Source organism: Microtus oregoni, unplaced genomic scaffold, assembly GCF_018167655.1.
Source record: "Microtus oregoni isolate MIOR12 unplaced genomic scaffold, Mior012 000002F_ref0000024, whole genome shotgun sequence".
Classification (NCBI taxonomy): Eukaryota; Metazoa; Chordata; class Mammalia; order Rodentia; family Cricetidae; genus Microtus; species Microtus oregoni.
The window spans coordinates 26,998,707-27,061,406 of record NW_024543061.1 but is presented as its reverse complement, the minus strand read 5'-3'; the positions used below and the strand labels follow the sequence as shown (position 1 = coordinate 27,061,406).

Genomic DNA, 62,700 nt, shown 5'->3' with positions numbered 1-62,700 from the left:
CAGTTCCTCTTGAACGAAGAAGAGGTCTTCCTTATTGTTTGTGACAATGCTCAGGCCCTCTGTTCTGCCCTGGAACAATCACACATGCTGTGATTTACTCCTTTCTCGCCTGCCAAGAGAAAACAACTTGTCACATTTCCCTGGGGCCTTCAGTCCCGCTCTCTCTTAGCACACGTCACCCCCCCCCCCCCACACACACACACACACAGTGAATGGCTCTCATCCTCCTCCCTCACCTCAGTGCTTCACAGCCTTGGCTCTTCTGTTTTAACGGGGTACTGCATTAAGTCACAGACGCCGAGATGAACCCGAGATGTTCCCCTAGCACATGCCAGGCCTAGCTGGCCTGCTCAGGGTTCCTGGGGTTCTCTGGAGAGAGCCCCACCTTTTAGCTGCCTAAAGCAGCTCCCCTGCTCCAGCCTCCTCATTAAGGCCTTGGTGAGGGTTGCTTCCCATCACTCAGGGGCTTGTTTGGAAGTGAGGGATGAGTTCAAGCTTTCCCTCAGCAGCCTCCCCTTCCTCACAGTTCCTATATCTCCTAGTGGACACACTGCTCAGTGCTCTCTATCCCAGGGGCCCTTCCATCTCTGCAAAGGACCACACACCTTATGGACACATATGAAGACCTTAGATGATTTCCATTCCCAGGCCCACCACTCAGGGGGAGCTCAGAAGAGGACACAAGGAGACAGAGTCCTCTCTTTAGAATTAGGCAGCAGGGCAGCCTCCCTGCCTCATGCCAGCCTGTCTGCCTGCTTGCCTGCCTTCTTTTCCTGTGAGACAACGGCTCATTTTCTATCCAAGGCTGGCCTTGACCTTGTAGGAAACTTCCAGCCTTGGTTTGCAAAGGGCTGGGATACTGTCATTAGCTAATAGTAGAATGAATATTGCTATCACACTGAACCAGTCCGTTCAAGGGTCTCTAAAAAGCAACCAAGTATGAAGTTGTCAGATTCAAAGGGCCCAGACCTTTCTACCCACCGCTCATTCTGTGGAGTGATACATACAGACTCGGACCCTGGATATGCATCTGGAGAGTCATGAGCAGCCAAAGAGAAGCAACAGTTGTAGATCAGGAAACAGCGTTCATGTCTTTATCAGTGTACCACACAATACACCATGTGTCTATCCTCTCTCTTGGTGTGCTTTGGCACAGAATGGAAGAACTGGCCACACAAATTTTGCAGAATGACTGCGTATTACAGGCTTTGAGGTTCAGAGCTGCAATGAACAAAAGAGAAAAGTCTGAGGATACAGAGTCTGGTATTCCTGAGCAGAACTCAGCCTGGTAGCCTGGAAGAAAAATACAAAATCCTGGAGATTCTCTCCATATTATGGTCTACCTCCTCAGGAAGGAACCACAAAGTGGGCAAGGAGGGTTTTTTTCTCCAAGCTGTGACTGGAAGTTGTGACGATGGACTTCACTGTCAGCATGAGTGAACAGGGCAGTATTGCTGGACGCGACTGTGAGTTGATTGTAAAACATTTCTGTGTGGGTTCATGGACTCAGTGGGCAAAGTCGAAAGGGGTCTCAACTCAGGTGGGTAACCTGAAGCCATCTGCGAGCTAACAGGACAAACAGGCAGAGAAAAGGTAAACTTTCACTGTGTCTCTCCTGGGACAGACATTTTTGTCCTCAGTTCTCCAGGTCTGCTGGCCACTGGGACTCTGAGATGCGGGCTTGTGCTTCCCTGGGTCTCCCAGACTCTTGCATCAGACTGAGACCCATACAAGTGGCTTCCATGTTCTTTGCCTTTCAGACTGAGCCAAACTACTAGTATCCCGAGCTTCCACCTGCGGAAAGTCTGTTGTAGGCACGCTCAGCCATGCAGATCATTTTCCCCAAGAGCTGTGAGACCCCACAAGATTGTAAGTGGTTGCACACAGCTCAGAAATACACACAGAAGCTTGTCTTGAGGCCAGACTGCCACAGACTGTTCCCAGTAGGACAATGTTGTAAGAATGGGGGAGACCCTCGAGACCCCAGAACTGCAGGGTGATCCTTATGCTTACATAGCCTGAAAAACTGCAGCCCAAGCAACTGAGTGAAGATGGTGCACTAAACCCAGCAAAGCCACGGGGCCAGGGTTGTCTGCTTAGCTGGGAACAGCCACCCCTTTCCGGATTATTTCTCCCAGACCAATAGGAACTGAACAGCTTGCTCCTGCTCCTTCGCTTACTCCTGTATTATGCACGTGTGCGGATTCCTGACTGCTTGGGCTCAAGGCAGGGTAAGGCTGACTCTCTGACCTGCCTCTGAGACAAAGCATGACGATTTGATTTGAAACTCCTCTTCTTTCAAAAAGAGGCTTTGACTCACACAAAGCAAGCTAAGAATCAACCACTACTTAAGAAACTTCTGAAAAGTCAGCCCTGGTGATGTACACAGGGCAACACTTGCACAATAAGGCAGCATGACTTCAAGGCTACAAAGCCAGGAGTTTAAAATGAAGAACAATTTAGCTAAGATAATAGGAACCTCATTTTTCTGAGATAATTGTGTATTTCCCTTTTTAATCCTTTATGTATGATCTGTGTGTGTTAAGGATCTGTGGGTATTTTGAAAATGCATGTTTATGTGTGAGCAAGGACACACAGGTACTTCAGCACACCTGCAGAGGTGAGCAGACCGCCGGGAATGCTCTCCTTTCCTGGGCTTTTGGTCAAGCAGTCTCTTCTGTGCTGCTGTGTCTGCTCAGGTAGCTGTGCTGTCAGAAGTCAGGGCTTCTCCTGTCCCCACATCCCCTCACCTGAAGAGAACTCTCACTGCACGTGGAGGTGGCCAGCCCTACCCAGGGGTCATGTGCTTTCTGGGAGTTCCGTCCCAGGCCCTAGCACAGTCACGGCCCATGCTTCATCCATGGAGTGAGTCCTCGTCTCCCTGGCTGTTCTTGAGCATTTCCTATGAGGGTCTACCAAATGCTGAAAACAGTCTCATGCAGGCGAAATCCTCTTACCTTCCCTCTGTTATGTCATGAGATTATCTGAGAGGCCAGCTTTCCAAGAATAACCATGTAGCACAACACATTCCTTATGACAGATGACTCCGTGTTTTCTTAATGAGCTTAACATGATTCTCCAAATCTCTACAGAGTTCTTAAAACATGAGTGTCTGAATTCCAACAAGCTTTAAAGAATCTGAACTGGCTTAACCAAATTCCAACAAGTTTTGAAGAAACTGAACTAGCTTAAAAGTTAAAGGCCATTCTTCTAAGATAGTCAGGGTGGCAGAACACGCAAACACAGTACTCATCTGCTGTGGGACAATGATCTTGTACCCTGTAAAGAATTGCCTGTTGTATTGGTTTAATAAAACACTGATTGACCTAGGAGAGATGCTATGTAGCATCGTCAGAGACAGACACACCAGATCTTTGCCGGTAGGCCACAAACCTTATGGTAAATATAAAATAATAGAAATGTGTCAGTTTAATATGTAAGAGGAATATGTTAGAGTCACTGGACAAGTAGTGTTTTAAATAATAAAGTTTCTGTGTGATTATTTCAGTTCTGGGCATCCAGGAACGAACAAGCGGTCTCCTTACAACACTCATCACACGAGGTTCTGTTACTACAGCAGAGTAAGAGGGACCCTGGAAGCAAAATCCTGAGGACACAGACAAGGGGACACAGCATGTGCTCCAGACTTCAGACACCTGTCCACCAGCACTGTCTTACCCTACCAGTGAGCTCCAGTCTCACTCCTGTGTGGCTGACCCGGATATAATGGGGACAACTCCTACATAAGTCTTTTCCAAGTCAGGAACATGTGGTGACTTACCTGGCCTTGTTAACACCATATTTCTTCAAGACCAAGTGGGTGAAGCCGATGTGCTGGGGACTAACTCGTCAGAGGCTTCCTGGAAGCCATACCAGTGTGGGCTTGAAAGTTGTAGTTCCTACAGAAGAGGCCTCAGCCATTGGAAGCCGGGTGATGGTGGCACACGCCTTTAATCCCAGCACTCGGGAGGCAGAGGCAGGCGGATCTCTGTGAGTTCGAGACCAGCCTGATCTACAGAGCTAGTTCCAGGACAGGCTCCAAAGCCACAGAGAAACCCTGTCTCGGGAAAAGAAAAAAAAAAAAAAAAAAACAGAAGAGGCCTCAGCCATTGGAGATGACCATGCTGCACTGGGGTCCACCGCTCCACTCTTGACTTTCTTCACCACCATCCATTGGCCCAGCTGGACCAGAGACCCCCTTAGCAAATCCTGAGGATTTTTGTAAAATCTTTCCAGAAGGCAGCATTCTGTCCCACTTCCTCTTCTTTTTTCTTCTACAGAAAGGGAAAAGGATTTAGGCTAATTGTGGTGGTTTGAAAGAAAATATCCTCCATAGGAAGTGATACTACTAGGAAGTGTGGCTTCATTGGAGTAGGTATGACCTTATTGGAAGAAGTTTGTCACTGCGGGGGATGGGCTTTGAAGTCTCCTATGCTCAAGCTACACCCAGTGACATAGTTCATCTGTTGTTGCCTGCCAATCAAGATGTAGAACTTTCAGCTTCTTGTCCAGCACCTTATCTGCTTACATACTGCCTTGTACTGCCATGACGACAATGGACTAAATCTCTGAAACTATAAGTCATTATAATTCAATGTTTTCCTTTATAAGAGTTGCCATGGTCATGGTGTCTCTAGAAATCATAACTAAGACACTAATACTTCAACTCTCAGAAGAAAAAGCCTTGGCATTACAGAGATGACCAAGTGCATTCTGTTCAGGCCTGACATCTTAGCATAGAGTCCATGCACCCCACCATAACATAGCGGTCACCCCTTACTCAGTTGCCATATGGATGTCTTCAACAGCAGCTAAGTCCCAATATTCTCAGTAGCCCACTGCACTTTTTTGGGAGCAGTTGGGGGGCTTCTATGGCTGCCTATTCACATGTGTGCGAATGAGCCAAACCATTGAATCACAGACTCCATTGTGTAGCCCAGCACAGTCCCAGGGCACAGGCTGAGTAGTCAACACACAATCCACCTGTCTCTGTGCTCTCCACACACTGACCTTATCTGCCAGGTGTTGTTCATATTCCGTGGTGTACCTCCAGGAACTGGCAATGTAGGTTCTCAGTCCTATCTAAAATAAGATTTATAATCTGCAATACAAAACCACAATGCAGAATTGGAACAGTTCTAATGACAGAAAAGAGAAAAACAGGTCAGGAGAGGCAGTCGTGTCTTAGGCAGGACTGGAGCCCCATTCCCTGCCATCCCGCGCCTCTGTACTGCTCAGAAGAGGCAGCGTCAGCTCCCTCCCGTCCACAGTCAGGATCTGTGGCTTTCCTCTCCGCAGCTCTGTGCTGCTCTGGAGATTTTAGTTTGGCCACAGAGGCAAGGAAGACCTACCTTGAGGATGTGGTTTCTTCTACCAATGGTAACAGAGTTTCCATATTCAAGGCCTTTTTTTAGTTTCTCAACAAAGCACCTAAGGTAACAGAACAGAGTGACTAAGATGTACAGAAAATTTCCAAATGTCTATGTGAGGCCCTGAGGAAGTGTGGTCTCTGCACACAGGGTTTCAGAGACACCTGGAGTGAGAGGAGACACACCCTGAAACCCCAACTCCCTTCCATCCTCATTCCCGCAGAAAGGTTCACACTCCTCAGTCAACTGGCACATTCAGCAAACAGCAGCCATCAGGAAGTATAGCTAAGCTGACATGGCGCTTGTCATCCCAGCACCCGGGAGACTGAGCACAGAATAGTGATCCCTAGAACCTTGAAGAAACAGGCCATACTGCTCACCTTCAAATCAGGAAATCAAAACAGCGGTCTCTTTCTTCCACTCCCAATAGCAATATGGATCTTTGCTCACGCAGCACCTTGGTGTTTGTTTGTCATCAGGACACAGCCTCACCTTAGAGATCAAGTGATGATGACAGAGGTAGGAGGGGGTGTGTCCTGGAGACCCTAGTGGATGCTGGACCCAGGGATGCTGCTAACCTGCCTCAACACATCAGTCCAAGAACCAGGAAAGACTCACGACTGTGTCACAAACTGCTCGAGAGGAGGGTGTGCTCAGAAACCCCGTGTGACAAAATGATGTCTGGGAGGACACCTGAGTTCCTGCTAAGACTGACTTGTCTTTGGAGTGGGGAGGAACTGAGGGAGTTTTTCTATGATCTTAAGAGAATGCCTTCACCTTACAGAATATGAAAAATGGAAAACAAAAAGAACCCATATTCTAGATGACCCCTGATATAGGAACTGCACAGCCTGGGAAATGCAGAGTGTGGAGCCTGAGCTCATTCCTGAACCTGTGGGACAGGGAGGTGACGCGCCTCCCTGCCTTGTGATGATCAGTGACATCATGCCCAGGAAATCCTTCCCAGGGCCTGAGTTCCATAGATTCTGTTTTACCAAACTCAGGTATAGACACGATCAGTGACACCTGGACCATTCACTCCCTTCATCAAACACAAGCACTCTTGTCATTGGAACTGTAAGAGTCATTGTCTGGGGACAGTTCTGTAATCTTGTATTAATTCTGCATACCCAAGTATGATGAACAGCCCAGGGACTGTGCTGAGCCGCGGATCCCAGGTGTTTCACAGTCCTCTCCAATACTGGTGGCTACAGGGAAGGGTAACCTCTTTCCTATAACACTCGGTGACCTAAAGGATGAAGAGAAGAGGAATCTGGGCTCTGCCACACACAAGTGTTAAGCCTGTGACTGGTTGCCTGAGCAGAGAAAGGACAGGTACTCACCAGTGTGAACACACCCAGCTTACACCTTTCCTGACAACTCTTTGCCTAATGGCTGGGCCAGGTGGACACAGACAGACTCAAGTCTCCTACTCATAAAATTCCTTATCTGTGATACCATCACCTTTGGTACCTGTACCTTTGAGTAGCAAGGAAAAGCACATGTACGAGCTGCCAGAAACCTGATTAATAAGATAGCATTGCCAAGTTCCGTACTGTCCGCAAAAGTGAAACATGAACAGGAGGGCAGGTCGAGTGAGGGACCAGTCACGGGACAGGAGACGAAACCGCAGGTTCTCACGTTCGAAATCTGTGATGCAGCACGAAGTTTTCTTTCAGATGTCTCCATGTTAGTGCTGGGCTGCTGCCATTCCCAGGACAATGCCGGAGGCCCAGGATACTCTAGTCAAGAGCATATAAAATTTGGAATCACTCTAGGGGCAGGAGATTGACATCTTCATGTCTAAAAGTGGAACTGTTATAAGAGAGAAAAGAAAAGACAGGGAACATCAAAACCCATCTCCTGCCATCCTGCCATTCCAGCAGTTCAGCACCTAAGTGTGTGTGTGTGTGTGTGTGTGTGTGTGTGTGTGTGTGAGAGAGAGAGAGAGAGAGAGAGAGAGAGAGAGAGAGAGAGAGAGAGTCCTCTCCCTAAAGAAATTAGAGCAAACAAAGAAACCACATGGGAAGGTTCAACTCAACATAGTGAACAAACTCAGCCTGGGATAGTCTCACTGTGGTAGTAAGGTGGTAGAGTAGGGACTCAGGCATTGTGATGGCGGGCAGTGCTCATTAACTCAGTATCTATTGTGCTGATGTGTGCAGGCACACCTGAGGGACAGCGAGGAAGGCAAACTCAGTCCCTGTTGTCTAAGGATGTCTAGGTCTAGGGCCGAGAGGCAGGAGAAGGAAGCACTCCTCTGAGAGCTACGAATGAGCCCATGTCCCTAGCTCTGCACACGCCTGTCTTGGACATTGCTCAGGAGTCAGGTGTTGAATTGCAAACGTGTGATACATTGTGAAGGCAAACTGGCCACAGGGTTGACCTCTCTGCTCTGACCCCACTGGGAAAGAAAGAAAATGTGAGACATGAACTCTTGGATGAAAAAAATTGTGGCATTAACTAGATTAAACACAGAAAAGGGAACTGGGGCCTTTAAACTTGCCATAAATGGTTGCATGCAAATTACCTCTCTTTTTAACTCTAGTGAGACTCAGCCCCTTTGAAGCTCCAGCTGTCAGACATTCTGTAGTACTTGAGGGGTGGTCTGAGCTCTGAATTTAATATGGCTACTGCCGGTCACCAGATAAACAAGTAGTTAAGAAAGCAAGTTCCTTTGCTTGTCTGGGAACTAATGTTCATTTATTTTAATGTGTGCATTGCTAAAGTAGTGATCACTATGGACATGGAGATCTAGGCTTATAAACCTGCATTTCCTCGGCTGAAGCAGGAGAAAGTCACACCTGCATTGCAGAGTGACACACTTTTTTTTTTTTTTTTTTTTTTAGTTTTTTGCTTTTGGTTTATTTGGGAAATCTGAGGTTGAGGAAAAACCTATGACATAGGAAAAAGCAAATAACTGTATTATTTTGTTTTTGTAAACTGAGGATGTCATCATCATTATTATTATTGTCATTATTATGTCATCATAATCATCATCATCATCAACATCATCATTATGTCCTGGGGATTAAACCCAGTACCTATATTCCAACCACTCTAGCATTTTTTAATAACATTATTTGTGGTATGAATGATGGGCTGTCTGTATTATCATCTCTGCGTTTGTTTCTGTAAACTTGGACAAGTAAACAGCATGTGACTATTGAAGCTTTCTTTACCATTTTGCCATGAACTGGCTCCTAGCCACAGCAAATTGCATCCTATGTCTCAGAGTGACACACTTAAAAACAATTTTAGTTTTTAAAAAATGGGATTGAATTAATGCTTTTTTAACACAAATTTACAATGAATTTTAACTTGAAGAAAAGATTCCTTTAAAGCACAACCAAAATTCTGCTTTAAAGAGTGTGCTTGCCGGGAGCTCGTTATGAAACAGGTCTGCCATGAAGTAGTGGTGACCCAGCTACCTCAGCCCCCAAGTGCTGAGATAACACACCTGAACACAGTCCTGGCACTGACACCACTTTAGAGTCTGTCTGGAGGCTCACAGCAGGGAACACAGTCGCTCCTGTTCTCTAGACATCAAACACAGCCCCATTTCTCTCTCCTGAAGGTCCAGTTCTAACCGTAAATCCACGTCCAGGAGGGTGGCACACTGAGCCCTGAGTAGGACACAGCTGCCTCTCCATCCATGACAGCCAAGGCAACCCTGCTCATGGAGGTATGACAGATATGGCAGCCAATTCTCCTCACATCCAGCACCACTGCGGAATAGCACTAACCTGGAAATGCTGCTGAGGAGAACTGAGTGGGGGCTGCCACTGCAGTGAAGCATCCCAAGATGCTCTGAGGGCGCCTGTCTACACAGAGCGCTTTCTCTGCTTCTGCTGAGGTGCTCTGGGAGCCCCTGTTTTCCTTCAATTCTGTGCTCCTAAATGCTTGCTACCCCAGTGAGTGCAGAGCACCGTCTCCCTGTTATTCCATGGTGGAAGGTGGAGATCTATTTAGTGAGAGAGGAAATGCTCTGTCCAAAATCACAACCCCAGATCTATTGGGGCCAAGTCCGATACTATGGTAACAGAATTTAATGCAGAATTTCCCTATGCCTCCACACCGTCTGCATTGTTGTGGGATATTTGGTCACACAGTGAACTCCAAGTTTGCATTTGTGTTAATTAAATAAAATTAACCTTCAGTCAGGAGGCTGTGTTAGCCACTAGTTGCCAGAAAGTAGTCATTGAGTCTCAGAGGGCATCCGGGAAAGATAGATGCAGGAAGTAGTAGGGTGGGGTTTCGAGTGATGCCAGTTTTTCCAGTTTGGCAAAGCAGAAGCATGGGTCTTCTGTGGATGACAGCAAGGAGAGAGGGTTAGCCAGCTGGTACTCACCCTCTGTGAGCTAGCAGGTTTTCACCCCAGCCTTTGAATCTCAAGTCTTATTCATAATTAGAAAGATAGAGATTTAGTTAAAGCATGCCACTGGGAAAACCAGTGACTATACCAAGCTTTAGGGAGAAGTGCAAGACCCAAACTTCCCACTCCTGAGATTTGAAACACCTTATGCTCTGGTGACAATGCTCACTGTGGTCAGGTTTCTTGCTCTTGATATGGCGGATAGGTCATAGGTGTCTGTCAAGTCATCCTCTCGGACACATAAGCTCAAACTGTTGCAATCCTCCATATCACCACTTAGTGAGCAACTTTTTTGAGTAACTGGCCTTTGAGCTCCCAAAATGATCTTTCCCACTAAATACAAACCTTCCCTGCTGTTGCACAGAGCACACTAGGCCCATTCTGGGAAGCCAGCACCGCCCTCCTGTCTCTGTGCTGCTTGCACTGACCTTGTCTGCCACGGGCCATTCATACTCATTCGTGGGCACTGGGACTTCACTGCTCAGCTTCAGGAAAGATGGCTGTATTGAGAGTCTGCGATACAAAGCAGAAATGAAGGATCAGAATAGTTCTATTGTCAGCTAGGAGGGAAAGAAGACAGAGGGGAGGCAGCAGTGTCTCCCACTACCACCCCCACCCCACCCCACCCTCCACCGCCATGTTCAGGGTCTGTCTGTGGCTTTGGTACTCTGTTCCACTCTGCAGATTTCAGGTGGAACACAGTGAAAATGAAGAGCCACCCTGAGGATGCCCTTTGTTGCTGCAGTGGTGGCAGATGATCAATATCTGTAACATTAAGCAATTTCTCTATAGTCTAAGGAAATAGACCAGGATGACTAAGGTGCACGGAAAATGCACAGATACCCTGAAGAGACATGGCCCCTGAATGAAAGTTTCCAAAGGTCCCTGAATTGAGAAGAGGCACACTCTAAAGGCCCTTGTCCCTCTCATCCCCATGCCTAAAGAGAGAGGCCTCTGATCCTCTCTAAAATCAGGCCCTTTTAAGTAGACTCCAGCTATCTGAATGATGTGTGCCTGTCATTCCAGTACTCGGGAGGCTGTGGGTGGAGGCAGTGAGCCACGAGAACTAGAGGGAACAGTCCACACTTGTTACTTTATACTTCAAAACAGAAAATAAAGACATTTGTCCCTTTCCGCCACTCTCAAGTCACAGAGTTTTGTTCATACAGTACTTGGGCACGTTACTTCTCAGTCATGGCAACACTCCACCTCAGATAGCTTTGGTAAAGTCAGGGGAGACTGGGGTTGTTAGCGCTGTTATCATCTATACCACGCAGTCTTCGCCAAGGCTTCAGGAGTCATTCCCTGCTACAGCTCCGAAATGTTACATGCATATGCCTACCTGAAGGTGATGAACAGGTCAGGAAAGGTCATACTGTGGCGATCCACACAGACAGCAATTGGTCCATAGTCACCTGGTGACGGTGTGGCTACAGTGAAGCCTAAGAAGGAAATCCCTTTCCTATTACAGGAAAAGGAGAGAAGGGAGCTGGGCTCTGTCACATACCAGTAAGCCTGTACTTGGCCACTTGAGTAGAGAAAGAGCAGTCAAAACACCAATGAGGACACACCCAGTTTACCCGCCAACTCTTTGGCCTCACAGCTGGGCCATGTGGGCACAGACACAACCAAGTCTCCTACTCGTGAAATTCCTGGGTCATGACAACACCACCTTTGGTCCTCATGTCTTTGAATAAGGACGAGCATGTGTGGGAACAGCCAGAAATCTGATTTAAAAATGACATTGTCAAGTTCCATACTGTCCACAAAGGTGAGAAGCATTTTCAGGAGGGCAGGAGGAGTGAGCGAGCAGTCACGGGAAAGGGATGGAAACTGCAGATTCTCACGTTAAAATTTGTCCTATAAGGGGAAGTCCTCGTCGGTGTTGCCCTTTGTGGGCTGACGCCATGCAGACGATGGTGTTTCCACAGCTGACATAGCAAGCACAAGAAAGGTCTTGGTTGAATTCAATTTTGTGGCCAAGTTCGGGTAAATTCTTCATCTACTCTTGTGGTGGGAGACAAAGATTGGGTCATTCTGAGATGAGAGAGAGAGAGAGAGAGAGAGAGAGAGAGAGAGAGAGAGAGAATGTGTTTAGTTTCCCAAAGGAAACTGTCACATAACGAAGACTAATCTGGCTCTTGTGGTGCCTGGTAATCTTAGATATTTGCATATTGTTACCATGCCTATAGAATTTCTACTATTTGCTCTTATGTCACATACAAATAATTTTTCGTAATTTCCAAAATACTGGCTTTTTAAAACTGTGTATCAGATTGGGTCTTACAAGCTTTCTGCCTCCTCTGTCAAATTACTAACTGAGCCCTGGGGGGAAGGGTTTGATGAAGACATCCCATTTAGGAGTGAGTTTTCTGAAGGCTCATACTTTCTGCACATTACCAACTATTTTATCAGTTAATGTCATTTGGAATGTGCCTAATCAGTGTTTACAGTCTCTTCCGTTGTAAACAAAACTTTGTTCTGTTAATTTAGGGCTTTTGCCTTTCCAGTTAGTAACGGACTGATATTGACCTGCTTTTCATTATACGGGGATTTTCAGAATGGTGAATGCGTGTGGATTTAAAATTGACTAAAATGTGACTTCCCCCAAAGGATTTGCCTGGTGATTGCTTGCTCATTCATTCATTCATTCATTCATTCAATACCTCTGGCTTTTCTGTCCACTAACACTGACCTAAGTTGCTGTGAATATCACCGTGAGTGGATGGGAGGCACTTTCAGAAACTACAGACTAGTCTATAACTTATTGCTAGTGGCGAGCATACTTTTCCCCATTCTGCTCTGGGACTCACTCCACTGCTCTGACATCAGATGCCCTGACCTTTGGTTCCACTTGGAGGTGAACCAGAGATTCCGTAGCAGGCCCAGGAGCTGCGGGAATCTTGCATTCGAGTTCCTCTTTTCTCTGGTCTCTCTGGTGTTTGCTAGAACATAGAGCCGTGCTGTGCACAGCTGTCATGGCACCTGCCGTGTGATACCACTAAAGCTGACTGTCAGTGGATGGGTGTGTTGATGCCAATTTTTTTGGCAATCAGATGGGATTGTTAAACATGTGTTTCCTTCATTCCCTCTGTGTCTCTGAATTTATAAAAATTCTACTAGAGTCATAGAATATTCACACAGTCTCGCATTTTCTGTAATAGGAGATCAAAACCACAAGCAAACAGCAAACAAACTCACTCCCAAACAGGCAGAGGCATGTCACTATTGGACAGGTTAAATGAATTATGGTACTTTTAGTTGTATTAATTATAATCAGTGAAGTCCCTTGAAGCTTTTAAAAACTAGAACAGGCATAAAAATGTATGTATATACACATAAACATATTGCATAGATGTTCAGAAGATAAAGGACTTACTGAAAACAGTCACAAGAAGTAAAGGGGTCACTAGTACCTGTGAGCACAGTCGCAAAACCAACCATCGGCAAGAACAGAGGGGAGAAATGTTGTATAGTGTTTGCTTTGAATAGAAAGAGGATATGCATATGTGAAAGTAAACACCTGAGAAATATACAAAATGGTTCTGGGGCAGGGTGGGAGGAGAATTGAATTTTTGTTCCTATCCTGAGCAAACGGAGTTCAGCCGATGAGAGCTCCAACTTCCATACCTGCCCTACCTGACTTGAGCTACAGAGGGCGCTGTGGTCCCCAAGGGCTGTTGGCAAATCCAGCTCTTTTTCATCCATGTCCCGAGGTTAGCAGAGCCGTCCAGGCAGCAGGCACACTGGGGAGGAACAAGACCAGTAGTGCCTTGTTGTACGGTTGCTGTAGAACTTGTAGCGTGCTCCTGAGGCCGTTGCTCTGACGGTTGGTGACCGCCCCGCGGGGGAGTGGGCGGTGTCACGTCCCCCACGTGACCCAGGATGACATCACGGCCACAGTGGCCACAGTGGGGGCTAGACGAAGCTGGCTGTGCCCCACCAAAGCACGCACTGGCTTTGTGGGAGCCTAGGCAGTTTGGATGCTCAACTTACTAGACCTGGATGGAGGTGGGGGTTCCTTGGACTTCCCACAGGATAGGGAACCCTGATTGCTTTTCGGGCTGGGGGGGGGGGGGACTTAATTGGGGGAGGGGGAGGGAAATGGGAGGCGGTGGCGGGGAAGAGACAGAAATCTTTAATAAATAAATAAATTTTAAAAAAAGAAAAAGAAAAGAAAAAGTGCAGAACCACATCCCGGAATGGGAAGGCGCTCTATTCCAGTATTGGCAGCCTAAGGTCTCAATGATCTCCATGACTTTTGGTCCCTTCGGCTTTCCAGAGTTATTCGCGCCGCCCTGCTTTCTGGGGTTTCAGATCTGTCGGTGGAGCTCAGGCCAGCGCCGAAGGGCGCCTTGGGGGCAAGGCTGACAGTATAGAATCGCCCCTTCATCACGGGAGCCCGCAGTCCTCAGGTTGCTATGTAGACACGGAGAGCTTGGAAGATCCAGTCTGAGTTGGAGACCCCCTGCGCTAGGGACCAGCTGAAGATGTTCTCTCACTTCCAGGACTCTGGAGGCTGGGGTGTCATTTGAGGGACTTTCCCCTGTCATTGTCTCTGGATGGTTTCGTGGCTTTTTACCACGAAAGGGGTGCTGGTGACCCCTTTACTTCCAGGAAACCCTCTGCTTCTCCTTCCTAGAGTTCGCTAATACCTTTGTTTTGTCTCCTGAATGTCTTTCGAGTCTGGCAGCTTCCCTCTTTGAGGATCCCAGTGTAGATGTTCCCTAACCCAGGCCGAAGAGCCCTGTGTGTGTCAGGTTATCTAGTCTCGCTTCCCTCAGTGCATTTTTGCACAAGAAAGCCTAAATATGGCGGATTACTTAAAATTGAAGTCAAGCTGGAAGACAGCTCCAAGACCTTACATTTTTCACAAATTAAAAATCAACTCCTTGTCATAGACTATGACACTAAATTCTACCAATCCCAGGTCCTCAATCTCCAGCCCGGCCTCTTGCACTCAGCCCTCACTTTGCTAATCTTCACTACACTAAATGAGCCCTGCTTACTGTGATTCATGGACATAAACTGCCTCGCACTGTCTCCACCATGCTGACCTCCGGCATGGTTGAAGTTGTCTATTCACAGCAGAATTTGGAGTTTTCTCCTGATGGAATTGGTGTCAGTTGAGACTAAAAGCACCACAGTGAGAGGATAGAATTGGGGCTCTTTCAGCTGGGGTGAATGTGCTCATCACCATTCCTTAGCGTTTCCACTGACAATTTTGTTAGCATACGAAACACAAGGTTTCGTTATATTCTCACGCACACTATCACTGCACTTCGCTCATGTTAACTCCCCCCCCCCGCTTCTCTCCTCTGTGTCCTTTGCATGTCTCACTGATTTCCCTCCCCCAATTTTATATGTGTATGCATATATGAGTAGTGTATGTATACTTAAATTTAAATTCCAAATGTCAGAAACCACTGCTACTTGCCTTTTCTTTGTCCCCAGTCCCATCTCTTGTTGCCCCCCCCTCCTTTTAGACCCTTTCTTCCTCTGACAAATTCACCTTTTCCTTCCATGCTGTTTATGACACCTTGGTATTAGATGCCAGGCTGAGTTTTATCAGGGACACCTAAGGTCTGCCCATCCTTGATTTGGGGTATTGCTTATTGGTGGAGCCCCCTGCACTGTTTTGTTGCCTTAGATCTATTTTCAAGACAAGGGAAGAAGAAGGAGGAAAGTGTAGGCTGTTATTAGACGAGCTGTGTGCATCGAGCAGCAAAGGCAGAGCCGAGAGAAGGGGCGAGTCATGTGGGCTTGGCCACCCATCTTAAAGGTGCCTTCATTCAATGAAAAAGATGAGAGCAACAAGCAAAATGGCCAACCACAAACCTATGTCACAGGTAGAAAGACTGCCTCCAGTGCACCAGCTTGGGACCCATTTTGCTGATTTCCAAGTTCCTTTGTGAAAGGTAAGTGACAGTTACCTCGGGATTCTTTCAGAACCCTCAATTCCCCACGGAGAATACCAGCCTCAACCAGGCCCCACTCCATTTGCCCTTACAGTAAAGTGGCTGTATATTAATTTACTAACCAGAAATGAAACTCACTGATCAATATGATCTTCTTTCATATAATTTTAAGGAAAGGCCTTAAATGTAATGCCCTAACTATGATATAAAGATTAAAACAAATTTATGAAAATGTGTTTCTTCAGTGTGTGACTATGTTGGGCTGACTACACTGGAAACATAAATAGTATAGTATTTCCTAAGATAATAAGGTGCTTACTACTGGAATCTCATGAAAATGAAAGTTGCAGAGAAGAAAATGTTATGAACATTTGTGAAATGGAGTTATTTGCTCAAGAATAGATACATAGAAATTCTTTCATGTATTAATATTCATATTCTAAACACATTCAAGAGTGGGACACAAATGAGCACAGAAACACATAGGTGAATATATGTTTCCATGTGTGTATGTGTCTCACAGCAGGCACTAGGTTCAAGAGTGTAATTCCAGCACTTTGAAGACAGGTCAGAGGAGATTACGATATCTAAGCCTGCCTGGTCTTCAAAACAAGCTCCTGACCAACGTGGGCTACAGAAAAATGTTTCAAAGAATGCAAAATGAGAGTTTGGAGAGAGCATGGGTGTAAGAAAGCTTTGCTGTGCAAGTGTGAGGAGCTTGTTTTGAATATCGAGCACCTGGCTTAAACAACCAGGTATGGCTGCTCGTTCCTGTGACCCCAGTTTATAGGCTGAGCGGAAGTCAGGCAGATTCTGAGAGTTGACTGACCAGCCAGCCTAAGCAAAATGATGAGCTTCCCTTGACGCTATCTCAAGGCCACAGATAGAGGGCAGTAGAGGGAGACACCCGACATCCTATCTGCCCTCCACACACATGTGAATGACTGTGTGCACCATATATGTGCATGCAGAACACATATAAACTCCCCCGAGCTACACAAGACACTACACATATCTGAATGTGCATTTTCTTTCATCCCAGCATGGAAGAGAGATTGTGGTGGTGCTTCCATTAAGAGAGGAGCTTGCCCTTTTTATGGGCCTCATTGTGTGTCCATCTCACGGGGCTGGAAGAACAACATGATGCGGTGTGGAGGATTTGAAGCACATGCTTATTCTCTCTTATTTCATGCTCTAAGAGAAGTTTAAAGTGGAGCTTGTTCCTAAAGAATGTTTTTCTCCTTTGAATTCTTTTTTTTTACATTTTTTTTATTGAGAAAAGGAGAAAAAAAAAAAACAAGTTTCCACCTCCTCCCAGCCTCCCATTTCCCTCCCCCTCCTCCCACCCTTCTCCCCCTCCTCCCACCCTTCTCCCCCTCCCCCCACTCCTTTCCCCCTCCCTCTCCAGTCCAAAGAGCAGTCAGGGTTTTCTGCCCTGTGGTAAGACCTAGGACCTTCCCCCTCCTTTGAATTCTTTTAACAAAATCGGAGAATTTTAATAAATTTTGAGAATTAATTTGACATGTACTAAATGCCGTCATAAAACAGAGTTCAGCAGAACATTGTTTTCTAAGAATTTTGGTGGAGTTTTTGTGTGTGTGTCTGTGTCTGAGTGTAGTGTGTGCGTGTCTGCAGGTCTGCATGTGCACATATGTGGACTAGCTGAGATCATTGCATGTCCATCTCTATCACTCTTTCCCTGTTTCTTTGAAAACCCTCCTTTGAGGCAGGATCTCTCCTGGAACTTGGAGTTCATGGGCCTTTCTGCTAGGCCAGAACTCAAGGAGCTGCACAGCCCTTTGGTCTCCATCTTGGTCAGGGCTGGGCTTACAGGTACACATAGGACACTGGGATTGTTAAGTAGCTGCTGGTAGTTTAACTCTGGTCTACATCCTTACACAGCGAATGCTCTAGAACACCCAGATTTCTCTTCACTCCCAGAACTCTGTTTTGGTATTTTAAATATTCGTTTCTTTGAGAATTCATTGGTTCCCACCCTGTGCTGATGTGAAATCTGGCTTTTTCCCCCCATGGGAGATTTTTGACAGGAAAACTGACAGTTTCCTGGTTATATGATTTTTACTTGCTCTCTCAAATGGAGGTTGGGATTTCGAGACTGAGGCAGGAAGATGGCTTCAAAGTCAGCCTAGGCGATATAATGAAACCGTTTGGGAGAAGAAAGAAACAGGACTGGGGAGATAACTAAGTCAATAAAGTTTTTTCCCTGTTCAGGGAGGTCCAGGTCAGTCAGAGACACTTGTCTCCAAAAGCGAGTTGGTGGCTCCTGAGGAAGGACGCTCAAGGTTGACCCTCGGCCTTTACATGTGTGTACCCACAGGATCATACAGACACAAACAAGACAGTGGAGACAGGAATGGAACTGCAGTGTTCACTCATTGTGCCTAAATATAGTTCCTCCTCCTCCTCAAGTCTATCCTGTACTCATGAAACACTGTTCTTCCTATTCCCATCACCTCCCCTCCGCCCCAGCCCTAACCCTAATGACCTCCGATTCCTAGACTCTGTGCTGAGTGAGTGAATCACACCGAGTGAGAACTGATGGCTTCTGTGGACTCTTTCCCCGGACGTTAGACAGCACAAACACCATTTCCCCATACCATTAGTCCTCAGGTTCTGCTGTGCACAGCAGGAAGTTCATAGCAAGTCCACCAAAGGGCTTTTTAAAGAAAGGGCAGTGAAAGTCTAGCGTCACTGCTGATGGCAGCTGCATTTCAATATGCTGCACATCGTATGTAACTGGGGCGACCCTGGTTCCATCCTTCTCTGTGCATTTTATTGCATGGGGTCTTTTTCAAGACAGGGTCTCACTGTCAACCACACACTGGCCTAAAGCCACAGGGCTTCTTCCTGTGCTTCTGGATGCTTCGCCTCTCTTTCTGTTTAGTTTATTGGCATAACTGAGCACTGTCATTGTGCAGTAGGGTTTGTCTTTGCTCCTGAATTTTCTGCTCTAAGCTAATATTGGTACTATAATTTTACTATTTATTTATTTATTTTTTTTGGTTTTTCGAGACAGGGTTTCTCTGTGGTTTTGGAGCCTGTCCTGGAACTAGCTCTTGTAGACCAGGCTGGTCTCGAACTCACAGAGATCCGCCTGCCTCTGCCTCCCGAGTGCTGGGATTAAAGGCGTGCGCCACCATCGCCCGGCTACTATTTATTTTTTTTTAATTTGAGATTTCATCATGAATAGCATAGAATATGTCTGAATTTCTAGGCACAAGTCATCCTCCTGCCTCCAGCTCTGGTGTACTGGAGTCACAGATAAGTCAACCCACAGCTCTGGAGAAAGTAATAAAAAATGAGATAAAATTAGGAAAGCTGTTTTTTTCACTTGGGGAGTGAGAAAGAAAGCAGTAAAGGGTCGACCTTCTGCCCTCCCTGGCTCCCTTCCTGCACCTTCACCAGTGCAAGCTGGGGTGACTCTTGGCCACACCACCAGCAGGCTACACAGTGGTCAAAAGTGCATCTCTAGCAGAGACAGAGGAGGGGAACAGACACACAGGCGCTGGCCATGGTTCCTTCCTAGGGAACAGCCAGAGATCATTTCCTCACAAGAACCCTCAGGACAGACCCTTCCTGTTCTCTACATGGGCCTTCAAAGCCACGAGTCACACAACAATGCCAATGCACAGATCCATATGTGCTTTGGCCAAAGAGGAGCTGCCACTCAGGCAGGACTGGGAGTCACAGTGGAAGGCAGGGCCAGAGAAGCCTGGGATAAACTTTGTGTACATTCTAAAGCTCTGAAGCATCGGCTCCCCATCTGCTGAGGGCTGGGCTAGAGAGAACTCTCCTTAGAGTGAGTAGGGAGTCAGAAACCCATCTTCACCACAGTGAGCACTACACACTTGGACGGTGGGATCTGTGTGGAAAACACTGTGAACACTGCACACATGGATGGTGGGATCTATGTGGGAAACACTGAGCACGGCACACGTGGACAGTGGGATCTATGTGGAAAACTCAATTCTAAACTCATCCTATACAGTAACTTGTCTTTTGGAGAGAGGATCTCATGCAGTCTAAACTGGCCTTTAACTTGCTGTCATGAAGGATGACTTTGACCTCCTGGTCCTTCTGCCTCCACCTCCCAAGTGCATGTACTCCAGCAGGGTTCTATGCAGTGGTTCCATCTCCAACATTAGCCCCAAGAGGGTCTTCTCTAGCTACTGCCATTCCATAAAGGAGGAAACAGACACAGGGCGCTGTTCTCCCAGCTACAAAGGCTAAGGTGGAGCCGCACCCATCCCTCTTGCCTGGCACAGCCGCAGGAGGTAAATTGAGGCTCTGATAGCAAAGACGGACTCTAAAAAGACAATGCAGGAATTGTGCTATTGTCCAGGCAGATGAAGAGGGCCCAGGCAGAAGGTGGCCAGGGCACATGTGCAGAAGGCTCTCCCGGCATGGAGAGGAATTGCATGACTCAGGTCAGGTGACCTTTTCAGAGGTTGATGAAAGGGGCTTAAGGGCCACCCTGTGAGGAGGGCCTAGATTGCCAGTCCTGGGCTCTATAGAAGAGCTAAGAGGGAAGGTGGCAAGAAAGGCAGGACTTTGGGGAGGCTCGGAATGGCAATAGGAAGCTGAGGAGAAGGCTCAGTTGGTAAAGTACTCAGGGGCCTGGAGACATTGGTTTGGATCTCTGAAATTCATAGAAAAGTGAGGTTCCACTTCTTCAGTCCCAAGGATGGGAGGATGAGGGCAGAGATAGAGGGCACCTGGAGCTTTCAGCCTGACCTACATGGCTGTCTCAAACAAAAGGTAGAAGATGCCTGAGGACTGACACCTATGGTTATCTCATGACCTCCACATCTGCATTCCGTGCACATGTGCACCCACGCCCATGCAAATGCAAACTGGGACAGAAGTGTAACAGGGAGACAGAACTGTGTCGTGAACACTGAAGATCACAGCCTAGTTCTGCAGCAGGAGAGTTATGGCCTCCTCACTGTCTCCCACAGGCAGCCCAGGCTCTTCCCTCCTCTCTGACTCTCACTGAGTCTCAGAGCTTGGATTGGGTCTTCTGGGGTTGATGGCATTTGAACTACAGCAGGAGTTGCCTGTGGCCCACTGAAGAATCACTAGTACTGGCTGTTATACCTGAAGGCTGTGAAGAGGGAAGACCCCTCTAACGGGTGTGTTGTCCTTCCAGCACTCAGGCAGGAGGAGTCCGGGACCTATGTCAGGACTGGACATTGAGTATACAACTTTGCAGCACATGGTGTGAGGATGACTTCCTGGAGGACCGAGTTGCTTCGTCCTTTCTTCTGTTGGCTGGCCTTCCTCATCACATGTCACAGAGCTGGCGAGACGGCTCCGTGGGCAAAGGCACTTGCTGTGCAATCATGACCTGAGTTCTGTTGTAAAAGGAGCGGCCGGCCACTTCCCACCGCCCGGCTCCCGGCCTCCTGGCTAGCTTATACCCCAACATAACAATACACAAATTGTATTCATTTAAACATTGCCTGACCCATTGGCTCTAGCCTCTTATTGGCTAACTCTCACATTGTGATTTAATCCATTTCTAATAATCCGTATGTCACCATGAGCTTGTGGCTTACAGGGAAAGATTCAGCATGTCTGACCTGGCAGCTTCATGGCGGGCAGCTCTCTGTCTCTGCCTCCTTTCTCCAAGCATTCTGTTCTGTCTTCCCCGCCTATCTAAGTTCTGCCCTATCAAAAGGCAAAGGCAGTCTCTTTATTTGACCAATGAAAGCAACAAATGGAAGGAAAAACATCCTACATCTGAGTTCAATTCCTGGGACCCATGTAAAGGGAAAGAGAGAACCTACGTCACAGGGTTGTCCTTTGTCAACTATGGGTACAGCAACACACACAGGAATATTTATTTTATTTAATGCTGAGACATTTTCCTTCAGAATGCTCTCTCTCTGTGTCTCTCTCTGTCTCTCTCTCTCTCTGTCTCTCTCTCTCTCTGTCTGTCTCTCTCTCTCTCCTAAGAAACTGCTCTTCATCCCCAAGAAGACCAACTGTATGGTCTACAGTGTCTTTTAGAGTCATGCTTTTCCCAACAATTTGTAGACCCCCAACTCTGTCTACTGTAAGCTTCAGGCTGGAGCCCTGGAATACCATCAGTGCAGCACATCTGCTGGGCATTGCCACAGCCTGCTAGCACCCACAAGCAATCCATGTCACAGACAGCAACTCGTGAAGTTCTACAGGACAGATGGGGTGGACAAGCACTCCAGGATGACAGGCTGGCCACTTCCTCCAAACCAGCTGAGGATCTCCGTCTACTCAGATGGCTCCAGTCAGTCTGTGAACTTCACCCCCGCCTCTGTCACCCTGTGGAGGAGAAGTAGGCAGCCTGGACATGAACGGCCCTAGGGAGTTAGCAACAATCCTGTCCTCCTTCCACCCCGTTGTCCTTTTTTTCTTTTTTTTTAAAGACGTAACCCTGGCTGTCCCAGAATTCACTATGTAGACCAGGCTGGCCTCGATCTCACAGAGATCTGCTGCCTCTGCCTCCTGAGTCCTGGGATTAAAGGATCCAGAATACCAGCCCATAGGCTCTCTAGCCCACAGGTCTTTCCTATGAGCATATGTCCCAACTCCCTCTCCTCTCCTCCCTACCAGAGCACTGGCCCTGGGAGAGCTGGGCTTGTGCTACTGGTTCACAGTTGAGTTCCTAGAACTTAGAAAAGTACGTGGCCCAGAGTACAAACAGTGAATAATCCTCAAATAGGCACATAACCACACCAAATACATATACATATACTGAAAAAAATAAATGAATATTTTTTAATTCACGTAAATTCCTAACTTGAGTTGAGAAAGCATATAAATAAGGATGTAGGATATTTGCATAATAAAAGTGAATCTATACAATGTGCTCCTGGAACATCTATAAAAATTGTTTTATGCTCAAAAAATATCCTCAAAACAGGACATTATTTAATTCTGGCTTCTGAAGCTACAAAGCTAGGAAAGCCCTAAAACAAAGAATAAAAGTACATATAAGGAAAATATAACAGCTCCTGAGAAGCAGTGACTATTGAGAGGTCAGGTCTAAACCAAACATCCAAGTCACCACCATCACCCCCAACCCCAGCAAGGCTTGGGGAACATAGGGGAGGAGGGGCTGGAGAGAATCTAGGAGTCAGAGAATGGGGTGGGGCTGTGAAATGCTGTCTTCTGGAGTTGTCAAGAACATTGTCCTCGTGAACTGACAGCCATGGTTATTTGCACAAATCAACACAGGATCAAACCATCCAGTCTGTAGCATGCATGGGAAAGGGGTTCCTGATGCCCACCCACTGCTAAGGAACTCTTGGTAGCTAATGGCTGCTGGAGAATGGGAGGTCATTGTTCTTCAAGGGTGAAGCTACTGCTAAGTTGTCCATGATCCATGAAAAAAAAACCCCACATGCAAGCAATCCTAATTTAATAACACAAAATTAGGAGACGAGAAGATGTCGAGTAGGAAAAGGATAAGAAAGGGTAATGGGAGAGAAAGGATATGATCAAAGTGCTTTACATGTGTATATATACACACATATTATGAAATTGTAAATAATTAGTTTTTAATTAAGATACCATTGTAAACCATTATGTGTACAGAGACAGACAAACAAGCCATCTTACTATGGCTGCAGATGTGAAATAAAAACAGATGAGCTATTAGAAATTAAAACTAGAAAAATATTTTAAAGCTACCACAGCCAGGTGTAGGGGCACATGTCTTTAATCCCAGTACTAAGGAGGCAGAGGCAGGAAAAGTTCGAAATAAAAAGAAAAAAATCTTGACTATTCAAAACTGCAGTGTTACCTCATCTCTCAAGAATGACCAGTTCTGCCTATTGTGTTAAAATAATGTCAACAGCAGAAGGGACAGAAGCACAGTGCCACAGTCACCTGCAGCAACCTGAGGAGGTCCCATCATCTTTCAGGGGTTCATCTCAGGTGAAACCAAGATTTGTGGCTTCAACACAGAAAGCCATGTCAGGGTGAGCCAGTGGGAAGCAGAATTGGGGTTGATTAAAACTAATATAATATTGGCATGAGTGTCTCAAAGAGAAAATTGCCATGATTACCCTGATATCTAAACCACATAAAAACCCAACAAAGAAAGTTCCCTTATGAAAATAGAACATACAAAAATGCTCAATAAAGTACTTGTAAACCAAATACAAGAACATATTAAAAAGACTATCCATCCATCATGATCAAGTTGGCTTTGCCCTAAAGAAGCAGGGATGGTTCAATATACATAAATAGATAAATGTAATCCACCATATAAACAAAGTGAAAGACAAAACCACATGATCATCTCATTAGATGGAGAAAATGCTTTTGACAAAAATTCAACACCCCTTCATGACAGAACTCTTGGAGAGACTAGAAGTAAAAGGGACATACCTCAACATAACAAAGGCAGTTTACAGAAATCCCACAGCCAATATCAGCTTAAATGGACAGAAAATCAAAGCAATTCCACTAGAATCAGAAGAAGGCAAGGTTGTCCACTCTCTCCATACCTGTTCAATATAGTGCTTAAAGTTTTAGCTAGAGCAATAAGACAACTGAAGGAGATCAGGGGGTAAAAATTGGAAGGGAAGCCGGGCGGTGGTGGCGCACGCCTTTAATCCCAGCACTCAGGAGGCATAGGCAGGTGGATCTCTGTGAGTTCAAGGCCAGCCTGGTCTACAAGAGCTAGTTCCAGGACAGGAACCAAAAGCTGTGGAGAAACCCTGTCTCGAAAAATTAAAAAAAAAAAAATTGGAAGGGAAGAAGTCAAAATATCTTTATTTCAGTTGGTATAATTTTATATATACATAAAACCCCTAAAAACTATACCAAGAAACTCCTACACCTGATAATAACTTTCAGCAGAGTGGCAGGATACAAAATTAACACACAAAAATCGGCATCTTCTCTGTATACTAGTGACAAACAGACTAAGGAATAAAACAGGGAAACAATACCTTTCACAATAGCCTGGGGGGAATATCTTGGAATAACTCTAAGGAAGCAATTGAAAAACTTGTATAGTAAAAAGTTTAAGACACTGAAGAAAGAAATTGAAGAAAACATGAGAAAATGGAAAGATTTCACATGCTCGTGGGCCAGTAGGATCAATACAGTGAAAATGGCCCTTCTACTAAATCAATCTACAGATCTGACACAATCCCCATCAAAGTTCCAGCACAATTCTCCACACAATTGAAAGGACAATGTTCAGATTCATATGGAAACACAAAAACTCCAGAATAGCTAAAATAATCTTAAATAATAAAAGAACTGCAGGAGGTATCATCTATAGTTTCAAGTTATACTACAAAGATATCGTAATAAAAGCAGCATAGTATAGGCATAAAATCAGACACATTGAGCAGTGGGCATTTAGTTGAAGACACAGACATAAGGTCACAAACTTATAGACTCCTGGCTTTTGACAAAGAAGCCAAAAATACACAAAGGAAAAAAAGACAGCAACAAGTCGTGCTAGTCAAACTGGATGGCTGTTTGCAGAAGAATGCAAACAGATCCATCTATATTTATCACCATTCATAAAACTCAAATTAAAATGGATCAAGGGTCAACATAAGGCCAGATATCTAATAGAAAAGAAAATGGAGAACAGTCTTGAACATTCTCACAGGAAAACCTCTCTAGACAGGACACCGAGAGCACAGGCACTAAAAACAACAATAAGCAGGCCTCATGAAAATGAACACTTCTATATGGCAAGGGGCACCATCATTCAGGAGAAATGAGAGGCTATAGAATGGGAAGAGATCTTTACCAACTATATTCAATAAATGGTTAATATCTAAAATATATGAAGAACTAAAGAAACTGAACATCAGGAAAACAATCTATTTTAAATGAGATAAAGAATTAAACAGAGTTCTCAAAAGATTAAACGCAAATAGCTGAGAAATACTTGAAGGAGTTTTCAACATCCTTAGAGATGTTGATTGAGGAAAGGCAATTCAACACTACTCTCAGGTTTCACCTTATACCAGTCAGAATGGCCAAGATGAGTAAAACAAAGATAGCCCATGCTGGCTAGGGAGAGGAAAAAGAGTCACTTATCCATTGCTGGTACAGCCACTGTGGAAATCAGTGTGGCAGTCCTCAGAAAGTTGAGTATAGATCTACTTCAACATCAAGCTGTCACTTTTAGGCATGTAGCCTAAGGACTCAACATTCTACTTCAGGGACACTTGCTTGTTCGTGCTCATTGCTGCCCCTTCATAATAACCAGAAATTGGAAACAGCCTAGACATCCATCAACAGAAAATGAAAATGTAGTAAATTTACACAATAGAAAGTTATGGAAAAGTCATGAATTTGTAGTTAAATGGATGGAGCTAGAAAAAACTCATCTGGAGTGAGGTAACCCAGACCCCAAAAGACAAATATGGTTTGTATTCCCTTACATGTGGACGTTAGTTTTTAAGCCTTTAATAGACATTTTACAACCCATATAATCACAGTGCTTGGGTATAGAGTAAGCAACTAGAGGAGAGGGGAGGATTGCTAAAGGAAGAGGAAGCTGCTTAAAATATATATATATGTAGAGTCACCAAATAACAAAGGAGACAATGCTCCTATTAGATATCTTCCCATCAAGTGAAACTTCCAGGGCCAGGAATGAGTTACATTTGTTTCAGTCACAGACCAAAGGGGTCCCATGGAAACCCCCAAACATCTCAGACCATTGCCAAGGCTGTTAGTTGAACTCTACAAACTGGTGGTAAATCTCTATTGCTGAAGATAATACTTACAATCTTCTTGAACACAGAGAAGTTGAGGTGGTGCCTAACTAGAGTATGTGCTGCTACTGTTTAATATTCATGGTGCTAAAGGACATTCTGCATGCTACCAGAGGAAAAAGGGAACCATCACCAGCTACAAATCCTTTGATCTATAATGGTGACTTGCTGAATGATACATTGGAGTAATAGTGATGGGTGTGGTCGATAGACAAGTTAGAATTAACCAGACCAGCTTAATATAAAAGACTTAGCTTTAATAAACAAAAAAAGGGAACTCACACAACCAGGGTTCCAGCGAACACCAGGAGCTCAGGGAACAAAAGAGGAGGGGGCTAGCACACCTGAGTGTTTTTATCTGGTTTTGTTTTTTTTTGGCCTCAGGGGGACACACCCAAAACAGAATGTGATTGACTGAACTTCCCCCATCAAATAGTGGCACAAACATTATAGGAGTAACTAATCAGACTCTCGATGGATTTAAGGACCACTCCATTAGATGAAATCCATGCCTGGCACTGCTCAGATGGCCAAGAAACTGAGACTAGATAGTCATAGGCCTGAGAGAAAACCAAATACTGTCATTCTGCTAGAGAGAGAGAGAGAGAGAGAGAGAGAGAGAGAGAGAGAGAGAGAAGAAAATGACTCCTAATGACATTCTTCTGCAGTCATAAATCAGTGCCTCACTAAGCCATTATCAGAGATGCTTCCTCCTGCAGTAGATGATATCTAATACAGAGAACCATGACTGGACAATATGCAGAGAGTGATAAGATCTTGGAACATTCAGTCCTAAACTGGATGGCTCCATCAAGTCTCTCCCCTTGGAGCTCAGGGAACAATTTGGAGAAAAGGCAGACAAATTGTAAGACTCAAAGGGGATGGATGACACCAGAAACTGTCTCCCAAATACAACCAGACTGACACACTTGAGCAGAAGCAGTACACAGGTTCAAGTCAGATGGGTCCCAACACATAGAGAGGGCAGTGGGCATGGGCTCCCATGCCTAACCAAGAAACTATAATTGACAATGCTTACAAAGGAAAAAATCTGTTTTCTCCAATGGAGTCTCACGACATCTAAAGACAGGCTGCATGCCATGCCATAGCTGGCCAACAAGAAGTGAACTCAATGGTGTTTATGTAGATTTTTTTGTTTTATATTGCTTTGTTTTACATTTTTTACCTTACTGGTCTTTGCTTATATATTACAGTTTCCAATTTTGTGTCTGTGTTTTTATGGCTCTCTCTCTCTCTCTCTCTCTCTCTCTCTCTCTGTGTGTGTGTGTGTGTGTGTGTGTGTGTGTGTTTCTTGTGCTTTTTCATTGTTTTGTGAATCCATTTTTTTGTTTTTATTTGCCTCATGGTTTTCTGAAGAGAGAGAAGCTGCATATGTTTCACTGTACTGGAGAAACAACTGCCTTTGGTTGTCTTGCATTTGTGGAAAAAAAAACAACATCATCAACAACAAAAAGGGCTTCAGACTTATCTACATCATTTGGTATTTGTAAGAATACGTTTTTCTTAATGTTTTCAAAGTATGTCTGGATTTTTGGTGTCATATTCAAAGTTGTATGATGCATAGTGTTTTACCATCAAAAGGCTATTTTCTTTTCAGAAAAAAACAAAACAAAACAAAACCTACATGTCCTGCTTGAACTCCAGCAGAGGTGCTGGCTTGACATTTTCTGAATTACTGAGCACATGGAATTTTTTTTTTACAGCCTTTCCCCTTGTAAGGGCAACGTGTGAGCTAAGGACTGTTTTTGGTTTTATTTGTTCTTTTTCTTTCCTCCTTTCCTTCTTTCTTTCTTTCTTTCTTTCTTGTTAAAGGGAGATTTTATTTTTTATACTTTTTAATTTTTTAAAATCCTTCTCATTTTAATTGTTTGGATAGGAATGTGCTATACATTTTTCTCCACTCCCCTCCCCTCCTCCACTCTCCAATTTCACCCTTCCCCTCCCCCCCACTCTCAGTTTACCCAAGAGATCTTGTTCTTTTTCCCCTTCCTAGGCAGATCCATGTATGTCTCTCTTAGGGTCCTCTTTGTTACCTAGGTTCTCTGGGATTGTGGGCTAGTCATCCTTTGCTTTATGTCTAATATCTACTTATGAGTGAGTATACATTATAAAATTTTGTTCTGGGTCTGGGTTACCTCATGCATCCCTGGACTGTGGCTGACCCTGATGATGTACATCTGAATTCAGAGGCTTGCAGAGGGCAGGTGCATCTGCTGCAAAGTAGGCTCACACCACTTTTAAGACACCTTTTCCTAAAAGTTAGAAAACCACAGGGATCTACTCATTTTTAAGAGTTGGTACCTTCTGAAGCACAGTCTCAGATTGCAGAAGCAAAAGGCAGTTCCATTCTGTTCCTCGCTGTACGTCTGGGACCTATCGACAGGAACTGTTCCATACGGTTTGAAATCGGTCCAGATCAGACTGTATTGTGCAGGTAGGTGTAGTAATAGGAGCGGCGGGGCTGCGTTCCCAGCACCACGCCAACTGGCTAGCTTATGCCCCGAAATAACAACACACAATTGTATTCATCTAAACACTGCTTGGCCCTTTAGCTCTAGCCCTTACTGGCTAATTCTGATATCCGGATCAACCCATCTCTAATAATCTGTGAGCACCGGTCTTACCGGGAAGATTCTAGCCTACGTCCATCCTGGGTCTGAGCTTCATCGTGTGTGTCTGCCTGGGAGTGGGGCATGGCATCTCTCCTGAGGCGGGTAGGGACATAGAGAAGCAAGCACACATAAAGCTTGCTCACCTCTTGGCAGGTTTTGTTTCTCTACATTTAAGACCCTTGATCTGACACTTTATTTTCCTGGAAATTCCCTAAATGTGCTTTCCTGTCCACACGGAGCAATTATACAAAATAGTGGACACTGTTCATGACATTATTTAAAGTATAATGTTTGCTTTTAGTTACTTATTAGATTATGTTCTAGACAGGCTTTCTCTGTTGATGTGGGAGTGATTTCTTATTAATAAAGAAACTGCCTAGACCCATTTGATAGGCCAACCCTTAGGTAGGTGGAGTAAACAGAATGGAATGCTGGGAAAAAAGCTGAATCAGGGAGTCGCCATGATTCTCCCACTCCAGACAGACGCAGGTTAAGATCATTCCTGGTAAGCCAGCTCGTGGGCTACACAGATTAATAGAAATGGGTTAGATCAATATGTAAAAGCTAGCCAATAAGAAACTGAAACTAATGGGTCAGGCAGTGTTTAAAAGAATACAGTTTCCGTGTAATTATTTTGGGTAAAGCTAGCCGGGTGGCGGGACACAGCCCGCCGCTCCGTATTTCAACACTCTGTAGCTTTGGAGCCTGTGCTAGGAACTAGGTCTTGTAGACCAGGCTGGCCTCGAACTCACAGAGATCCGCCTGCCTCAATCTCCCAAGTGCTGGGATTAAAGGTGTGTGCCACCACTGCCCAGCCCCTTTAAGAGACAAGCCCTGCCCACTCTCCCCACCTCTACTTCCTCTAGCCTGCCTCCCCTCCCCCACCTCTAGTCCTACTTCTGAAGAGGTAACTGCTGCTTCTCTCTCTTTTCTCTCCCCTCTCTTTCTCTCCCTCTCTCCCCATTCCTCTTCCCCTTCCCTCCCATAACCCACTAAATAAACTACACCCAAACTCTCTCTGCATGGTGTGTCTATCCTCTTCTCACCCACGGAGGCCACCATGACTCCTCATAGGACCGGCCTTTCCCCACCTGGGACACAACACATCACACCACCATGGCCAGATGCTGGCCCACAGGGAACCACTGCTCCTTGGGTAACCTCTGGGTCACCTGCTGCTGCCCCGCTTAACACACCTGCTGCTTTTTAGAACCATAACATTATGGACTGGTGTGACTTTCAGAAGATAAAACAAATGTGGTTTTCTGTGTGATAGGATGTTATTGGGATAGTGTGAAGCCACCTATGAAGATTTTTAAAGATGTACTTAACGAATGTGAAGTCTGGGTAGAGCTGGTCTCAGAAAAGGAAGTATTTATGCATATTATAAAGTTTAGAGCCAGGCGGTAGTGGAGCATGCCTTTAATCCCAGCACTTGGGATGCAGAGGCAGGCGGATCTCTGTGAGTTCGAGGCCAGCCTGGTCTACAAGAGCTAGGTCCAGGATAGGCTCCAAAGATCCAGGGAAACTCTGTCTCAACCCCTGCCCCCCAAAAAATAGGCCACAGGAACTGGAGTATTTCTTAGTATAGAAATTTAATAAGAACCAAACCAGGGACAATCAGGCTGTCTGGAAAGTTACCATTGCAGTTCCTCTGAGTGCTGAGGCTGGAGAATTGTTGCTTAGGTTCTCAAGATGCTGTTGATCCTTTTCTTGTATTTTTGTTTTAGTTTTGAAAAAATAACTTGCACTTAAAGACTGTGGCTTATAGAGAGAAAAATTTAAATCATCCAAAACACAGATCCTTAAATTCCCAAACACCCCCACTGGCTTTATTTCTGAGTGCAGTCCCTAGACCCAAGCTGGCTTGGGCTTTTAGGGCTCAACAGGTCACTAATGTTGTGGTATAATGTCCTGCTGACCTGGCACCAGAGAGATAGCAAGCAGCCTACACTAGCCAGGGTTATACCAAGCCTGGCTGAAGAGTTTCTGGACAGCCCCTAGGCCTTCCTTTGTGTTACAAATACATTTTGTTGTCCTATGTTGTTCTTGACTGAGAGTGTCCCATGGATACAAAGCCTATTCAAAACTTGGAACCTCATGAATCAGGTATTTGCAGCTGGCATTGAACTGTCGGCAGCTTCTATCAGTTTGTTTTGAGATATGGAAATCTACTAGCTAACTGTAAATGTGGGGAAAAATAAGGATGCTGGGAGGTGAAGGGAAGGCTTCAGTTCACCAAGACTGAGGGTCCTGCAGCTGCAGAGGCTAAGTATATCCTCCTGTGTCTCTGAGTCTTCATGTCATGGACACGTGTGCACCCACACACCCATGCCGAAATATTCGCGAAACTGTGTTGATGCTATTTACCTTTCTGTATCTCTTATGTAACTAAACCCGATTCTTGATTTCTGCTTCCTCATTGGCCGTCCTCTGTGGTTTTGGGGTGTTTTGTTTTTAACATTTGTCATCCTGTGTTGCCTCTTCTTTCCTGACTTGTTGAAGTTCTCGCAATGGGCAAAAACCTTGTACATCTGAACTAAGTTGATGCTACAGAACACCATGAAAGCCGAAGCTGGAGTTGAAGGAGCGACACTCCCAGTGTCTGCAATGAAGGGGACATGTCTTCAGAATACTGAACTTTCCTTTTAAGGGAAAATTACATTTCACAAAATTTGTATAAGGCCATTGTTTTACAATGATAAGGCATTCATGTGTTTTTCAGGGCTGAGTTAGGCTCTGTGTAGTCAACAGACTATTAATGCCACTCTGATGGTGCTGATTCCGGGTCTGCAGTGGTTCACAGTGTCTACCATGTGGGTACTTTCACGACTCATTCAGATAATCTTGCTAAGAGCTATTCTGCCCACCCTAGAGGTGTTTTACTATCTTCTCTCACCTCTGCTGTGTGAACAGTGCTCTGTGAAGTGTGAGTTTCCTTGTTCCATCAGTTGTACTAGTTTTAATGTGGCCATTGTCTAGGCAAGACTTTTGATTTTGTTTTCCCTAAAAAATATATCCATGACTGTACCAATCTGTCGTATTCGGAATACTAGGATGCTGTGGCCATTTCTATAGAATGAGTGTTTGCAAGTTCGCATCTTGGGGAATATCTTCTCCTACTTGTGTGTTTATGTGAGCGCTGAGATCAGACACGCTCTGGAAGGGTCTCCTGGTGTACCTGCCTGCACATGACTGTCCAGGTTATCTGGGTAGGCCCTAGGGAATTGTGCTCTTAGATGGGGGAGGAGGGCTGAAAACCCGAGTTCCCCCTGCCATGTATGTGCCACAACTGGCACATACAAACCAGTACTTTGTAAATTTGGTCACTCTTTGATTGTACATAGTGTTTTTAAAAGAAATATATAGTATTTTTATTTAGGTACCTCCAAACTTGAACTCATCTGTGTTAAGCACTGTAAACGATGCATTTTTCTTTTGAGTACCATCACAGCTATACAGAGGTTTTCACCGGTTCTATTTTTCTACTGTTACTGGTAAGCATGTAACACTGTATCCTATGTATAACTGGCATTTCAAATAAGTGATGTATATAGGAGAAAGAGAGAAGGAGAGAGAGAGTAAGAGAGAGAGAGAGAAGGCATGTAGCTGGATAGGTGGAAAGATGGGGACAATCTGGGAGGAAATGGGGGAAGGGAAACATAATCAGAATACATTGTATGAATTTTCAATAATAATAAAATAAAATAAAACATAAAGTCACTTGGCTTCTATGGTTACTAACACACACACACATACTAACAAAAGGAGGAGGAGGAAATAAACAAAAAAGATGCTAAAAATAAGTATGAACAAGATAAAGTTCTGTTCAGCCAAAAATATAACAGATCTAAGATATTCCACTTCTCTTATAATATTTATTTTAATTATAGGTATGTGTATCAAACTGTGCACATGAGTGCAGGTGCCCACAAGGCCAGGAGGGGGAGTCAGACCCTCTGGATCTGAAGTCAGGCTTCCAGACAAGAGTGCTGGAACTGAGCTTGTATCCTCCACAAGAGAGCACTCACTCAAGCACAGAGCCATGTCTCCATCCCCCAAACTGCCACAGCTGGACACAGCTGGAGGAGCTCTTTGATTGTAAACAACTAAAAGACTCATACATAGAGGAAACCACTATTTCCAGATACTGGAGCACAGGCAGACTAAAACTTTGGGCCAAGTTAGGGAGCTGGGAAGCAAATGGGGAGCCTGTGGTCCCATGGCATTCTTTCTGGCGGTTCTTCCACAGGACAGGGAAGATAGTATTAACCTAGCTATGGCATTCTACCCACGCTGGGGAAAGAGAACTTACTGCAGCTTGTGGACGGAGTATGATGAGACCAGAAGATAGGCAGGCAGGCAGACAGACAGACAGACAGACAGACAGACAGAGATCCAGAAACCTGCATGAGATTCCTTGTGCATGGATAGAGTGCTCCACAGGAACCAACAGAGAGCACCTGAGGGTCTCATCCTAAGGTGAGCAGAACGTAGAATCCCTGTAACGATTAGAGAGATGAATGGGAGGGTGGAGCAGAGACCCCACACCCCAGAAAACAAGGGAGAGAAACAGGACCCCATCTGCACCCAGAAGAAACCTATGGAACACTGGGGTGACCTAAGAAGGCCCCAGAGTTGTTGTAGCCCCTACTGCTGTCGGCACAGTCACAGCAGAGCCTGTGGGAAAGTATGTCTGTAGGAAAAGACCCTGAGGAGGGCCAGGCCAGAGAGACAGGAGTGTGAAGGCAGCCACAGGGACGAACGAGTACCAAGTTCCCATCCATTCAGGGGGTGTTTATTGAAGACCTGGTTGGGCAGGCATATTGGGGTACTGAGGGGACACAAGCATGCAGGGCTTATCTTTAAGAAGTCATCTCGCTGAAGGGGCCACAGGAGGCAAGCGTGTTTCACATGATTAAACAACGCAACAACACAGGACCCGAGGAGCTCTGCAGTGACTGCAGGGCTCCGGGAGTCTCGAGAAGGAAAGACTCTGCTCTGGCCCATTCAGGCCACAGCCTGACCTGTGGACTTCTTGCACACCCAGGGGTAGGAAGCCCCACAGATCATGTCATTCCACATTTGCCTCATGTGGACACAGTCTTCAACCTCCCCATTCGGATGTCTCCAGTTGTCGGGCTGATTTTTTCCCCAAAACCTGGAAGAAAATGGCTTTACTCTGCTAGAGAAGTCAGTATTCCTTCCCGTGCATAAAGACAGACCTCAGGATGGGGACAGGACTGGAGCCAGAGCAGCCTGCTGAGTGACCCTGCTGAAACCGCCCTCCCTCTGATCCAGGCTCTGCAGGAGCATCCTCCACAGAACTCAGGCTCCAAGCCTCAGAGGCTCTCGGAGGCTCTTGGAGGCTCTGTGCTCCATCGACACGGGCAAGGGCCAAGTAAGCAAGAAACAAATGAACAAATGAAATTAAAAAAAAAAAAGAAGAAGACAACTGGTCTACCAGCCCCAGGACCTGTCCTTTCCTGATGTTCTTGTGTTGGCCTCATAGGGCCACATACCACATGTCATATCACACACCACAGACATTGCACATCACACACCACACCCATCCTCACACCACATATATCACATAGAAAACCACACATATATGCTACATGCACACACCACAATACACTCCATATGTCACACATGCACACACAAAACTAACACTCAGTGGACAGGACCGTACACATAGGACAGTAAAGCCTGCCCAGTCTGCAACAGTGGTTCCATGCCTTCTGCTGACTCCGCCTATTCTCTCTATCTATATCTCTTCCAGTCTGGCTATATTCTGCCAAGCCTTTGGCCAAAAGCAGCTTCTTTATTCATTAACCAATAAAAGCAACACATACACAGAAGGACTTCCCATACCACAAGACAGTGCCCAAACAGTGCTAGACAGAGGTTAGACTCACCCATTGCTCTGGTATTGGTTAAACGGTGTTCCATCCACCCAACGCCAGTCCCCCTCAATGCCATGGTCAGTGAGTCCGATCCAATGGTACTCGTTACTTGTGAACTTTGCCAGGAATTCCTGCACAAAGGAGGCAGGGCTGTGAGGAGCTGACTCCCTGGACCATTTCTTCCCTGACCCCTGAGCAGGAGGCCCTTCTCAGTGCAGGGGCTTCCAGAACCTTCCATGGTAGTATCTAGGGTATCAGGTAAGTATCTAGGGTAGCAGGTAAGTCCCTCTGGAAGCACAGCTTCCCCCATATTGGCTGTCTTGAATAACTCTCACCCCTGAGAAGGAGTGTGGCTTTGCTGGGACAGAAGTCCTCATCATAGTTTATTCTGAGCAGTACTGTAACAAGTCCTGGGAGAGCAGCAAGGAAGGGACAGTTCTGCAAGTTGAACTAAAGTGAACCATGCAAAATCCTCTGCTAGCTTAGTGAGCTCCTTCCAGGCCCTGAGCAAAAGGCCCTCTAAGGACAGTATCTAGGGTAGCAGGACTTTGAGAGTCCCCAGGTGGTTAGCAGTGAGCCAAGCTCCCAGAGGGCTAGAGTCGGTATACCCATGCAGACTGCTGCCCCGAGGGGAAGGCTGGCAGGAGCTGAGGGAAAGCAAGAGAGGCACATGCCCGAAACTGAAGAGTGGGACAAACGTCTTTTCCTCCCCTCCTGATGGCATCTGCTGGGCCCTGGTCCTCCCCAGAAGGTTGTCCTCCTTCTCTGTGCAGGTGGCAGTAGCTGCCTGTGCTTCCTCCTCGGGACAGAGTTCTCTTAGGAGCCCAGTAAATAGTTCTTCCTCTCATGATGAGGACATGAGGAGTTCCACCACACACTGGGAGGACAAAGGGCTAAGTTTATGTGTCCCTAAACATCCACAACCCCTTAGCCTGCCCCAAGCCTGCAGCTCTGACCTTCTCTTCCTGAGAAGTCACTGATGCCAGGTGCGCTCCTTGGGACATGCAGAAATTCTCCGCCTCATGCCACGACTTCTTCTCATGAGAAAAGTAATACAAGCTTCCACGGAAGACCATCCAGCCCTGCAGGATCAGCTGGAGAAGCTGATCTAGAACAGAGGTCAGGGGAGGGAGGCTGAAGATCAGAAGCAGACAGTGATGCCCCAAAGTCAGCCTCTACTGTATCAGGTCTGACCTTGGATGGCCACAAGCCTTGTCAATTCCCAATGCTCCGTGCTCTAGGAGCAGGGCTGGGAGGCCATTCCCCAGTCCCATGCCTTATCGTAAAGGCCATCTTCCAAGACACCTAGGTGTCTCTGTCTCAGCTTTGTCACCCATTAATGCTCTCTGCAGATGGCTGCTTTCTGGTATGCAATATTCTCCCACTCATAACTGTCACAGGCCAGGTCAGTCTGCTTCTAGTCCGGCAACTCACAAGTTAACCTCTTTCACTTCCTGACTTCATCCCCACCCACAGACTCCAACACAACCCCACATTCTCTAGAATAATGTTCAAACTGGAGAAGACAAGACAGGATGAAGACACAGCTTACATTTTTTAATTTATTTATTAGAAGGGTGTCACATGCATGTGACCCAGCACGCGTGTGGAAGCCAGGAGAACGCTTGCAGGAAGCAGTCCTCCCTTCCCACGATGTGGTTCTGAGGATCAAATTCAGGTTGCCAGTCTTGGTAATAAGTGCTTTACCTGCTGAGCCCCCTGGCCCACCCAGGAAGAAGGCACTTTTAATCAGGCGGAAACATCATTGACAGCACAAGATCCAAGGTCTCCGTGAAAGAGGGTCAGTGTGTGAAACAGGGATTCGCGACATGTGGTCCCAACCTGGCTGAGCCAGCAGCGTCAGGAAACTGGCTGAGATGCATGCTCCTTCTCTGCTCAACTCCCAAACATGCCTTAGCACACACCATGCATGCATGGCTGTGCCAGCTCTGTGGGTGATTCTGACATTTGTCTGAGATCTGAGGTTAAAACGGAGATAGGCAGCCTCTTCTCCAAAAGTGAAGCCCTGTGGTCTCTGTGGCTGCTTCCTCAATATGGCAGCAGGAAGCAGTTAGAGACCTTAGAATGCAGAAACCAAAAATGCTCTCTGTTTTGCACTTAAAGAAAAAGTTCAATGGTTTGGGAGGTGGCTTGATCAATGATATGGCTGTTGCACAAGCATGGGGAACTAGTTCAACCCCCAGCACCCACATAAAAGTCCAGTGTGGGACATGGTGTGCCTATAGTCTCCGTGTTGGGAGGAGAAGACAGGTGAGACTCTTAAGCTCATTGGCCAACCAACTTAATGGAATTGGTCAGAAACATTGTCTCCAAAATTAAGGTGAGGAGGGCTATAGATGTAGCTCACTGGATAGAGTGCTAGCCTATTTTACAGGAAGTGCTTCGTTCTGGCCATGGAACTGCATATACCAGGCATAGGAGGGCACTTCTGGATTCCCAGAACTCGTGGAGGTGAAGGCAGGAGGATAAGAAATTCAAGGTCATTCATGGTTAGATAGCAAAACTTAAAGACAATCTTAGGAATAAGATACTGTCTCAAGGATAGAACGAAAGATAGATAGATAGATAGATAGATAGATAGATAGATAGATAGATAGATAGATGGATGATAGATAGATGATAGACTGACAGATAGGTAGATAATAGCTATGTAAGACAGATTGAGTGGGGAAAGGCTAAGGAAGATAATCTGGCCTCTATATTCATGTGCAATCATATGTAATGTGTACATACATTGCACACACTGAAGAGGAAGAGGAGGCAGTTGAAGACATGGCTGTCAGCCTGACTGCTACTAGATTCACTTATCAGATTCTCCTAAAGTACTGATCTTTCTCCCCAGATTTTGAGGTAAACAAAGAGGCTAAAGGGTCAAAGGCCATCATCCTCCCCAGAGAGAGGCTACATCTCCCAGGATTTATTCTCTCTCTCTCTCTCTCTCTCTCTCTCTCTCTCTCTCTCTCACACACACACACACACACACACACACAGACACACACACACACTTTTCTCACTTACTCTGAGTTCTCTGCTCCTGTGAACCCACAGCTTCCTGCAGGGCTCCTAGGCGACTCTGTTCCCCCTGTATCTTGGCAGTGAGAGTTTTGGTAGCCTCCAGATCTGTTTTCAAACTCTGCAAGTCCTCCTTGGCCTTCTGCAGACTGCTCTGTAGCATCTGGATCTTGGATTTCAGAGCCGCGACATCCGCCAGGCCTCCTCTCAGGGTCTGTAACTCTTTGCTGGCGTCCTTCAGCTGATCACTGACGGCCTCGATGTGGGAGGTAAAGGAGCTGGTGCTTTTCAGCTCAGCTTTTAACACCTGGATCTGGGCATCCGTCTGCTCCAGGTGGCCGTTCGCCTTTTGTGTCTGGGTAGTGACTGTTTGCAGGTCTTTCCTTAATGAACTCATTTCATCACCAGCCCTCTCCAGATGATCTCTCATGGCCTGGATCTCAGCACTAGTGTTGTCCACACTGCGCTGGAGAAAGCTCTGGGTCTGGGAGCTGAGGTCATTGGAACTCTGCAGACTTCTCCTCAATGCCTGGATCTCAGTCTGGGCTTCCTCCAGGCCTCTGCCCAGAATGTGGAGATCAGCACTGGTGTTTTCTGTGCTGCTCTTTAAGAGACCTTGGGTCTGGGAAGTCATAGCATTTGCCTTTTCCAAATCTCCTCTCAGACTGTGGATATCAGCACTGGCCGACTCCAAGGAGATTCTCAGTGCCTGGGTCTCCAAAGCCAAGGAACCTGAGTCCTTCAGCAGACCTTTTGCCTGCTGGATGTCAGCACTGGCATCCTCCAGGTGGTCCCCAAGCAACTGGACCTGAGAACTAACGTTCTCCACTCGGTTCTTCAGCATCTGTATCTCCTCGTACCAAGTGTTAGAATTCTCAACATAGCCCCTAACCCTCTGGGTAGCCTCTTGCTTTTCTGCCACGCTGCCGGAGTGGGGATGATCTGAAAAGAGGAAACAAGGGGTGCCATTGAATCCCATTATGTAGGGATATGTAGGGAAGTTCAGATGGCAAATCAGAATGTTCCAGAATGTTCTAGGTTATAAGTTAATACTGTCAACTTGGAAGGATCTAGAATCACCCAGAAGACAAACCTCTGGTTGTGTCTATAAGATAGTTTCCAGAAAGGTTTGACTGAGATGTGAAGACCCACCCTGAATGTGGGCTGTACCAATCCATGGACTTGGGGGGGGGGCGGGTCCTAGATGGAATAAAAAAGAGCAAGAGCTGAGTGCCAGTGTCATAGCTCTCTCCTTCCTGACTGTTGATGCAAATGTGATCAACTCCTGCTTCCATGCCTTCCACCTTCTGGCCATGATGAACTGTCCTTCAAACTGGAAGCCAAGACAAACTCCTCCTTTAGCTGCTTTTGTAACAGATATATTACAGTGTTGCAGCAGATATATTAGATAGCAGATACATTAGATACATTAGAGAGCATATTCATTAGATAAATTAGATAGCAGATTCATTAGATACATTAAATAGCAGATTCATTAGATACATTAGATAGCAGATACATTAGATAGCAGATTCATTAGATACATGAGATAGCAGATTCACTAGATACATTAGATAGCAGATACATTAGATACATTAGATAGCATATTCCTTAGATACATTAGATAGCAGATACATTAGATACATTAGTTAGCCGATACATTAGATACATGAGATAGCAGATTCATTAGATAGCAGACACATTGGATGCATTAGATAAACCTCCAGACACAGCTCTAAGTGTTCCGAGGGCAGCCCACGGGTCCTGCAGCTTCCTAGACTCTGGGGATGGATCGCCCAAGGATGCAGATCTAAAAACAAGGTGGGTGGAGAGAGAGCTGACTGCTGCACACGCACGAAGGAATAGGAAAAATTGAAGTTCTGGCCTGGGTTTAATTCCCAGCACTACTCACGATCATATAACTGAAAGGGGACTGAAAAAGGAAAGCACATAAATTTTTGATCCCTTTTTTTAATGAAACTCTATAACTAAACTGCTCTTTAGTCATGACAAGGAGGAGCTACTTGAAGGTCAAGTCAGGAGAAAATCGCAGGGATCATCAAGGCTACAAGTAAAATCGGGGGTGGGGGGGTGGGGATGGGAACAGTGATGGTGAATTGGCTCCTCGCCTTGACTATAGAGATGGTTTCAGGAACACACTTCTTCACCAGGATTTATCAGAGTGTTTTAAGTAGGTTTTAAGAATGTGCCCAACCTTTACAGCTACGATAGCTCAATAAAGCTGTGCTTAAAACAGAACAACTCGGAGCTTGGGGATATAGCTCATTTGAGAGAATGCTTGTTTAGTTTGCACAAGGTTATGGGGTCCATCCCCCAGCACCACAAAATCTGGGCATAGTGCCATACACCTGTAATTCCAGGATTAGAGAGGTGGAGGCAGGAGGATCCGAAGCTTAATTTCATCCTTAGCTTTTTTTATTTGAAATCAACCTGGACTGCATGAAACCCTGTATCAAAAATTAAAATGGTTCAAAGGATATTCTTTAAAGGAGGAAAGCGGGAGGCAGAACTAAAATGTGGCCATAGAAGCTGTACCCAGGGCCCGTGTTCCCCCATGCCCGGCTTTCCAGCCCCGATCTCATTGTGACTACTCACTGTCAGGCTTCTGTATAGTAGAATTGCTTCTCAGAGACAAGGCTTGGAAGGAAGGATCTTCATTCTGCTTGGGTCTCCAAGTCTGTAAACCTGAGGTAGCCATTCCTGGGTCAGCTCAATTCACAGCCCTGGCACGACAGGCTGCCCCACACCAGCTAGGGACCAGAAAGAGGGAGGGGCACCAAGGACCACCCCACACAGCTTCCCTGCAAAGCTTCCATTCTCTTAAGTCATTTCAAAGCATGATGGGCTCCAGGCTGGACCGAGGTAGGTGGTAAATTGTTGTTTCAGAGAACATGAAGGCCCAGAGACCTGCCCTTTGGGTCTCTTGGGACCTTTGCACAGAAAGGAAAATTCATGGTGGCTCAGGTCACCTGAGAACTTACCCACCAGAAAAAGAGCCAGGAGAGAGAAGAACACAGCCATGAGTGTCAAGAAGGCCTGGACAAGCCTCAGCATCCTGGAAGCCACGGGAACAGTTGGTATAGGGTCCCGCCCTGCAGGGGAGAAGACAAGGCCTGTGGGGGTGAGTGTTGGGAGGGCGAGGACTGTCACTCTCTGCAACAGTCCTCTAGCTTGTCCATTAGAGCTGAGAACAGCCACCATGTTCTCACAGGGGAGCTACAGGCAGGAAAAGGAAGCATTCTCAGTGGACCAGGCAACAGCCAACAATCAGCAGCTCACACCTCACAGAAAGCTGTAGTGGACCAGGCAACAGCCAATGATCAGGGGCCCACACCTCACAGAAAGCTGTAGTGGTGTCCTAGACAGAAAACCTGCCCCAGAGGGCATGCTACAGAAGTATGATCAGAAACAAAGAAGAAAATGAAGGAGGAGGGGAGATGAAAAGGAGGCCTATGGCAGGGTCCCAGACCTCCAGGTCCAGTTTTGTAAACAAACCTGACTAAAAAAAGCACGATAGCCCCTGGGATGGATGGTTGCGTCCCTGGAGCCTCCCACAGAACTTGAACTGTTGTCACAGGGGCCCTTGCCTTCTTGGCACTGCGGTTAAGGGGCAAGGGCACCCACTAATGACCTCAGAAACCACCAGCCCCAGAGGATACGGGGAGGGTAGGCAGTATTCAAAGCTGGGGTTCAAAACCAGGCCATCTGCCGGGCGGTGGTGGCGCACGCCTTTAATCCCAGCACTTGGGAGGCAGAGGCAAGCGGATCTCTGTGAGTTCGAGACCAGCCTGGTCTACAAGAGCTAGTTCCAGGACAGGCTCCAAAGACACAGAGAAACCCTGTCTCAAAAAACCAAAAAAAACAAAAAAACAAAAAAAAAACAAAAAAAAAAAACAAAACCAGGCCATCTGAACTTAAAGTGCACCCTTTTCTTCCTTCAGGTTACTGAACCCAGTGCAGGGCTTTGAAGGTTCCATACAGAGGCCGGGCTCTCAAAGTTCTGGGCATCTGTTGACCCATTTATTTCACCCTGACGAAGGTGGGGATGAGATGAGTTTCTGGACTGGCATGGATGGGGTCAGAGGGCAGGGTACAGGCGGAAACCCTAAGTGTCCTCACCTCCGGGCTGTAGGGAGACATACTGGTTGTCTTTGCAGAATCGAGCCACATCTCCATTCAACTCTGCCTCCTTCATCCTCTGGCGCTGCTCCTGCCACCGGGTCCCCCAAAGGCCTGTCCTGTGAGCCAGCAGCAGTGGGAGCTGAGACAACTGGTTTATGTTCTCTGAGGAGGTCATGACCACTCCCCTGCCCGCCTCCTTCCTTCTGACTCTGCAGAAACCCTGTGTCACCCCTGTCCCCTCCTCCTGGAGAATCAGAGGCCAAGAGCCCAGCAGCCCTCTTCCTCTCTGCCCCGCCCCCCTCAGTGCCCCTCAGAGTCACATACCCCCGATCCTCTTCAGTGGGGTCTGGGTCAGGCACCGAGGAAGGGCAGATTACAGAACATCCTGGTGGAGCTGAGCAGATGCTCAGTCAGTGAACCGCTTGCCACACAGCAAGACGACCAGAGTTTGGCTACCCAGCACACACATGGCAGCATGTGCCTGTAGTCACAGGGCTGGGGAGGCAAAGGCAGGAAGATTCTTAGCACTTTCTCGTCAGCCTGCCTACTTGAATCAGTGAGTACTGGGTTCGGCGAGAAATTCGTTTTCAATAAAGGTGGAAAGAGACTAGAGAAGACAGACCATATTGACCTCTGATTTCCGTCAGGCTTGAGGTAGCACTCGGGAGGCAGAGGCAGGAGGATCTCTATGAATTCGAGGCCACTCTGGTCTACATACGTGAGTTCCAGGGCAGCCAGAGTCACATAGTTAGACCCCATCTCAAAAACAAATAACAGTCAGTGCATGAGGTGTGGGGGGGGGGGGAGGGTTTGCGGTGGGGCAAAGTGTAGGTGACTGCCCTCCCAGAACTCTAGAACTTTGCAGACAGAGCAGAGGAAAAGCCCTGAGATGCTTTAATTTGGTCTCTGACTGGGTCCTAGTTCAGAGTTTCTGCAACCCTGACTCCTGAATGATGGGAATGCCCCCTGGCTATTCGTACTGTGCTTCCTCTGAGCACACCTGAGTTCATATTGGTGAGATGATTCCAGGCTCTCTCTAGATAGCCTCTGATCCCAGAAAGACTAGAAACCTCCGCATCCCCCCCACCACCACTCTCAGACATCCCTGTTAGAGGCACTTCAAAGGGAAACACAAGAATTCTAATATCTAATAGAAAATAGGGCTCAGGCTGCGGCTCAGTTGGTAGAGCACTGTCTGACACACATAAGGCCCTGGCTTCCATTCCAAGATGCCTTTAAATGGGTGTGGGGAGTTCATGCCAAAGATCATACAACTCAGAAAAGAGCAACAGGAAAGAATCGGAAGTTCAGAGTCATTCCCAGCTACATAGTGACCTTGAGACCAGTCTGGGATACAGGAAACCCTGTCTCAAACAAACAAACAAACAAACAAACAAAAAACAAGACAATAAAGGAAGGATCAATCCCACCCTGACTCCTCAGACACAGAAGTTGGGTGCTCAGGACCTGCTAAACCTTAGCCCAGGTCTTTCCACAAACTCTAATACTCTACCTAGTGTTTATATAGTTCCATGATTTGTTCTAGAAAACCACCAAAACTGAGAGAACGCTATTGGCTACAATACAGGCAAAAGAGTGAGTCCCTTGGCAACCTAACAGTCCCAAGTTTGTAAAGTGGGGACAGACTTGTGGGATAGAGTTCTCAGACTGGGAGATCTCTGCTATCTTGCAGAGTTAGTGTTGCAGGAGATTTGTTTGTGCTCGTGCTCAAAAACCGCCACCAAAGTCGGATGGAAAACTGGGTCCACATTCAGAGCAACCGGGTGAACCATAGAGTTTTGGAAGACTCGGAGGAGATAGACAGACATGAGGAATAACAAGGGGCCAAAGGAGATGCGCTGGCCCTGTTAGCAGGGAAGTATGGGGAGTAGAGGTCACTGATCATTCTTCTCCGTTGCTCTGTGGATCTATCAGGTTTTACCTAACACCTGACTTGCGACCATGTTTTATTACTAAAACAATAAAAGAATGTTAAGTTAACATCAGAGCAATCGAATGATGGGTCCACTAATGGTGTGGGAGAGGGGCTGATGGCAAGGAAAACAATACCCGAGGAACTGTCAGAGAAAACGAAGTAGGATCCACCTTCACCTAAGCCGGTGGTTCGCAACCTTCCTTGTGCGCGACCCTTTAGTACAGCTCTTCATGTCGTGGTGCCTCCCACCATGAAATTATTTTTGTTGCTACTTCATAAGTGTAATTTAGCTACTGTTATGAATCGTAAATATTTTCAGAGATAGAGGTTTATCAAAGGGGTCATGACCCACAGGTTTAGAACGACCTATAAAACCTTCACTAGCCATTAAATCCATATTGGTGATGTCTCTGGAATTTTCAGAATTAATTTTAAAAAAAACCAGAGAAGCCTGGGCCCAAAGTACTGCTTTAAACGAGACCTGTAACACTTCTTCCAGGAGAATGGACACTGCTCTGGAGCTGGCATGGTGCGGTGGTTTGACTAAGAGCAGTCCCCATAGGCTCGTATATCTAAATGTTTGGTTTCCAGTTGGTGAAACAGTTGGGAAGGAAGGAGGTGTAGCTTTGTTGGAAGAGGTGTCACTGGCAGAGGGCTTTGAGATTCCAAAAGCCCATGCAGTTCCAAACCAGCTCTCCCTCCCTGTCTATGCCTATGAATCAAGGTGTAAACTCTCAGGTACTGCTCCAGGACCATGGCTGCCTGGCTGTTGCTGTGCTCCCCACCATGGTGGTCATGGATCTAGCCCTCTGCAACCATGAGCCCCCAAATAATGTCTTTTTTCATAAATTTCTTTGGCCAGCAGTAGAAAAGTCAGACACATGATAACACATCTGTAACCCCAGCATTCAGGAGGCTGAGGCAGGAAGATCACCAAGCTAGAGAGACCAGCCTGGACTGCATAGTGAGTCTGAGGCTAATCTGGACTACAGAATGAAAGAACTGTCCTAAAAACCCAAAAAAGACATGAAAACAAATCCTGCTGTAGGGCTTCCTGCTGCTCACTGGGCATAGGATGAGAAGGAAAGCCTCCGGGGGACAGACAGAACATGGCATTCTTCAGGGTAGTGTTCCCTCCGCATTGAGGGAGCTGGGACCAGGAGTAGAGCTGATATTACCATTTGCTAGCCAAGACATCCCTCCAAAGTCAGGGGAGCCTGGCAGATTCTAATCCCCTGCTCTCCTACCCCTGCCTCTGGGCGCTTACAGTCCTGGTGACAGTGAGCGGCCAGTCTCACAGCGCTCTCAGGAGGTGTCAATCACAAGCTTGCAGATGCCTTGTCCCATACATGACATGTGCAGTTTTCATACTTAGTTCCCATATCTCATTCCCATGTCTTTCTCCCAAATCTTGGAGCCACCCTCCCATAGGCCTATGGGTAGTGACTGAGAACCCTGTAAATCCAGTAACAGAGAAGCCATTCTGGCAGGGACCAGCAGTGGCCCTGTTAGGCAAGGAGGAGCTAACGGGAGTGTCATGGAGCTGTGCTGCCGTCCACTCAGTGGGAAATAGCCCTGTGGAGGTGGATCTGCTGGATAAAAAGGAAATAGGTGGCTGTCGTTCAACTCTTGGTGTGTGTGTATGTGCGTGCACGTGCATGTGTGTGCGTGTGCGTGTGTGTGTGCGTGTGCGTGTGTGTGTGCGTGTGCGTGTGTGTGTGGTGTAACTATTCAGGGAAGAACAGAAGACATAGGATACAAAGATCAAACCACTGACTATTGACCTTTTATCTCTTGTCTATTGAATGCTGGACAGGTGTGGTGGGGGGAGGCACCCCTTCTAAGTCAGTCAGAAGTCCTGCCTGCACCCCAGCAGGGACTGCCAAGTCCCTCTCTCTGTGGGATTGAGAGCCACAGGCAATGCCTTCCCAGCCATCACAGAGAGAAAAGGGCTGGTCTTGGTTTCTATTTCCCCAAATACAAGAAAGGTCAAGCTCGACCCAACTCAGGAACTATTTCCTCGGACATCCTGAGAAGCTGGAAGGACCTGGAAAGCAGAACTTTGGGGATCCCTTGCTCAGCAGAAGGGCAGAGTCCGGACAGGAGAGGGGCATCATCCCACAAGCTGTGACCCCCAGGTGTCAGGTCTGCTCACCTTTCCTGTTCGCTCCTTCACTCCAGGGTCCCGCTTGTGTTTCCCCCAGAAACACCATCCACAGGCAAGGGATCTAGGATACTGTTCTGTCCTCGCTTAGAGGTTTCTCTACTCTCAGATAAGGAAAAGTGAAGCGGCCTTTTGCACATGAGCATGCAGAGTGTCATCCACACATTTATTTTCCTGCTCCTCCTGCACATTCCCAGGAACTTACTCTTAAAGGTTCTGTTATCATTTGTTTGTTTGTTTATCTGCCTGTCTCCAGCAATGCTGGAGACTTTATCCAGAGCCTGTGCATAGTAAGCAATTATTCTACTACTGAGACACACATCTGGTCTCAGAGATGGGTGAGTTCAGCAACTATAGGTGTGCTGCTGAAACATTGACAATGTCGATACATAACACTCAGAACTGGTGAGCTGGTCTACTGGTGGCTTGGTCAATGGTTGATGAAGGGGAAAGACCCAAGCAAGATGCCCACCGGTGCCCGTGCATGCTGACATGGCTCCCAGCTCCAGGGTTGCATGCTTAGGGCTTGCCTTGGCAACATCATTTCTGCATCATGAGCCTAACACACATAACCACAGCGGGGTCAACAGTCAGCACCAGGAGTGAAATCTGGGCTGACCTACAGCACCCCTTGCCCTTGCTTCCGCATGGCTTCAGAGAGCAGCATGTGACCCAGCCCTGAGTTTTTGTCAGAACTATTGGAAAAGAGAAGCACTTCCCCGAATGCCTTGAGGGCTTCAGGACTTTAAAAACTCAGAGCTGTGAGGGCTTCAGAATGCGAAGGCGCAGGGCTGTGACGTTCTGTTGTTGGGTCTCCATGACGCCTCCAACTTTGCTCTAATTCAACATCCTCCAGCATATCTTCCACCATTGTTTGCCTCACTCATCCCCTTGGTACTTTCTGGTTCAGTTTCTTTTCCTGGAAAAACTATCTGATTCCCCTAGCTCATCCATGCTCACTAGGAGCAACCACAGACCCTGTTGGCCCCCTCTTTCTCCCAATGGTCAGTGTAGCCATGTTCACTCTGCAAACCACCCCTGACACAGAACACATAGACCAGCAGAGGCTGACCAGTCACACGTACTCACAGTCTAGGGGAGAAGAACATTTCTCTACAAAGTCTGCAGAGTTCCACAGAGTGACATCAAGGAGCACAGCCACCAGAAAGGCTTGGGATGGAGCAGGGAGTAATTACAGGGAGGACAGAGTGACACCCAAACCAAGATGACCCTGGGATGCTGGAGGACTTTCCAGACTAACAAAGGAACCCATGAAGTTGATGTTATGGAGGTCAAAACCACAAGGAAAAGACAACCAGAAACAGTTCAGATTGTAATTAGCCAAATTTATTAAAACTAATCACAGGCCTGCAGTCTCTAACCCAAATCACAAATAAGCCACCCAGAGGCAGCTAAAGGAAGGGCTTTAAAGGCAAAAACCCCAAGAAGTCCTTGAGTATCTGTATAAAGAAGTTATAGAAGCCAAAAAGCTGTTCTTCGGGGTCAGGAAGGAAGGAGGCTGGGTCCAACGCTGCAGGGGGTGAGAAACTGATCCTGGGTGCATCAGAAAGCAGAGCTCGATAGAGGGCAAGGCATGAGTTCCACATCCAGCTCTCAGAAGCTCAGAGGAGCATTGTAATGGAGGGAGGTGTGGTGACAACCAGCTCCTGTCTGTGGTCATTTTCTCAGTTCCCTTTAGCAGTAGTGCTGTGGTGGCAATGGTGTGTATACAGGTGGTCATCCTGCTGCAGCAGACTAAACACTTAGATAAATGGGCCACAGGCCTTTTCCAGGGTTACAAAGTTTGGGTCAGTATGCCTTTGGCCACCCTATGCCATTCATCCACATGCAGGTGGAAAGGTTTAGTAATGCCAGGTAGCCTAAGTGCTGGGGCTGACATCAAAGCCTCCTTGAGCTTTTGGAATGTCTCCTTGTCTTTGTTTTTCCAGTTCGGGGGGGGGGGGGTCATTTTCTCCTAGGCCCTTGCATAATGGTTTTAATATTTCTGCAAATTTAGGTATCATCTGCAGTATTCAACTGTATCCAAGAATTTGCCTGACCTTTATTTTGTGGCTTGGGATGTTTAAGATAGCTTGGATCCTGTTCAAGGACAGAGTCCTGCTGCTACCCTCTGAGCAATATGGCAGATAACTTACCTTATGGAAGCACAATTGGGCCTCTTAGACATGCATCAGCTGAGCTGCTGGAGCATTTTAAGCAGTTCCTCAATAGGTTTTGGCCCTCATTCAGTGTGTGTGCAGTGATGAGAAGGTCATCCACATACTGGAAGAGGGTGACATTACGGTGCCCTTGGTGGTGTTCATGCAGGTTTGCACTGAAGGCTTCATCAAACAGAGTGGTGGATTCTTAAACCCTTGTGGTAGTTAAGTCCAGATCAGTAGGTCATTAAACCCTGACTTGGGTCTGTGGTGTGGGACAATGGTCTGTATTCTGTCAATTATATTTTAAATAAATGCTGATTGGCCAGTAGCCAGGCAGGAAGTATAGGTGGGACAACCAAATAGGAAGTAGAGGCAGGTCAATAAGAACAAGAGAATTCTGGGAATAGGAAAGCTTGGTCCTCAGTTTTTACCCAGCTGCAGAGGAAGCACGATGTGACTGGTTTGCCAAAAAAAAGGCACTGAGCCACAGTGGCTAACATAGACAAGAATAATGGGCTAATATAAGTTATAAGAGTTAATAAGAAGTCTGAGTTACTAGGCCAATCAGTTTATAACTAATGTAGACCTCTGTGTGATTTCTTTGGGAATTAACGACTATATGAATCGGGCAGTACAGAAAATTCAGTCAACAGATCTGTCCATTAAAAACAAATATAGGTTGGTACACAGGGCCCTGGGGTAGAAAGAAAATGGTATCTTTCAGGAGTTTGGTTGGTGAGGGAGAATTGTCTGTATTCTGTCAATCATGTTATAAATAAATGCTGATTGGCCAGGCAGGAAATATAGGCGGGAAACCAGATAGGAAGTAGAAATGATGTAATGAGAACAGGAGAATTCTGGGAAGGAGGAAGTTGATTCCTCCCACTCCTGCCCAGATCACCAAAGCAGCAGGATGTGATCTGCCCCACTGAAAAAAGGTACGGAGCCACATGGCTAACATAGATCAGAAAAATGGGTTAATCAAGATGTGAGAGTTAGCCAGTGAGAGGCTAGAGCTAATGAGCCAATCAGCTTATAATTTATGGAGACCTATATGTGATTTTCTTTGTGGCCAAACAGTTGTGGGGTACCGGGTGGGACAGAAACCCCAACAAACAAGCAGGCCCCGTCCATGTTACATTTGGTTTTCTGCAGCAGCCAGATCAATGTGGGTAAATACCCAATAAACCTCTTGAAGACGATCCAGGAATCAAGCAGGAGATTTCCTGATTTGCCTGAGTTACCTTAGACACCTTTAAGATTAGTTGGTTTCTAGCTGCTGCTCTCATCCTGTTCAGGAGGCCCCAGGGATAGGTGTCTAGTACTCCCTTATGTTGATCAGTGTTGGGATTCCAGTTTGGCAGAGTGGAAGGCCATATTCCCTTGGCTCTTCTTTTGGCATCTACCGCGGTCACCCTAGGACCCTTTGTAGCCTTGCTGGCTCCAGTCATTATTCAGTTCTTCTCCTGTGCAGTCAAAAGGGTACCTAGAAACTTCTGACCATCAGCCGAGGTGAGCTGATGGGTAAAGAAAACCGTTTCCAAGAGGCTGATGATAACCTGAGGCTTCTCAGAAAAGGGAGTGCTCTGGGTCTCCAGTTATACAAATCAGTGGCCCAAAAAGGACATAAACTAGAAAAGAAGGTCTGGGCCTCTGCTCCCCACCAGCCCCTTACTCTGGCAAGGATGGGTACCCATTAGGGGTGCTTCTCTAGGAGAGAGAAGAGCAGGCGTCAGGCTCAACTGGAGTGGAGCATAAGCTGGTTCTCTCCTGGGGTGTGAAAATAAGAATGGGCGAGGATAGATTCTTGGGACTGCGATTGCATCATCCCCTTCAGACAGTCAGGTTCTGGACTGGCTGGATGTGGGGATTGTAAGGTGAGAGAATCTCTGCTGCCACTGCCTCTTCTTCCTCCTCCTCCTCTTCCTCCTTTTCCTTTTCTTATCCCTCCTCCTCCTTCTCCTCTTCCTCCTCCTTTCAGGACCACCACAGAGTGTCCAGACATTTCATTGAGTGTTTTACTCTGCCTCCAACTCTGACTTGGTGACTAAAGCAGAGGAGCCTTGTTTAAGGTTTATGACCTTTCTGCCAAGAAGGGGATTGGAAAGGAGGAAGAGAAGCCATCAATGTAACAGAACTGTCCAAGTAGCCAGGGTTTCTGTGACTATCTGCTAGACTTCCTTGGCACTTTGAGGGTCAAATGGCCCTCATCTGGCCATCCCACATCAAAGGTGGGCCATTCTAGTTCACAGAGAGTGAGGAGCTGTCTAGGTGACATCTTAGCTCTGCCGTCTGCTTTGCAGAACTCCTTCAAGTGTTACAGCATACAGTTCAATGGCAACTTGGCTGTGCTCAGTCTTCTTCCCATTCCTACAAGAAAACTTAAAAGCACACCAGAAGCATATCTCGTACTCTGAGTCGGGAGATCGGGTCTATGATCACTTCTCATCTCCCCTATGAGTCCCCAAATGTCCAGACATCTAGAAAAACTCACGATCAGTCCTGTTTTAAGCTAGCAATTCTTTTGGTTCTATTTTGAAAATTAGCAGGCGTCACAGGCTGGGGCAGCCCCAGTCCCCTAAGTTCACCAATGTGCTTGCCCCCAACCAGGGCTGATCACTCCAGGGGCCACTGAGTTGTGTTACTTGACCCCATCTAGGACCTGACCTCCTTAATTAGTGATTCTTTAATTTGTGCAGCCATGGTTTCAGGCTTCCTGGGGCCTCCACATCCACCCCAGACTTGACCCCCACTATCCTATCCTGGACCCTGAACCTATCCTGGACCCCAGGCCCTGAATCTGTGTTCTCCTGGATCTTGCTGGGATCTCCAGATGTTGTGGAGCTTGAGACCACTGGGAAAAGATGACCAGACTCAATTCAGGTTGTAATTAGCCAAATGTATTAAAACTACTAGCAGGCTTGCAGTCTCTAACCCAAATCAGAGACATGCCACCCAGAGGCAGATGAAGAAGGGCTTTTAAAGGCAAAAAACCACAAGAGCTGTTCTGTTTGGCCAAGATTAAGTGATCAAGATGACCTTTAAACAGTCCTTGAATATCTGCCTAAGCAGGTTACAGAAGCCAAAATTTAGCAGTTAGCCATATCATAACACACAGACAGTCACATCATGGACATACATTTCTGGGTGGAGGTCAAGGAGTCAAGGTTGCAGGGAACGGAACTTCCAGGAGCTTGCGTCAGCAACAGAATGGCTATTAGGTACCCAGATGGATGCCTAACACGAAATGGAGTTTCTTTAGCTATCACATTGAAAACGGAAAGGAGGGCAGTTGGTCCCATGGTGGGGTGTGCTAGCCAGAAGGGGAAACTTCAGAATGTGGGGACTACTGGTAAGAGCAAGGAACCTCAAGCTGAGGTCTTTGGGGCCCTGGGAGGATCCCCAAAGATGTCATGACACTGTACACAAGCTTACAACCTGGTGTGATGACACACACTTTTTGTCCCAGCACTCGAAAGGCCAAGCAGGACCACATAGAAAGTCCGTGTCAAAAAAAAAAATCAGAAAGCAACAACAAGCCTGCACTCCCTGCTCTCCTTCTCACTCCCCAGTACCATGCTGACTGCCCCTGTAAGAAGGCAATGTCTCTCCTGGGAACTCTCAATGGAGGCCAGCTCACACCTCCTGCACTTCCTCTGCTGCCCCCTGCTGGTGATCCCTTGTTTTCAGGCCTTAGTCTCCAGGTTATATTCCAGTTTGGATATGGAAACCCAGCCTCTGTGAAGACTAAGGACCTCAACAAGGTTCCCCTGGGAACAGAGCTAAAGAACAGAAGGCTGACTACCAAGGAACTCCAGGAAGGGGCTTTGTTCAAACCTTATCATATTTAATTCAAATAAAAGCCCCTATTCTTTCTACCCTCTATCTGAATGTACCCCACGCTGCATGTTCTTTAGGGTCACAGTGGCCCTGGGAATGGAAACAGGCACTTGTCCAAGGAAGGTTTGAGCCCAGAGACATTTAGAGCAGAAGAGGACTTTACGCAGGGCTTAGCAAGAGAGGGAACCCCATGTAGAGGAGAGGTGGGAGACCCAGGCTGCTGTGGTGGGGGAGTACTGGGCCTGTGATGGCCTGGGGGCAGGAGGAAGGGGAGCTGAACCAAGCATCTCAAATGAAGGCAGAGGACCTGCCAGCCCCGGCCTGCACTGAGTTATCTCACTCAGAGAAATGGGGATTCCGACCTCAAAGAATGTGGATAAGGAGGTGATGGAACCTGGTGGGGACAGGGTGACTAAGAACAGCTATTCCCACAGAAAACAGCCAGAGGCCCCTGCCAGTGCTCCTCAACAGACAACTAGAGAGAGCCTCGTAGAAATATGGGAAGAATTGCTTAGTATCCTGAAGCAAATTGTCCCCTCTCCCAAAACAGGATCTTGCATAGCAGGCTGGCCTCAAATGTAACTATGTAGTTGAGGGTGACCTTGAACTTCTGACCCTCCTCCTTCCACCTCCTCGCTGCTGGGATCACAGGGGTCCTGCTGGTCAGACTCGGGGTCACCAGTGCCAGAGGACTTTATCCCCTGAGCCACACCTCCAGCATTGTGAAGTATGTTTTTATATTTTTCATCTTTCTTATAATTTAAATTTACAGGACTAAAGAGATGGCTCAGCAGTTAAGGGCACTTACTACTCTATCAGAAGGGCAGAGTTTGGATGTCAGCACCCATATCAGGTTGTTCATAAACAGCTGTAACTCCAGCTACAGTGGGTTTGACACCCTCTTCTGAACTCTGGGATCACCCACACACACGTGTGAAAAAAAAATGTCTTTAAATGTATTTGCAATGGATACAAGAAAACATGAAATAGTTTCACATTTCGATAGTACCAGGTGCTGTTCTAATGCATGTATAAATTATAAAGTGTTGAAGCTGAGCTAAACATGCCTGTCTCCTCCAGCACTGGTCACATGCGAATGTAGCTTTCATGTGGTCATCCAAGGCTTCTTAGAAGGGTCAGGTAAACACAGACAAAATGATCTGCAGGTGACAGGTGCACCTGCCGCACCTGGGCAGTGGGGACTTCTACATCCTCTGCATGGTTTTGCCCATTAAACCCAACCCCCTTGAAGTCTCTCCAGGGCAGAGAGTTCCAGCCATCCCGGATGGACCGCAGGATGTGTTTGGGACAATATTCAAGCAAGAAACGCTAAGGCACAGAGCAGTCTTGGAGTATCAGGGCGAGCGACATCGCTTCAATCTGGGTCACTGTTGCAACACAAATGCTGAGCTCGGGGCCAGGCCCGTCATGGGAGTGTCTAGATGTGGGGCCGCTTGCAGACGAAAAGGAGCTTACTATCACAGGAAGCATCATTCCAGGCTTGCGGGAAGGGCACCCTGATATTGGCACAGTGTTCATTGTTTCCTGTATTGTTGGGTTCACCCGGAATCCAGAACCTACCAAGGGAGAAAACAAAGACACTTTATGGCCCTGTCAGGATGCTTGCCTAGCAGGCAGGAAGCCCTGCGTCAGAGCCTCGGCACCACCGCCTTTATCCCAGCACTCAGGAGGATGAGGCAGGAGGACCAGAAGTTCAAGGTCAACCTAGGCTCTATAGCAAGTCCTTAGCCAACCCGGGATACATGAGATGCTGTCTTTAAAATTAGCTATTTTAGAGGCTAGAAAGATAGCTCTGTGGGTTAGGGCACCTGCAACCAAACCTGATGGCCTGAGTCTAATCCCCAGGACCCATATGGCGGGAAAGAACAGACTCAGACAAGTCGTCCTCTGACCTCTACACACGTGTGCCCCAGGTTCTCATATATACATTATGTACATACACAAAAAAACAAACAAACAAATAAATAAACAAATAATTTTGATGAGTTAATTTAATCCCCAAATTGAGTTTCAATTCAATGTTGATCAGTTCTCGTCTCTGGTGACACCCTAAGAAGATGAGTAGACCTTGAACTCTAAGCCTCCTGCTGTGCCCCCACCCCGCTTCTGTCAAGGCTCTCACAATCCCTTACTGCACAGGCCTGGACTTGGGTCAGACACTCACCCCAGCGGGGCAGAAGGTCTTGCTGCCCAGCTGCATGGGACATGCAGGTTCCTAACTGGCCCCAGGTACCACCCGATGAGCAGCAGCAGCATTTAGCTGGGTGTCCCCTCCTGGGCTGCCACTGTGTTCACGGGAACTCAGCCCCTGGCAAGCCAGGCTGGGAAGGAGGGCACAGCCAACCACTCACCTCTTGCTTTGCTCCATGCTGAACGGCGTCTCATCCACCCAGTACCAATCCCCGTTAGTCCCTGCCTTGGTGAGACCAATCCAGAATGGAAGCCCATCTGCCGTCTTGTAGAGAAACTCCTGTGGGGAGCACAAAGGAAGTGAGGAGGCCCAGCCACCGCCACACCTTTCAGTACCTATCTGTTGGCTACTCTTCACCTGTGCACAGCAGAGGCCCCTGAACTTGACAATGATGCCCCGTGAGACTTGTAGGCTCACAGGTACAGCATCCTCCCTCAGTGCCTCCATGCCCAGGCCTGGAGCCCAGAGCCCACATCCACGTCCTAGCTGCTCATTGCTTATCAGCTAACAAACTTGGAGCTTGTGCTTTTTAGTGAGGTGCTGGAGAACAGGGGGACTCAGCCTGCCGGGTGTGGCAGCGGAAGCCTGTAATCCCAGCACTTTAGAGTCTGCGGCAGAAGATTGAGAATTCAAGGCCATCCTGAGTTACATACTGAGATCCTGTCTTAAAAACAAATGAATAACAGAACGGAAGGAAAGAAGGATTGGGAAGATGGAAAATCAGCTAAACTGCAGACAAGGGACATCAAGGGGATGGCCTGAGAGGAAATACCTAAATTACAGGAGACCGAAACTGTGCTGGCCCCTGGAAGGCGTGTTGTGCCTCCCTCCCTCCTTTACCCTCCAGGGCAGGCACGATTTCAGCCATTCACTAAGGTGAGGCCTAGGAAAGAAAGCCATCTCCCCAAGGCTCTGGGACAAGGTTGATGACAGACAGTGACATCGGCTAGTACAGACCTGGGCCCTCATCTGCTTCCCTTCTCTGCCCCCCAGATCAATGAGCCCAGTCTACACTCTGCCACCAGGAAGGAGGCTTCCTGGGTTCCAGGGTATCATTAATGCTGTTCACAAATATTTCTATCTTCTAGCATGTGGAAAGAGCGCCCCTTTGCTGTCCTCCTTGACGCTAGCAGGATTGTGTGACTGGCTCTTGCTGGGGACATGTAAGTAGAAATGACATGTTAATTGAGGGCAGGAGCTGTAACAGCCAATGAAGCTGGCCATGTCTCCTTGCTGCTTCAGAAACTGTGGATGTATGTTGAAATAAAGCCTCTTGGTTTAAGACCTTGTATCCACAATGAACAGAACCTCTGCTCTCCCCTGCGAGATGTGTAATATTCATGAGAAATAAACCTTTGGATTGGGGAACCTAGATGACCCAGTGGGTAGGAGCACTTGCTACACAAGCATGAGTTTCTGAGTTCAAATCCCGGGCACCCATATAACCCCAGCCCTGTGGAAGGCAGAGGCAGAGGATTGTTGGGACTTATTTGGTAGCTACCAGTCAGTGTTCAGTGAATGAGACAGTGATAGAACAGGACATTTGATGTCCTCCGCACATGCACGGATGCATGCTCCTGCACATACACACATTCATATACCCCCAACACACACACATACAGACAGAGAGAGAGAGAGAGAGAGAGAGAGAGAGATGCACACATGCACAGAAAAAAAAATAAGCTTTCATTGTTAGCTCATGGACAGTAGAGGAATTTTGTTACTGCAGCAAACTCCTGCCCAGTCTTTCTGGCATGCTGTTCGCAGAGCCAGTGATGACTGTACTCACCTGCTCTGGTTCTGAGGTCACTGAGGTCAGATGAGCCTCTTTAGAAATGCAGAACTGCTCCGCACTGTACCAGGTCTTTGGGGTGTGTGAAAAGTAATAGAAGTTCCCCCCGAAGTACTTCCAGCCTCGGGACACCATCTCCAGAATGTCACCTGGAAAACAGGGCCTGAGGTAACCGCGATGCTCCTGGTTCCACTGCATCCTGACTGGGGAGGTTTGTTCAGTGAGATCCTGGGGACAGCAGGGAATAGATCCAGACCTAAGAGTCCTTGGGTTCCTGGAGTTGGGGACTGGGGACACCTAAAGGATTCTGTTGGAACCCTAAAGGTATGAGATTTGTGGACAGACCACCTGAAGCCAGAAAAGGTACAGTGGCAGGGAGGGGAGAATATTAGAGGAACACAGAGGTCCTAGGACCTGGCTCACAGTAATGAACTTCATGGGAAAGGGCAAGATACAGGCCATGTGTAACATATATTAATAAAATGTTACTATGTGAGTTAAACGAGAAGCTGGCCCTGGAGAGGGTATGCTCACTCCTCCCAATTTCAAACCCAAGTATGATTGTCTCAAAGTGCCAAAGCCATCTAAGGAGAGAAAGTTCAACTTGGAACTCCAGATGACTGCTTCGACTTCCTGAGTCCGTTTCTGCTGGATGTTGTAGCTCTGGATTGGATGCTGTCACCTTCCAGCTGCTATTTGTTCCTTTTCTTGAAAGCCTTATCCTCAGGGACCCTCTGCTCCTTGGAGACCCTCTGCTCCAAGGGACCCTCTGCTCCTTGGGGACCCCCTACTTCTCAGGGACCCTCTGTTCCCAGGGACCCACTGCTCCTCAGGGACCCTCCACTTCTCGGGGACCAGCTGCTCCTTGGGGACGCTCTGCTACTCCCGGACCCTTTGCTCCTTAGGGACCCTCTGTTCCCAGAGATCCTCTGCTCCTTAGGGACCCTCTGCTCCTTGGAGACCCTCTGCTACTCCAGGACCCTCTGCTCCCAGGGACCCTCTGGTCCTTAGAGACCCTCTGCTTCTCAGGGACCCTCTGCTCCTCAGGGACCCACTGCTCCTTGGAGACCCTCTGCTCCTCCAGGACGCTCTGCTCCTCAGGGACCCTCTGCTCCTCAGGGACCCTCTGCTACTCCAGGACCCTCTGCTCCTCAGGGACCCTCTACTCCTCAGGGACCCACTGCTCCTTGGAGACCCTCTGCTCCTCCAGGACCCTCTGCTCCTCAGGGACCCTCTGCTACTCCAGGACCCTCTGCTCCTCAGGGACCCTCTGCTCCTCAGGGACTCTCTGCTCCTCAGGGACTCTCTAACAGAAACTTCAGCAGATGGCTTCATCAAAGCTTCCCCAGGTGATTTCTGCTGGATGTTTTGAGTGTCCAATTTTATGCCTTGCTATATCAATCTATCACTTATGTATCAGTCTATCTACCTATCAATCATTGATCCATATATCATTTGTCATTCATTCTTTTATTTTTAGTTCATTATATACTTTTAAACTCACTCACTCGAGGCTGGAGAGATGGCATTGCCTGCTCTTCCAAAGGTCCTGAGTTCAATTCCCAGCAACAACATGGTGGCTCACAACATCTATAATGAGGTCTGGTGCCCTCTTCTGGCCTTCAGGCATACACACAGGCAGAATATTGTATACATAATAAATAAATATTTTTTTTTTTTTTGGTTTTTCGAGACAGGGTTTCTCTGTGGCTTTGGAGCCTGTCCTGGAACTAGCTCTTGTAGACCAGGCTGGTCTCAAACTCACAGAGATCTGCCTGCCTCTGCCTCCCGAGTGCTGGGATTAAAGGCGTGCGCCACCACCGCCCGGCATAAATAAATATTTTTAAAAAATAAACTCACTCACTCAAAACCCAAAATACGTATATTTTCCAGACCATACAGAACTCTAGGATACCCCCTAATGCTTCTATGCTCTGCACCTTAGTGTAGAGACCCAAGTTAGGCCTGGTGTTTTCTCTCCTCACTGCCCCAAGTCCTCTCAGACCAATAGACTTTCTGTGGTGGCTGGAAAGGAAATGCCCCCAAAGGGAGTGGCACTATTAGCAGGAAGGATGCCACTGTGAGGACAGGCTTTGAGGTCCCTTTTCCTCAAGCTTCTCTGAGTGTGACAGTCAAGTGACTTCCTGCTGCCTGCCTATCAAGATGTAGGTATCTAAGCTGCTCCATCATGTCTGCCTACATGCTGCCATGGTCCCCATCATGATGACAATGGACTGGACCTCTGAAACTGTAAGTGTGATACCCTCAGTTAAATGTTTTCTTTATAGGAGTTGCCACAGACAGCCTTAGTAAACCCTAACGAAGACACCTTCCTTGTTAACTTTCCAGTCCACCCACTTCCCTTTCCCCTGCCCACCCACAAACCGGCCTGCTGCCTGTTTGAGACAGGTAGGGTTTTGTGGCCACCATTCAGCCTGCAGGATGATCTTCTCGTTTACTTACTCTGTTGTTGGAGCCGCTTGTTGATGTTCTCCAAGCTGTTCTGCAGTCCTCGGACCTTTGCATTCAAGGCACTGGCTTTATCCAGATCTCTTTGCAGCTCTGGGATCTTGGCATTGAGGTTGCCGACCTCCTCCCAGCTTCTTGTTAACATAGTGATGTGGGCACTGACTACTTCCATGCTGTTCCTCAAAGTCAGGATCTGAGAACGCACCCGGGTGAGGCTGGTGTTCAGCATTTGCATCTGAACTTCAGCCTCCTCCACACGGCTTCTGTCCTTCTCGAGATCAGAACGCAGGGTGCTGACGTTGTCCACACGACCTCTCAACATCTGGGCATCACTCTTCACTTCCAGTATTTTGTCCATCATCCTGGGGTCTGGATTTGAGAAAGTCAGGAAGTCAGTTGAGGGGTTTTAGCCACAGAGGTAAGGTGCTGTCCCAAGGAAGGGAAAACTGCAGGACCAAGCCCCTGAAATGTCTTACTTAGTATAGTCAGAGTGAACTCAGTAAAGGGGCACCCTTAGTCACCCCATCATCACTCCATCACTGAGCCCCCTCTGAGCCTATGAGTTAGTCCCCAGCCATCTCCTGCTAAAGACACAGCCACCAGCTAGGGCAGCACACCCCTCCCTTGTCTGCTCACAAGCTGCTCTATGGCCGTGGGCAGGGCCATATCCACGCAGACTCCAGGACACATGAGAAGGGCATTAAAGCTATTTCTGCCCTTCCCTGGCCCCATCTTCCATACTTTACTAAGATCACAGACATGTGAACAAAAACTAACAAATAACTATCAAAAAAATCCCGTGGGACTGAAAACAGCTCCACAGGAAGCTGTTTCTTGCAGAAAACCTGAGTTTACTCCCCAGAACAATGTGGCAGCTCATAAGCATCCATAACCTCAGTTCCAGGGGGACCCAATGCCCTCTTCTATCTTTGGCCACCAGGGCTTGTGGTGTACAAACAAGCAAGCAAAATATTCTAGGGCATGCAGTAAACATGCATGCAAGCAAAACACTTGCATACATAAAACAAAATAAAGTAAAATGTGCGATTTTTCCAAAAAGAGTCCTATAAAAAAGGCATTGCTAGAAGCCAGGAACAGCCAGGCATGGTATCATACAACTTTAATTCCAGTAGAGACAGGCAGATCTCAGTGAAGTTCAGTAGGCCTGATCTACTGAGTTCCAAGAAAGCCAGGGCAACAAGAAACAGAGGTGGGGAAGAAGAGAAGAGAAGAGAAGAGAAGAGAAGAGAAGAGGAGGGGAGGGGAGGGGAGAAGACAGGACGGGAGGGGAGGATAAAAAAGGAGAGGAGAGGAGAGGAGAGGAGAGGAGAGGAGAGGAGAGGAGAGGAGAGGAGAAACAAAACCAGGAGTCTAGGATAAGTTCAAGGTCCATGTTAGGGACCTGGAAGGGTGTGGCCAAGAATCTGAGACCACATATGTAGGCCATGAAAAGAGAATATTCCTTCCCTATACTTTCTAAAGACGTGTCAGAAGGGAGAAGGGTGTGACCACAGTAGAAACTAGAAGAGGAATAAGAAGGCTCCAGGTGTGGACATACAAGAGAGTGAGGAGATCATCGGGGAGATTTGCTGGCTTGGCCAAGTTCTCTGTCTGCTCAGTGGAGAATTGGTCCCTAGTAGGGTCCGGAGACATCACTCTCACTGCTGGAGCTATCCATAAGGTTTTGAATCCAAGGGTCTCAGAGTTGTGAGTGACAGGGTGCTAAGAGAGCCCAAGACAGACATAAAAAGATGGGTGACTCTTTCCTCAAGCCTGAAGAGTATGAGAACAAACATTTCCTAATGCCAGTCAAAAATCCAAGAACTCGGGGATAGGAGGAGCAGCAGGCCAGCTTACAGAAACATCAGGAAACTTCCAGAAAACACTAAAAACACCAAGAAAAATAGCAAAAAAACAAAGTTTGGGCCTCCAGGGACCAGGTGACTTACAGAAGACAGCTTGAAGCACAATCATGGCCACCAGCACCAGTGACAAACAGATGAAGGCCACGCGGAGGCTGAGAGTCTTCCTTAGGACTTGAGACAGATCTGACTTGGGAGAAGGCTCTGGAAGAAGACACAGAGGGCTGTTAAGGATCGCTGAAGTGTGGTGATTGGCATAAACACCAACTAGGCATGCAGCAGTCGCTGGCACTTGCCTTGAGGCCAGAGAGAGATGTTCTGCTTGTCCACTGTGAAGTGTGCATCGGGGGTCTCCTTCTCCTTCATCTCCACCTCTAGTGCAGGAGCTTCTGGCTGCTTGTCTCCCCAAGGGCATTTTATCCAGAAGAAAACAGGAAGTGAGTCAGAGAGCAGGTTACTATGTCATGCCCAAGTTCCCTGTTCTTGACTTAGACACTGCCTGGCTGAGGCCACAGCTTCATTCCATCCTCAAATATCTGGGCTTTTGTGGGGCAGAAGGTGGCACATGACTCCTTCCCAGGAACACAGACTTTTTAATCATCTATTCCGATGGCTCTTATATTTCTCTTGTAAAAAGTTTCTCATCTCTAATATGTATATATTCCACACTTTCTTCATCCATTCTTCCATGTAAGGGCATCTAGGTTGTTTCCAGGTTCTGGCTATTACAAATAATGCTGCTATGAACATAGTTGAACAAATACTTTTGTAGTATGATAGGGCATCTCTTGGGTATATTCCCAAGAGTGGTATTGCTGGGTCCTGGGGTAGGTTGATCCCAAATTTCCTGAGAAACCGCCGCACTGCTTTCCATAGTGGTTGCACAAGTTTGCATTCCCACCAGCACTGAATGAGTGTACCCCTTACTCCATATCCTCTCCAGCAAAGGCTATCACTGGTGGTTTTGAGTACTACTCAGCGGTAAAAAAAACAATGACTTCTTGAATTTTGCATGCAAATGGATGGAAATAGAAAACACTATCCTGAGTGAGGTAAGCCAGACCCAAAAAGATGAACATGGGATGTACTCACTCATAATTGGTTTTTAGCCATAAATATAGGACATTGAGCCTATAATTTGCAATCCTAGAGAAGCTAAATAAGAAGGTGAACCCAAAGAAAAACATACAGTTATCCTCCTGGATATTGGAAGTAGACAAGATTGCTAGGCAAATATTTGGGAACTGGGGGGGTGGGGTGGGATGGGGGAAAGGGGAGATGGGGAGAGACAAGTGAGAAGGGGAGGATGGGGAGAGCTTGGGGGAATGGGATGGTTGGGATATATGGAAGGATGGATATGGGAGCAGGGAAGTATATATCTTAATTAAGGGAGCCATTTTAGGGGTGGCAAGAGCCTTGACTCTAGAGGGGTTCCCAGGGGTCCAGAGAGATGTACCCAACTAGGTCCTTGGGCAGCTGAGGAGAGAGAGCCTGAAATGGCCCGATCCTATAGCCATATGAATGAATATCTTTCATATCACCATAGAACCTTCATCTTGGCGATGGATGGAGATAGAGACAGAGACCCACATTTGGAGCAATGGACTGAGCTTCCAAGGTCTAAATGAGGAACAGAAGGAGGGAGAACATGAGCAAGGAAATCAAGACCGCGAGGTGGGCACCCACCCACTGAGACGGTGGAGCTGATCTATTGGGAGATCACCAAGGCCAGCTGGACTGGGACTGAAAATGCATGGGATAAAACCAGACTCACTGAACATGGTGGACAGTGAGGGCTGCTGAGAGGCCAAGGACAATGGCACTGGGTTTTGCTCCTACTGCATGTACTGGCTTTGTGGGAGCCTAGCCTGTTTGGATGCTCACCCTCCTAGACCTGGATTGAGGGGGGAGAACCTTGGACTGCCCACAGGGCAGGGAACCCTGACTGCTCTTTGTACTTGAGAGACTTCTCAGAGCCCATTCCAGGAGTTTTATAACTCAGGCAGCTTGCAACCTGACCAAAAAAAAAAAAAATAGCCTGAACTAGTAAATTAGAATCCGAGGTGGGGAACATGGCAGAGGATGGATACGCGCTGTCAAAGAACATACAGGGAGCAGAGTGACGG

General features: G+C 47.0%; 2 protein-coding genes across 2 annotated transcripts; both read right to left on the bottom strand.

The window, feature by feature from the left end:
• Nucleotides 1–33,841: 33,841 nt before the first annotated feature.
• Nucleotides 33,842–42,252, bottom strand: Clec4f (C-type lectin domain family 4 member F). Its single transcript, XM_041642896.1, has 7 exons — nucleotides 42,135–42,252; nucleotides 40,997–41,107; nucleotides 40,611–40,700; nucleotides 38,001–38,936; nucleotides 35,918–36,069; nucleotides 34,974–35,092; nucleotides 33,842–34,216 (listed from the first exon to the last, which is right to left on the bottom strand). Exons 1-7 carry the CDS (start codon nucleotides 42,208–42,210, stop codon nucleotides 34,066–34,068), a joined length of 1,635 nt encoding a protein of 544 aa, XP_041498830.1. The 5' UTR covers nucleotides 42,211–42,252; the 3' UTR covers nucleotides 33,842–34,065.
• Nucleotides 42,253–53,677: 11,425 nt separating this feature from the next.
• Nucleotides 53,678–60,940, bottom strand: Cd207 (CD207 molecule). Its single transcript, XM_041678853.1, has 6 exons — nucleotides 60,871–60,940; nucleotides 60,662–60,778; nucleotides 58,707–59,081; nucleotides 56,241–56,392; nucleotides 54,612–54,730; nucleotides 53,678–53,816 (listed from the first exon to the last, which is right to left on the bottom strand). The coding sequence occupies exons 1-6, from the start codon at nucleotides 60,938–60,940 to the stop codon at nucleotides 53,678–53,680; spliced, it is 972 nt and encodes a 323-aa protein (XP_041534787.1).
• Nucleotides 60,941–62,700: the final 1,760 nt, after the last annotated feature.

What these genes read in the sequence shown, in the direction of transcription:
- Clec4f (XM_041642896.1), bottom strand. Translation starts at nt 42,210, where the DNA reads ATGAAGGAGGCAGAGTTGAATGGAGATGTGGCTCGATTCTGCAAAGAC. An exon ending in ACAGGAGCAGAGAACTCAGA is followed by an intron (nt 36,070 to 38,000) that starts GTAAGTGAGAAA and finishes CCTCTGTTCTAG; the next exon opens with ATCAGCTTCTCCAGCTGATC. An exon ending in AACCAATACCAGAGCAATGG is followed by an intron (nt 34,217 to 34,973) that starts GTGAGTCTAACC and finishes ATTTTCTTCCAG; the next exon opens with GTTTTGGGGAAAAAATCAGC.
- Cd207 (XM_041678853.1), bottom strand. Translation starts at nt 60,940, where the DNA reads ATGAAGGAGAAGGAGACCCCCGATGCACACTTCACAGTGGACAAGCAG. An exon ending in CATCTCTCTCTGGCCTCAAG is followed by an intron (nt 60,779 to 60,870) that starts GCAAGTGCCAGC and finishes GTCTTCTTCCAG; the next exon opens with AGCCTTCTCCCAAGTCAGAT. An exon ending in CAAGCGGCTCCAACAACAGA is followed by an intron (nt 56,393 to 58,706) that starts GTAAGTAAACGA and finishes CCTGTTTTCCAG; the next exon opens with GTGACATTCTGGAGATGGTG.